Source organism: Camarhynchus parvulus, chromosome 1A (genome assembly GCF_901933205.1).
Source record: "Camarhynchus parvulus chromosome 1A, STF_HiC, whole genome shotgun sequence".
NCBI lineage: Eukaryota > Metazoa > Chordata > Aves > Passeriformes > Thraupidae > Camarhynchus > Camarhynchus parvulus.
Genome location: NC_044586.1, coordinates 3,179,104 through 3,240,051, shown reverse-complemented (window position 1 = coordinate 3,240,051; position 60,948 = coordinate 3,179,104). Strand labels below are relative to the sequence as shown.

Sequence of the window (60,948 nt, the reverse complement as noted above, 5' to 3'; positions counted from 1 at the left end):
GCTCATGCAGCCACTTTTGGAGAAATAATCTGTCCCTTCCTGGGAAGGGGTGAATTCTCTACATTTGTCTCCCAATGCCCACCCTAAAGTCACAGCATCAAGTGTGGGTAATGGTTCAGAAGAGATGTCAGATTTTTTTGTCAACTCTTGCACAATTTCAACTCACAAGCTGTCACTTCAGTGAATTCCATCCTTTTCATGTTGCTTCTCCTGTGGTAGAGCACTCATACCTAGCAAGCACTCTGACTTCACTGCCCCTTCTGTTATGAACACCTTGATATCAAGGTATAAAGAACTGTCCTTTAGTTTTTTTGGGTTTGAGATGTTTCCTTATCATATGAAGACCCCACTTCTCTCATCACTATTTTTAGTTCTATGACTTTTAAACAGAAATGTTAAGGCTTAGATTAACTCTCACAATAAAAAAATCAGCCAATTTTGGGAGTGTTGAACACTGTGTAGATCTTCAAACTGGAAAGCATTTTACTAATAATTATTTCCCCACATCTCCAGCTGCATCTACCCTTTCCAAATCTTCTTTTCCTAATTCTCTTTACCCCCCTTCAGCTGGGCTGCAATTAGTAATTTTGGTGCTAATATATTCCAGTCTCCCATTCTCCTATTGGCAATTTTCCTCACATCATCCTTCAGGAATGGCAAATCTCACAGTGCTGCTGCCAAGTGAGACTGGATGCCCCAGCATCAATTTTTCATGGCACACCTTATGGACTGATGTCTGGGATCTGGTTTCTAGATTTTAGTTTTATTTTTGGTGAATTTCAAAGCAATTTGCAAAGAATGTTTGTGTCCATTTCACTGGCAGGGAAACTAAAGCAGAAAGAGCCCAGAGCAGTACACAGGACTCCCACCACTGTAAACACCAACCAGATAAGAGCAGATTTCAATCCTTTAGGTGCATTATTTTAAAAAGCCTTTCTCTACTGGTTAGAGGTGAATTGCTAATGTATTTTATGGCAAATTTAGAACAAGTTGGAAAATGAAGCCTAGGCAGAGTTTGTTCCTCAAGTCTGCTCTGCAATCATGGAAAGAAAGCACCTGGTAAACTTCCACTGATATTTTGGAGTCCTATCAATTTTCCATCAAAATCACTTGTAAATTACACTGCCACAAAGTAATTTGCTAAACAAACAAATTAGCATGTTTATTCATTTTTGACCATTCCTAAGTACAAATATATGTGGATGCCTATTTCCACATAAAGATTAAAAGCCTTTCTCCAACTGTGGCAAGCAGTGAGATCTCCTTGGCCTCCATGTGAATTACAACAGTGCAGCCTCCTTCAAGGCCAAATCCTATGAATGTTGCTATATTGTTAACTTCTAAATAACATTATTATTCACCAGATAATTCATAAATACCAGAACATAATTCCACTTAAGTGTGCTGGGTAATTTATCCTTAGAAAGCTGGTGGATAAAAACCGCCAAAATTTAGGGTTGAAATTTTAGCAGGGTGAAATTTTATCAGGTTTTCTCCACAGGAGACAAAATGGGAGAACTTTCCAGGACAGAATTATAATTCTTGATGGCTTTTTCATGCTTCAAAAGTTTTTCTCCAGGAAGATTTCCCCTGAACCCACTGGTGCAATCCTCATGCAGATTGTTGTATCTGGGGGAGATATAGAAGGAAAATAACAAAATAAACATCCTTTAAGGTATTAGCTTCACCCATTGTTTATATATAACTTTTTATATAATTTATAAATACTTGTATAATAATTTTTAAGTTACAGTGCCTCCCATGTCCTGAACTTCAAGGCAGTCAAAAAAATAGGAAAATGCAATTATGCATTTCCTTAGAGCCTTTCAGAACTTCAGGATGAGAAGTATCAAACTGGGTGCAGATGTTAATAATACCTGTAGTGTGTCCTTTAAAAAAAATTAGTAATTAACATAGTTTGTGCCCTCAGAGAAATTTTAGTGTATTTTTTCTTATTCCAAGTTTTAAAGTCTGTTTTCCCCCTCTGCCTAAATCAGTGTTTATCTGAATAGTCTTCACTCTTTTTCCTCCCTGCTCAGAGAATTCTTATTCTTCAAAAAAAGAAATAACAATTGATTTCAAAAAATCATATTTCAACTAAGTCAAAATTTGTATTATTGAAAAGTGAGGCACCTTGATTCTGAAGTGAAATTCTGATTTGAAATAAACTTTTTTAAATGTTTGGTTTTCTATTTTTAGGAAGACTTGAGGTCAAAAGATTTCTTCATCAAAATGTTATGCTGTGGCGAAATAGTTTTTTTTTTTTTAGTTTAAACCAATTTTATGTTAACATTTTGACAACCAAAACTTAGTTTTCAGCAGTAAATGCCACAAATGAAAATTTCAATTTACAGTAGAATAAAATCCCACATGAGGAGTACAAAGTACACTCAGAAGAAATGGTTTTAATTGTGGCCCAGTTCAAAAAAAAGAGAATCACATTGTGATAATCAACAAGATTAAACTTTGGTTGGTAAACCAGCTGCAAAGCTCTTCCTGATCTTGTATTTATTTTTCTGACAACAGAAAATGACCTGGGATTAAATCCCCAGAATTGTGAGTTCCTTGCATTTTACAGGCAAAACACAGGGACTAAACCCAGGCTCTACAGGTGGCATAAAGTTCTCTTGTCTCCAGCACGAAGTTGCTTTCCTCCCATGCCCAGTAGAGTGTCAGAAAATATCTGGGGGTTGTTCTGTTGCAACTGCTGCACACCAGCAGCAATGCAGCTTTCTCCCCACCCCTGTGTCCCACACTAAAGGTATGAGCTCCCTGGGAGAGCAGCAATGCTTTCTGTAGATGGGTACAAAACCAAAGCCAGTGGAGGTCAGTTCCATGGCCAGTACAGCTTTGTGTTCCCATCTGAACTCCCTGCCAAAAAATTAACACCTTTCCAGAAAGAATATGATGAAAGTAAGAATATGATGCTCTTCTTTCTTTAGGGCTTTTTGTATTAATCAGACCCTTTAACTGTTTAAAGGTTAATTACATCAGTTTTAAGGTTTTTTTTTACCGCTCCACATGTGATCTATCACTACCAATTCTTTATTACACACTAGTCCACAGGTTTTATTAGAATTTCTAAATGCACCTACAAACAAAACACCAAGTTTTCATTTTGTCACACGTACCTGTGTGCAATGGCCCAGAACCCCAGGGTGTTCACCATCATTAAGGAAGCCAAGAAGAAGAAGAACCTCTCCAATTTACCTTCATGCAGCAAGTGTGGGAACCAGCTACCTGGTGAAGGAGACATTTGCAGAAGAATTAGCTTGCCTTGCAGCAGGAGATGCAAATCAGAGATTATTGGGAGATTTAGAGTAAAAGCATCGCCCTGATCTGAACTACAGCAGCATCAGTGTGCCCAAAGTCACCTTTCTCCTGCATGAAAGTCTGGTATCAAATCCTGCCCATCTCAATAATGCGGCAATCCACCCCTTGAATGAGCTAATGGGGAAAGAAGGAAAACCAGACTTCTTACCACAGCTAGATTGTCAAAACCTGATGGCCTTAACAGATCCTTTGGCCACTAATGCCACTTTTACACATTGATTGCCATCTTTAGATTGTAAATATTTTTCTAATTAGAGACAAAGAACAGTTCCACAGCATGGGAGAAAAACCAGTCAAAGGATTACACCCTGCCAAACACATATTGATATATTTACATTTTTCTCTTCTCTTCACATCTTAGAGCTATAAACACATTTCTTTTCAGAGCTGTTGCCTTTAGTTCTCCTGGGACTGTCAGAGAACAAGTACCATCAGTTCTTCTAAGCTCCTGCACAGCTATCTCCACGTCATGTTACCTTTTTCCCATCACAGAGCAGCACCACCAGACCTCTGCCTGCTCCCTTCCCTTCACAGCATTATCTCAGAGCCAGTTTTAAAAACCCATCATCCAACACTGTAAGCTGACTGAGCTCCTAGGTGCTGTAACTTCATTTTAGTAGCTTATAAACTTTTACTGTCATCATTGACAATCAGGTAGTTTTTCATTTTGCATCATTTTGCATCCCCCAGGGGCCTATGGAAGGCAGGGCCAGAGCATGCGGATGTGATGAAAGAGAAATCACGCATGGGGGTCTGCACTGCAGCTTGTCAGAGCAGAGCTCACACTCTCTACTGAGTTATTCACCCTGGCTAAGCTAACTGTAGGAGTTTCCTCATGGAATGGCATTTCCAGTGGAACCTGAGCACAAAATACGGACTTAAAAAGTTAACAAAAACAATTTTGCAGCCTCTGAGTTTCAAAGGTCCGTTTGCACCATTCTCTGTGTTATCACTGATAAAGGCACCAGAGAAAAGCACTGAATTCCACTCCCACTTCTCCATGGCCTGGGTCAAAGATCCTTGCTCTCTCTCTCCCTGATTCTTTTAGGAGTTACCAGTGTTTAGAAAGTGAGGCCAGGATAATAACAGAGAACCTTTGGAAAATCCAAATTATCAACAGCACAGGCAGGGACAAAATCAGGCAGGATATGGTGAGGCTCCAGCTGCCATAGAGCACACAATTTCTCTCTAGTTTCCTGCTCTGTCCAAAGCAAGAGCTGGGATCAAGGTTTTCTTTTCCTATCAGAGCTGGGATCAAGGCTTTCTTTTCCTCTCAGAACAGGACAACAAGCCTTCTTGTCCCTTCTTCTACAGAGGAACAAGGCAGCAGTCCTAAGGATATGCAGATTTATAATCCTTCTAGTATATATTTTCATCAGTGGATGCAGCAAAAATTAATATAACCCTTTCCTACTTACAGTCAAAAATTAATTACTTCTCGCTCTTTTTTATTTCATTACTTTTAATTTTTTTCCCCATGAAATAGGGGATAAACCTGCACTACATTTACATTTGCTTATACTCACTTTAAAGAGAATCCTCTTCTCTGCTTGGTGGCAGCCTTGAGAGAAAAGTCATCAGTGCTAGAACTTCACTCACGTGTTTCAGGCACCAAAACTCCCTTAGATGCTCTCACCCTGACCCCACTAACACTTCCCACATTCTGTCTGCAGGCTGTCTGCCTTTGGGGTTCATACTGTCAGGATTTCACCCTCAGCCATGAACATCAGGGACTCCCTGGGCCAGTTTTTTGTTTTGCTGGAATTAGGCACCCTGGGCACTGCTGTGATTGGAGAGTCCAGCACTCCCCCATCCTTGCCTCAGCACGCAACATGCTAGCAATTCACTTTTCCCCAAAAGATACTGCCTTTGGGCTCTGTGCAACTTTTTCTTTTCTGTGGAGATTGCCAACAGAAGTGGCAATTACAAGGTTGGTTTGCCACACAGATAATTGCTCACTGGGAATTAACTTTCTGCAACAAGCTCCTGATTTCCATTTCTATTCCAACAATAGAAATACTTAGTAGCATGAATCACCACAAAGAAACAGAAGTTTCCTTTACGTGCATTATTTTAAATAGACTTTCTCTACTGGTTAGAGGTGAATTGCTTATGTATTTTATGGCAAATTTAGAACAAGCTGGAAAATGAAGCCTAGGCAGAGTCTGTTGCTCAAGTCTGCTCTGCAATCATGGAAAGAAAGCACCTGGTAAACTTTTAGTGACATTTTGGAGTCCTATCAATTTTCCATCAAAATCGCTCAGTCCAAGAAAAGGAATAATGTACAATAACAAAGTTAGTCCAATAAGAAGGAATAATTTACCAAGAATTTACCAAATTTACCAATAATACCAAGAGGAAACAACTGATCCTACCAAAGCAGGCAGAGGTAGAGGTGAAGCAGAGATCAGGACATGGACAAAAACTTTCCTGGGCTGTTTCTGATGGGTGACTGACAGCAAGGGGCTGTGGCCAATACCAGCCATTGAACAAAACCTAAAAAGGGCCAGTCTTTGAGAAATATTAGTGCGCAAAACATTTCTGCTGCTCTGGTGGCACCCTCAGAGAGCTCAAGGGAAAGTTGCACAGGGAGGCATCCAGGATTTTTTGCTGATTTTTTGCGCTACTCTATTTTATTATGGGGAAAACCTTGAAGAAAAAACAAACGCCAGAAGTGACTCAATCCTGTACCATTCCTGCATTTTTGTAGCTATCCTGCAACCTATGCTATGATCATAAAAACAAAATTAATTCTTATTTTAACAAGGTTTGTATTGCCTTCCTTAATTTCATCCATTTAGTGGACATATATTTAGTGTTCATATCCAAATTAAAGTCTCACTCTGCCTCTAATCCCTATTAGCTAAGTAGGCACCAGTGGCCACCACCATCTGGACTGCAAGAAATATCCTTTAGCTTTATCATCTTTGGTATTTAGAATCACACAAGACTAAAATGATAAAAAGAACCAAAAAACCCAAACTCAAACCACAAACTCCCCCCGTGATTCTCTAAATACAAGCAGGAAAACTGTGTCTGGGACAGCTTCCTTCCTCTGACCTTTTTATATTTTTATTTCTTTCTTACATATTTATATTAATATTTTTAGAGAAATGTATTCTGAAATGATTGGCATAAGAGGACAGGTTTTGTCTTGCATCTTCTTCCGTTAAAATGTTAGGAGAGGTAAGGGATCCAAAAGAAAGCAGTTTCCCAGCTTGTACTGAAAATATCACTGTCACCCATCATCTGTTTGCACTCGTCAGATTTTTTAAAAAAAGTCTTATTTTATCATATTCACACCATCCTCCATAGATGCGTTAAAAATGATTAATGCAGCTTTGACTGTGACTGATATCTGATCAACTCTGCCAATAAAAACCCAAATAAAATTCTAAACTAGTGGCATAAAATAGGATATAAAAATGTTTAAATTTTGTCAACACCCTCTGTGCTTCAACACTTCAAAATACACAGTGGAGGATCTACTTTGCTGCAGGAACATGGAAAAACATGGTCTCAGTGCTAGAGATGGGAGAACCAGAAATAGTCTTGGCTCAGGTTTCAGTGAAACGAGAATCATGGGACAAGACAAAAGCATCCATAGCCCAGGAGTCACTCACTAAGCCTTGTTAAATCTCACAGAACCATTTCATCACCATACCATCCTCTCTTGCTGCAAAAGAGAAAGAACTTGCTCTTCCAATGTAAAAAAAATAGTAACTTAGTCAAGTTTTTTTTAGGAACAAAAAAAATAGTTTTGGTTGGTTTGCTTTACTCCCAGTTTCATAAATTGTCCAGATACCGAATATTTACAAGCTCTTTAAACAGATCTGAAAAAAAAGTAAAAATCTTAATTTGTGTCATTGGAATTTAAATTGACTTAAGAGGGGGCAAAAATTTGATACCTACAGCAGTCATCTTTACTGGGTCATTAGGCAACCATTAGGTTTCAATAAATCAAAAAAAATATTATTTTGCTGATTGTAATGAGCACCAGAGTCCACTGTAAGAAGCTGTCCACTGTAAAAATTGTGTGTATAACATTTCCTACCAAACTAGGGGAAAACCAAAAGGGAGACTAAAATGCATTTTTTGTTTTGCTGTAGTCTATCCCCACCTCCAAAATTCTGATCCTAAACCTACTGTGATCCAGGAGTCAGCAGGAGAACAGCCTGGGATGAGCAGAGGAGTGTTAGAACACAAATGAACTCCCAGGAACATCACCACCATTTGCAAGCTGTGAATTGTGTGGTAATTTAGAATTATTAATCTTATTCAAGCAAGGAACACTGAGAAAGAGATACCCAGTGAGATCCTAATTATTTTTAAAAATGAAAAGTGAGAGCCCAGTAATATGTTGTTTACATATTAATAGGAAAAGTAATTTCTAACACTCCTAACTAGAGCAACAGAGCTATCACCAAGCATTTTTCACTTGATTTTCCCTAAAGCTTTTCAAGTTTTGCAGAGGACATTTCCTGCTTAGCAGTAGTCATTCCCATCACAGCGTCTTAATCTGAATACAGAGCGTCACTGATTCCCTTGGAAATTCCAGAGTGACTTTTGCTCAGGATAATGGTGCAGTCAATTCCACCTACAGGAACAGCAGGTCTGACAAAGTTACACAAAGACAGCTTTGGGAAAAGAAAAAAAAAAATAGAAAAGAACAGCCAAGTTGAGAAGTTTGCCACCCAACTTTCTAAGAGTGAGGAATATTTTAGCCAGGAAACTTTTCAGTTTGTTCAAGAATCCTGAGCAAAAGGGGTTAGAATGTGGCAACTGCAGCCTGTGGAGAATTTAGAGTTCAGCCTTCTTGGTCTCACCATCTCTGTTAAAACAGTATTTCTGGCAAGAAAAAAACTTTTTATGAATCAATTAAATGATTTCACAAAAAAAGGATTAATCACCTTAATAGAAAACCAGACAAATCTAGTGAATTGCAAATCAAACGCAAAAATTGGTTTCCTCTATCACAGAGTACAGAAATACTCAATACAGAAATTAATTACATAATAGTGACACAACATAGGCAAAATATTTTGGTGCTGACATTATGCTTGATTATTTTCAATTATTTAATTTCCAAAGTCAAATTGCAGTAAAATGTCAGTTTTACTAAATATTTCAGTTTAATAAAAATTAATACTTTTTATAATTTGAAGGGGGGGAGAGAAAAAATCAGCAATACAGTCTGCCTTAAAATATTTGTTTAATTTACCCCATATTACACTGAACTCACAATAATAAAAAACAATCTTTTCCACCAGGGGATATTCAAGGAGCTCAGTTCTCCACACTGGATGGCTTGGGGCTTAATAGTTCTTTGCCTGATTCATTTGTGTAGACATTCCTGTTTTATACCCATCTCCAGGTGATGTTTTATACCTTGTAATAAAATTTTGATTAGATTTTTAACTTAAAAACAGGACTTGTGTGTCAAAGCATCATTTGTTTGTTTAGATCATGTGAGTAGGAATAAAAATTTCTTGTCACACTTTCACAACACCCATTTCTGCTTGGTTTTAAATTACATGATGTAGGAAAGAGAAGAACCCAAAATTTTAACCCTAAACTGTTAGAAAATCCTGCACCAATTGCAGTGGTGTCATGCATTAGGGCCAGCAGTTGTGGTCTCTAATGAAAAATTCTCTCTAAATGTTCCACCAGAGCTTGGCAATGGCGTCTTAACAAATATTCCTTCAGCAAGTGGGACTATTTCAAATTTGTGAACAAATTTGGGATGCCTGTCTCTCGGTTCAAGAACTCAAGTGCTTTCCTTGTTAAATTTCCTTGCGAAAAAAGTCTTTTCTGTATTGAACAAAGGCTCAGCAGCAAAGGAAAAATGACTTTAAGAAATTCCTGGCTGATTTTGAAAGTCAGTAACCCAGAAGCAACAAGTTCAGAACATCCACTAACTGAACCTCAACAGGCTGAACCTGCAGCAACTCCTTTTGAAACAGGAAGATTTCTGGGAATTGCAGCATTCATCTGCAGAAGGACAAGCCCACAGGGAGACAGCATTGTCACAGAACCTGGCTGTTCCAAAAGCTGGGCAAAGGCTGAGGAACCAGTGGGTCCAGGAGAGTGAATTCCCCAGACAGCTTTGAAACCCTCAGCCCTGAAAACCTCAATCCTGGGACAGACAGAAAGGAATATTCCCCATTCCTTAAAGCTCAGATCTTGCTCTCGAGGCCAGAGGCTTGCATGTAAGTGTGAACAACATGAATGTTCTTCTTCATGAACACAAAAAGGTGCTTCCTAGCCAATTTATTTTCAGACTTCCAGAACAGAAGTACAGAGATTGGACAGGAGGACTTCCTGCAAGATGCCATCCTCTAATTACCCCGACTATCAAAACGAAGATGACTCATTAAAATTGGATGAATACAGCTGGAAGGCTATTTCCTATCTTAATTCCATCTTAATTGTGAGAGCAAATCAATAAAACTTTGGCATCCCTTTTAATTCTGCTGCCTGATTCTCTGAATCAATAATATTAGAAAACTGCTCAGGAGCACCCACCATGAGCATACTCTTACCTTGAGAGCCTGTGTGGGCTGTCTGAACAATGAGAGCTCCCATAAAGCAGCCAGCTCCATTAAAGAGAGCTAAAAAATGCATGGAAATCCCTCTCATTCTTTCAGGCACAAGCCAGAATGAAAGCAAAGAACCTTAGGAAGGAAGCAGATATGGTTACAAGTTAAAAATAAAAAAAAAAAAACCAACAAAGAGTTAAATGATGGTATAACATAGATAACACAAAAATTTCAAAGCATCTCTATTAGTGATTTTCCATATTTTATGCAGAGAATTACTTGCTGCAGAAGTGCAATCAGATGTACCCTATAACATGTCAATAAGCACCCTGTAACAAAGCATTATCTGAACTGCTTAAATGAATATCTGTAATAAGCTACCCACACACAGCTCTCCATATTCCCCAAGTGCAGAAAGATCTTTCACCCTGACTTTTGCTTGTACCTTTCAAAACCTCAGGCATGAGCAAGGGCAGAGAAACACCACAAACACCACCACAGCCAGTAAAGCATGAATACAAAGGATGTGATATTTAACTGCAGAACAGCAGGACCTCCTATCTCAGAGCCAGTGCAGCACAGTCACTTGTAAACACCTCCAAAATCTAGAGCTCTGCCGTAATTTGGACAGTTATCTTGCTTTGCCTTAAGGTTGGACAATGCTCCTGCTCCCTGGAGTGCAGCCCCCAGGCTCACTGGCTCATTTTTAAGACCTCATTTCTCACTTTCTTGCCAGAAGGCTGAACCAGAAGCAGCAACAGCTTTGGTGGAGAGGGGAAGCTGCAGCATGCTGCTGTAGCATGGATGCCTCTAAATAATCCCACCAGCTGTAATTTGGCTGTAACAGCAAGACTTTATGATAGCTGTTCTTTTTGTGCAATTTTCACTATCACCCAAAACTTTTCTTTCCCAATCTCACTCCTTGAGTTCTCCTCCACACTTTTTCTCCCAACCCCAGAGTGTCCCCACCTGCTTTATTTGTTGCATTAGAATGACCTCCAGCTTGAAAAACTTGCCAGCAGAGGGTCCTATTTGGATGCTGAGTTGCCTGAAGCCCCTCTGAATAGAAATGAAACTTTGCAATCACCACCTTTCACCATTCTTAATTTGGATGTCCAAGTGAGAGTTTTGAAAACATATGAAAGAAAAAAAACACCACGAACAGTGTTTTCCTCCTCACTCTCAATAGGAACCAGAAGCCTGAGGGCAAGAGAAAGCAGGTGAGCCTGGGTCACCATCTGTAGATGCAACAGCCTGAAGCGTTGTACAGCTAACTGGAGACCCTAAAAGACTTAAAAGTTTCTGGTTGTTCCTCCCTTCTAAAAGCAGGGGTGCAAAGCATGCATCTTGGTCAAGTTCAGCCTGGGTATTTGCATCCTGCTGTTTCAATAGCCTGCTCCCCCTCCTCCCTTTCCCCACGGTGCTGCTGGGAGCTGTTGAACAGCTGCTGCATTTCCCCCTGGAGACTACTGCAATTTATTGGTGGGTAAAGCCACCCCCAATATATCCTCTAACTAACAGAGCTGTGGCTGCCTGCTTTAAACCAAGCTGGGGTTACAAATTCAGCCTGTCAAAGGCTAGTGAGAACTGTGCAGCACTGTGGAGGAGAGTAATACCATTGTTTGATTTTATTTTTCAGACTTGCTTAGTGGCAGATATTCTAAGAGATGCTCTTGCCACATGAAGCAGATTATTCAAAACTTCTGTCAACAAGATAATGAAATATATTGTATAAACACAGTTTTAAGTGTCAGGGACCAAATTATAGAATAGCTTGGGTTGGGAGGGACTTTAAAGTTCTCCAGTTCCAACCCCACTGCTCTGGGCAAGGACACCTTCCACTAAACAAGGCAACTGAGAGCCCAGCCTGGCATTGGACACTTCCAGGGGTGGGAGAGTCACAGCTTCTCTGGGTAACCTGTGCCAGAGCCTCAGCACCCTCACAGTCAAGAATTTCCTCCTGATATCTAATCTCAACCTGCTCCCCTTTGTCCTGTCACTACATGCCCCTGTAAATAATCTCCATCTCTCTTGCAGGCACTTGTCAAGTACTGAAATGACACAATTAAGTCACCTTCAAGCCTTCTCTTTTCCGGGCTGAACAACCTCAATAAGAGAGGTCTTAATGAAAATAAAGAGCTCAATGTGCCAAACCTAACATCTTTAACCAAGCTTTTCAGAGATGAGCTATCTCCTTCCTTCCCTCTGCTTAAGAGAGTGAGCATTCCCCTCCTCAGCTTGGATCATGTACTTCCAGGTCCAGTAAATTATTATAATGACTGAATTTGGCCTTCTGCATAAGAAAGGCAGTAAAATGTCAGGAAAGGTGGGTCAGCTCTGTGAGGGTCTAGGCTGTCACTGACTTCCATGGAGATTCACTGAATGAACTGAATTGCTGTTCAGGAACCAAACCGAAGTGGAAAGCCAGAGCTCAGGTCAGAAGCCTGAATGCAGAGGCTGGAGATGATTGAGTGAACCTCAGCCAGTGCAAGACCTGGGGGATAACCAGGCTCCTCTCCAGCAGCAGCTGGAGGCCCCAGACTGCAGAGAGCTGGCTTGCCCTGCCTGCACAGCCAAAACACTCATACAGGGCCAGGCACCAATTTTTACCATGAATGCAGACCTCCTTCCCCATCAGCTACAGCAACGTCCTAGTTTAGGCACCTCCCTTTAGCTTTTTATCTGCAATTCTTTAGACTCAGTCCCATTTAGCTGGGCTCTTAAGTCACACCTCTCACTGCAGCTCTAAGCACGATGCTTAATCCCTAATTAAATGGGGAAGGACAGCTTTTCCTCCTAAGAAATTATAAACCTTTAAAAAAGGTCTTAAAAAAAAAAAAAAAAGACAAGCCCTAAGATGGAGTTTTATTTCTTTTTTAAAGGCTAATGTAATCCTCCTGGTCACTGGACTCCAGTTGTGTCCCTGTGTGCCAGATTAAAAGGCCTTATTCTACCAGCAATATTCTTCTGCTGCTTTTGCATGAGAAGACAGTAAGCAAGTCACCTCCTAACCTTTTTTTTTGTTAAGCTAAACAGAGAAGGTCACAGTTTTCAGTTACACTTAGCCTGTAACCTAGAAACCAAATTACCTGCCTAGAAACCTGTCTCAGTTAAGTACTTGAGAGCTATCAGATGAAGAGGCATTATGAAAGTGCTAAGTATTTAAAACTAGGGAAAATTACCTTTTTAATGACAGACTGTGACCCACAGCTCTCAGTAGTCTCAGAGTATAAGAATGAAGCTGAGACACTGAAGTTATTTCCTGCTCTTAAACACAAACCTGAACATTTCTGGGGTTGTACTGGAACAAGAGACACTCAACCCAGAGAATTAAATGCCTGCAGAGATCAGCCAGTCAATTACTTTACCTGTGTCTCTAAGTGAATGTTGCTAAGATTATTTTTATAATACTAACTTTTTTTTATTTTAAAAGCTCTGCAAGATAAAACACTGGTAAGCACTATGCATGCTCCTCAGAAGAAAACAAGACTCAAAAATGTCAGTGAAGACACAGAAAAGTAAATTATGGAAAGCAGAAAAGGTTCAGACTCACAATCAAGAGTATGACTACATAATGTGTGGATGGCAGGCACAAGCTGAGCTCTGAAAAACAGGAGTGTTTATCTCTGGCTCCATGTCACAAGCTGAGACATGAGGATCTGGGGAGGCATGTTCTCATGACTCCTGATTGGAGCACTAACAAAAACCTTGCAGCTACCTACCCCCTCCTCCAGGTTAACCTGCCCCTTTGACATGTTTTTCACTGGCACGGAATATACGTGGGCAGGTAATTCCATTAGCTGGGTCCAAAAATCAAAATTGCTTCACCTTGCTCTGACTGTGGCCTTTAAGGTGGTCCCAGAGCGTAACCACAGCTCAGCTCCCAGGTGTGTTTTTATTCCATCTCAATAAAATCATCACAGGAGACTCCAGCTCAGAAGGGGCCTCAGGAGCTCATCCTGCCTGAAACAGGTTCAGCTCCAGGACCAAAAGGGGACTGGGACACCCAGGGCCCTGACTGGGCTGTGCTCCCTTCCCCTGGATCTGGAACATCACTGCTTATCCTGAGCTACAGCCAGCAAGACAAATTATGCTTCTCTGAAGCAGGTAAAGCACAGATCTGCTCATTAAGCCCGTGGAAGAGAGCCAGGGATAAAATATCAGATGACTAATTATTTTTAGGAAGCCGATACAGTTCTCTGAGAATCAGGCCACCATTCCTTTAGCCTATTTGATTTTACTCACAGGAGGGAGTCACCAAGGCTTCAGCCACTCCAAGCAGGATGTACTGAGGAGCCAGGTGGAAGCAAGGCATGGAGGAGACCAGGAGAAGTTCCTCAGACAGAGTCTGCTCCACCTGGGGGAAGCGCTTGCGGTGGATCTCGGAGAAGCCAGCAGCCATCACGGAAAGGGCAGCAGATAAGTGACCTACAACTGAGCACAGGGCATTCACCAAGGCCACACTTACACCACCATCCTGGCTTTAGAGTGCAGCAAACTCCTAAGAAACGCAAAAGAAGCTTCTTACTGCCGACCCCAAATCATGTTTTTCTGGACACCTCAACATGAATAAAGAGTGCTTGCTATGTATATGTGGCAAAAGAAGACCAGCTCAGCACACACACACAATTTCAGAGTTCAGAATAAATGAGAGAGGAAAAGCTTCTCTGAAGACCAAAGCCACGAAGAACTTTTTACCTTTTTTTTTTTTAATATTGAGGGAGAAAAGAAAGAAGAAGCAAATGCTCTTCCACATAATACAAGAGAAAGGGTAGGAACAGAACCAAAGGAAATTCTTCCAAAATTCAGATGTATTAGAACTACCCCACACGTCACCCATTGCATAGAGGATACTATTAAAATATATTATTTTGTATTTCTTGATCTTGGCAGTATGAAATGTTTGTACCCTCTCAGAAAACACAAAGAAAGAAAGTTTTCCCAGCAAATTTCTGAACCTGAATTATCTATACTTCTCATGGTTTGAGCTCCCATTGATTTTGACTAAATTTCTGATTTTCCAACATTTTTAAAGCTATAATGTGAGGAGAATTTGGTTGCTTTTGCCAGTTTTGGCACAAATGCTTAGACTATATGTTTCTTATCAAGACTTCATGACTGGCAATTGCTTCACTTATTAGATTGGACATCAACAGCCTTTGTTTCATATATTTATAACATATATACACTTTGTCTTTTTTAGTGTCAGTGTTTTTTAGAAGAGAATAAAAAACTCAAATAGCTGAGTGGCCTTAGCCTTGCTGTGTTCTTGAAGGCCTCTGTGTTTCTTTCCTCAGCACCAAACTCTCACACCCTTATTCCAGCACACTTTTCCTGTATGTTCGCAGCTTTAAAAATTCTACCCCCCCTGCCTAACCTGAGCCTTGGATGCTCTTTAGGCTCCTCTAGTGCTTAATGAGAATATCAATGAATTACTGCTAGAAAATTGATGGCAGGAGGGAATTCAACAGCGTTTTCTGGCCAATACACCTTATCAAAGCCAGGTATGAAGCCCTCAAGGAGCTTCTTGTTGTCATCCAAAGCAAGAGTTCTCCTAGTGAAAAATTATGTTGGTACTGAAGAAACCTCCAGCATTTCAGTATTCCTAGCAGCGCAACAAACTTGAAGCATTTTCCTTTGCTAAAAGCCAATACATTTCAGAAAAAGTAACCTCTGTGTGCCCAAAAATTTCAGCTTTTTTTTCAAGACTTTAACAGGCAGAGGAAGAAACCAAGAGCCTTGGAGGTACAGTTTTCATCTTTACTCTTCTCCCTTCAGTCCTCTATAAAACAAGAGGTTTGGAATTACTTCTCTGGGGCTTGGGTTTTACAGGACAACAAGTTTCGGTAATATTTAGGGGTGATTCTGGGACAAGGCTCTTTATATTATCTAAAAACTGTATTGGACCTTTATGAATAAACCAACAACTACAGAGTAACAGATTACAGTTTTTATGTTGACCCTTAATAGAGAGCAACTAGGTATTTCAGTTGTCTGTATGGTTCATCCTTGAAAACTGCTATTCTTAAGCTGTTGAAAGTTTCCAGAAAACTATTTAAATTTCTTCTTCTTCTCACAAGAGTTGAATTAAAACATAGTTATAGGCTGGCTTAACACCAACTGCCTATTTATACTTCCAATTTTGTTGCTGAAAATAATTGAGAACCTAATTAACTGTTGGCAAAAATATTGGCACTTAGAGGTCTACCATACTTGCAGGTGCAGTCATATACTTGGATATCTGAAGCCATTGCCTGTACTCACAGGTATTTTTATGCCTCAGGTAGTTTATCACCCCTAACAGGAGGCTATTTTGATAAATGAACCTATTAAGAACAAACCACTGCATATATTCTACTGCTGTTCAGCATAACAGGATAGAACATTAATACTAACTTGAAATTTCCATGGTTTAAAGGAAAATGATTATCTGAATGTGCTTTTTGTGCTTTAATGCAGATGTTATTTTAAAAACTAGGCTAATTGCAACCTGCTGTGTTATATGCTTCTGGTTTGTATAAAACTTAATAACACTCTTAATTAGGCTAATTTAGTCAGATTAATACCTCTGTGTGTGTCAGTACTCACTGTGCTGCCTGCCATGGGGCACTGAATTAATAGCAGCACACTGAGAAAATAGCAGTTTATAAATATTTTCATCTGAGGTTTGCAATGCAGACTGGAAGATAAAAAATGTAGGAAGCTTAATGAGAGTATCTATGAAAGGGAATAGTTTTAAGTTTAAGGACTGGGTTTTTTTCAATAATTTCTTTGAAACATTTTTACTTCTGAGCATCATCCCAAAACAAATCCATGTTAACACTTATAGTCAGATATAATTGTCTAGGATCACCCATCACACTGAAATTTCTCTTTCAAAACCAGAAAGCATATTAAAGCTGTATAAACACGTGTGTTTTTCACATACCAATGTAAATTGTTGGAGAATGCCCAGTGTCCTTGGAGCTAAAGAGCCAGGAGTTAATGCACTCCAAAATAGGAACAAGAATCAGTAGGGGCACAATGCTGATCACATTCATTGCTGCAACTGGCAAGACAAATCCACCAAAGTGAAGGTTGGAATTCATGGTTTGGAGATAATATCCTGAAGGAATCTGTATTGAAGGATAAAACCACAATCCATGGATAAGATTTTCACTGTATTTGGAAACCTCTCCAAGTTTTTCCTTCTGAAGAAGTCACATTAAACCAAATACCTGCTGGCAAAAAAGGAAGCATTCACAAAGAAAGCCTTTCAGATAATGACAAGATTGTTCTCTGCCAGAACATAACACTTCCCTTTTATAAGATTTTCTCCTACATTTAACAAATTAAGCAACAGTCTAAAAGTTTGTTTGATCACCCCTATTTAGAGCCATCACCCACTACACTAAATAATTCCACCCAGAACTTCAAACACTGTCTGGGTGAAGTGACTAACACATCAGAATCTTGAAATAGCAAAATGCAGAGTGATTTTATTTTAGAATTGCAAGGAACAGGGTGATTTTCGACTCACGATTGTGTGCTCAAGGTAGGAGCACTTTAAAAGCTGCAGGGAACAAAGATTTGGGTATAGCCTTAGAACCAGCTTAGTGCAACTCAGAGTCAGGGCACCTATAGGGGATTTCCTTTTACCTGGGGGAACTGAAAACCAAAGACAGAAAGAAGATGAGGAACCCAGTGGCAGTCAACTGGATACACAATTAGGATTTAGAATACTCTCACTACAAAAGCAAATAATTCCTCCTGTTTGTGTGAGGCTATACAGAAGAGCTGTTGAGTTTATCAAAAAGTGTAAAATCGAAATCCTGGTGGCTTCTACCAGCAGATTTACAGATTTTTCAGTGGGGTTTTTTGTTTGTTTGGGATTTTTTTGAGGAAACTTTATTAACTAATTTCATGTGCAGCAGGGAGCCATAATCCATTGTATTTCACACAGACTGGGAAATTCCAACTTGAGCAATTCCCAGAGTACAGTCATGACAGAACTCAGCCTAGAACTGGTTTCTCTACTCTGTCTGTTTTTACTGAGCTCTGGATTTCTGCAGCATCCTGCACACTCTTCAATATGATCACTGATTTCAAGCCCAGGGAGAATATTGCTGCTTTATAGATGTCCAAAAATCAATGTATAGTTGTTAACTGAGCTCATGTAGGGTTTCTCATCAATGGCTGTAGCCAACCTCACCCACTCTGAGTCTGTTCAGTGCTCAAGAATTATTCAAATGCTAGCTCTTCACAAAAATATTTTTCACCTACATTCCACCTCCAAAAGGAAATATAAACTGTAAAAGACAGAATAAACAGTAACAGAACTATGTATGTTTAGAACTAAATAAAATTTCTCTGGTTCCTTTTTTCCAATGCCTATTGCAAATAAGAATTGAGTTCTGAATAGGAATTAAAATATCATCAACATGAATCATAGGCCCTGAAATCTGTTAACTTAATATGAAGAAAAAACTATTAATCTTTACAAAAAAGATACTGATCTATCTCTGGGTTTGAGAAAGAGCCTTAAAGTTCTTGGAGATTCTGCCAAAAGATTGACTTCTTCCAGCAGAGGAAAGACATCTGTATTTTCTACATAAATACTTTATAAACAACTTGATATATTATAATAGCTGTTTAATTTTCATGTGGTCACTAATGCATAACCTTGGTCTTGTATGTGTGGTTTTGATTTTGAAATTTTTTTTGTTTGCTTGGGATTTTTTTTGTGCTTTTGTGTTGGGGCACACAAGACAGGTAATGGACTTTGGACCAGGTTAGCATAAGAGGTTTGATAACAGGAAGTCTTGGCAAGAGCAAACAGCTTTGAAGAATTGCAAGGAGATTAAATCAGACTGATTTACCAGAAAAAGAAAATTATATCAACCTCTGCAAACAAGAGATGTTGTAATATGTATAAGTTTATGTGATGATTAACCCAATTATTGTAGTAAAACATTACTAACCTTCCTAAAGCACTAAATAAACATTTGTACTTCACAATAAATTTGTATTCTCTGATCATCTCAAAATCTTCCCCATCTCTCCAAATCCAATACTTTTGGAGGAAGGGAGGAATTAGGGAGGAAAGAGGAGAAAGAATGAGGCAGATGGATGGAGCATGGAGTGATGGCATGAGGAAGTGTCAGTGAAGCAGTATATGCCACAGATTTGTAAGAATTTCCTTAAGCAGCATTTTAACACCAATGCATAAAAATTAATTTACAAGCCAGCTCATAAACTCATCGTTCCAGTTGCCTCCAACTCCAGGATCATCCAGACAGAAAGGAATCTGAAGGTATTGTGTCAGTTTAAGGAACTTCTTGACACATTTACATTTAAATCCCACACACCTGCTCAGGACAGCCAGACAGAGGGGCTGTGAAAGGACTGGAAACCCACCCAAAACTCCCACTGTAGGTACAGCAGCCACACAAGCCTGTCAAAAGTGTAGGAGAAGCATACAACCAAAACAGCAAATAAAGACTTGCTACCTCCCCCCAAAAGTGAGGGAACACATTTGAAAATTGCATTTCTCAAGAACACTGAGCCTGAGTCTCAGTGTTGGTAACTGTGATTACATCACGAGGAGAGCAGGACTCTCACACAAGATGGTTCAACCAGTAAAAGGTTCCAAGAAAGAAGCAGCAAGCACTCACACAAGCTTCTTAATGAGTCTTGACCAAGTCAATTCTCACTATTTGAGGAGATCAGAGGCTACAGCAAGGTATATTCTTAGGCAATTAGAGCTACTTCGCAAGGCTGCTCAGCTGGCAAAGCAACAGTCAGAAAAAACACACCTAGAGAGACGATGCTAAGCACGCGCCAGAGCCTATTGCAAGATTTTTCTTCAAAAACTGTCTACCCACCTGCATAATGCACGTTCTGTAGAGAATCTGGAAGGTGAACAAGGGGAAGAGTCTGGCCAGTGACTTTGTGCCCTCCACCTGGGTCTCACTGTAGTGACCACCGTGGTTTTCCTTGGCGTGGTCCAGCCAGCTGGGCACGGCTGTGCTGAGGTAGCGGTGGCGCACACAGCACGTCTTCAGGGCACTGAAAATCACCCCAAAGGTCGTCAGCAGGGAACTGTCTGCAAGCAGTCAGAGAAGTTAGACGTGTCTAAACATTGATATGCTTCTACCTGCTGTCAAGATAAGCATCAGCCAAGACAAAACCCTCTGGGAGGGAAAGTACGAGCTGGTATGTTCACCTTTATGTCTTTTTAGGGAGGGGAAAGGTAATAACTCTGGATTTGTTTAAAATAATTCTCTTTTGAACCCAGTTGGTTCACAACCCAGTTACAGAAGCAATGCTGTCCAACAGCCATGGAGAAGAGTTTCTTTTATAACCAGTTATTTGACACACCACCATGTGTTTCTTTGGTTGAACAGGTAAAAAACAAAGGAAATTCATACTTTCTTTCCATTTATTGAACGCTTGCTTAAGTCTGGTAGCAAAGGAAGGGCAGTAGTGAAGTGAGAAGGAAAAGGAGTTTAAAAAACAGTTGAAGACTTCAGAGAATTTTCATGGATGAATTTCAAGGCCAGAATTATCATCTCAGGTCTTTCAAGTAGCATGCAGGACAAAAGAGGAGTTTCCAGTCTAGTACTTGGCGTATTAAAACTTATTGACTGGTTAGTGGGTTCAGGAATTGCCAACTTGTTTTTCAGATGAAATAAAAGTAGAATGAGCACAAAACTTAGTTTCAGGCTTGGAAATGCAGGTTCATTTACCTTTGGCAAGTTGCCATCCATACAAATGGGGGTTGTGGCACTGCTATGTTTTTCTGAGTGCTAAAGCACTACAATAATTTGAGTATCTATAAATAAATACTTTCCAAAATGCAAAATGAACTAAGATTGCAGAATGAAAATGTCTCTCTGCTATCTCTGATGTGGAAATTATTTTCTAGAAATATCCATTGGCACCTACTGGAAGCACTTGCTTTAAAGAACTAAGTAAGGGCACTTTATAAGATAAACTAATATTTATAACTTCCTAGCTGTGTAGAATTAACTTGCAGAATGTTGTTACTATAAAATAAAATCAGAAATAGCATATCAAAACCTGAAAACAGAGTTGGTAGAGTTTTTATTGTTCTGTAGGACTGTACTTGGCAACTATTCTCACCACTCATTGCAAGTGATGTTTAAGTTTCAGACCTAGATTATTTTAAGAGCAAATCTGAAGACTAAAAGAAAAAAAAATAGTGCAGAATTCCAGAGAGAATTGACTAAGAAGCTAACTAGAAAATAAGCAGGACTTGGGTCTCTTCTCAAAGCAGAGTTATTTCCAGAAGTAAATAAAAGATAACAGGAAATTTGGTATTAGCTCAATTCATGGGCAGAGCTTGTAATGAGATGTTTTAAGTTAGAGAAATGTTGTTTTGCTTTGCCCTACCCTGGAGATTGGACATACACAAAAAGAGAATAAGAAGCAGTAATGGGGTGCTACTGCTCTGCAAGGGTTTGAGCCCAGTCAGGTTTGAAATCAGAAGATGCCCTGAGTGCCCCATGACAAGCCCAGCAGAGTCAGTAAAGCAACAGCTCAGCTCTGTCCTGGCTCATCTGACCTGGTCTCCAAGGTGGTCATGGCCCTCTCCTTTCCTTTGGAATGAAAGGGGTTGGACAGACAAAAGGCTGAATGAAACATGACAAGATTAATTCCACCAGCAGCAGGCATGTTACACCTCTTCCTGCACAGGCAAAGGCTGTGACACATGCCCTGACATGACAGAAAACAGCCATGAGTTTACCAGAGACTTCTACCCAGAGACTTTTACAGCCTACCCAGAATCTCCCGAGGATGGACAGAATGTCTCACAGGCAGATTTTGGAGGACTAAACCCCAAGGACCTATCACCAAACAGGGCAGAGTTATAGTCGAAATAGTTTAGATATTGATTTCTTCTGTGAAAGCAATCTCTGAAGATGTTTCCTAAGACAGAGCTGCCTCTTACCTGTTTTGGGTTTGTAAATCATTTCTCCCCGAACCATGTGAATTGTGATCATAGCCATAAGCCCAGACACAAATGGGATAAGAAAGCCAAGGTTCCTGGCCACGGACTGCTGGATGTAAGAAATGCTGACAAAGACCACTGCTGAATTCAAGTTAACCAGCCAGTGAAACCTGGAGCACACAGACAAGAGAGAGAAAAGTGGAGAGGCTGAATAACATAAAAGCTTTTACAGAAGATTAAAACATCCAATTAAAGGCATGGTTAAGTATAGTAATCATGGACAGCATCAGTACCATGCGCACATTAGCACAGCAATTAAAACAGATTTTCACTCAAATGTCTCAGCTCCAAGAGGTATATGATTAAAGTAAGTGTACTAAGGCAGCAGAGCTGAACAAATTATCAGTCTGGTACTGGAAATATTCTTGTGGGTGACATTAATTAAATACATCAACATTTACCATTTACACATTTAATATCTGGTAACAAGTTTTGCGTATGAAATATCATCCAATCATATGCTTCAAGATTAAGAGAGAAATGTCTTAATGCCACCACCCTTTGGCTAAGAAATATTAAATGTTAAAAAATGCAAGAAATATTAAAATTTGATTTATCAGTTATTAGTTGCCAGGCTCAGCTTGAATTTTTGTTGGCTTCTGGAATATCTTGATAAGGAGTTTCCCCACCATAATTTTCTCTGAGACTGTAATTTGTAGTAGAGGTGCTTCCCAAGCACTGAGCCCCTCCTAATCACAGAAGACATCCACAGGATAAATCACACACTGCTGGAAGCAGGTGGCATGCCACTAGTGGCAGGCCTACTGCAGTCTGGAACCCCTGAAAAGACCACAATTTTTGAGCAGTGCTGTCCCAATGTGTCAAAGATTACAGTCTGGAAGCAACTGCAAGAAGAGATTCCTCTGCCTTTGCTGGAGCCATAGCAAAATGGTTTAATTTACAGGTGAAATACACAATTATAAAGCTTAATACCTATTACTAGAAGAAGAAAAGCTCATTTTCTTGTTCAGTGCCACTTCTGCATCATGCATGCTGTTTGAGCTTGAGTATTTGGGCTAATGAATCTAGAATTATCTTCTCAGTGACAAAAGATTTGGAATTATGTTACTCGATGATGATACAGTTGGAGGGATTTGGTACATAAAAATATTGACCCATTCAACTAAAGCTTTTAAAAAGATACAATTACATGACTCATTTGGCTAGAACTTGTGTAAAAGTTTTGAATCAATTCTTAACTGACAATTATTAAGTCAGAAGCTTCAGTGGCTGTTTTCCAAACTTTTTAAAGAGTTGTGTCTGAGCTACCCAAGGTCCTGATATTATTCATGACTCTATGAGTGTTTGGCTGGAAATAGGAGCATCCAAAGAAAACCCTGAAGAGTAGGAAAAACAGGAGAGCATTTTCATTTTTGACTGCTGTATAGCAAAATACTTTATGACAGAAATGTAAAGTTCCTTTTACAAAAATGAGAAGAAAGCAAAAACCCAACCAACATGTTCAGCAATCCCTATGGCCAAAACAAGAAGGATGAACTAACTTCAACACCCATGGGCTGTGCTCATGTTGTACTGACAGCAGCAGAACAAAATTCAGGCCTTTATTGCATAAAGAGTCTCAGAGCTCACACCAGGGCATGGCAGATTAGTTGGATACACCAAGCTGAATATTCTGTCTAGTTTTGTAGGTAAGAGTTCCTTCCTGAAAGGCCTCTTCACAATGAGAGCCAAAAACCAACTTGAGAGGTTCATTTCAAGAATGCAGTGCAGATACAAACTTAAATGGTACAAGCCCACATAAACCAAATACTCTTCTTAAAACATTTTTCAGAAATGCATTTGTGGTGAAAACTTTAAGAATCACCTGGATGTCACTTCTTTATTGAAAAGTATTGTTTATGTTTATACAGCTTGGTAGGAGGAGGTCAGTTTTCTGGGAATCACTATGGAGTTCTCTGCAAAAACAAAGTGGGGGGAAAAAACCCAAAGAGGCAGAAAAAGTTTTTAAAAAGTCGAAGTAAAGTGTATTGAGGAAATGGCAGAAATTGATCTGCAATATGTGGAAACAAAACAGAGAGAGTGAGAGTGGAAAACACCACTGGTCTCACATTCTCTGCAGTTTTGTACAAACCTGTAAGACAAGATACAGCTCTGCCCATTCTCTCTGTACCCTTCGCTCTCATTCTCTGCCCCCACAGACAGAATGTATTTCTCCTGCTCCAAAACAGAACCAGTCCATAACCTTAACCCTGGAAATGCAGGACCTAGAAAAAACTAATCCAACAGAATCCAAGTTGCTTCTTCACTTAGAATTGGTATATTCTATTTATTTATAAGGTCAGAGCCACAGTACATACTGCAGCTTAGAACCAAGCTGTAAGATGTGCCAAGCAAACTTCTTGAAGGATTGAATTAGAAAACAGGTAACTACCAGGACTTTTAACCCAGTCTTTAATTCAATAATTGTGATTGTTGAAACTGAACTTGGATAAGACCAGACTCAAACTCATCCAGAGTATGCCATCCTATTTTATATAATTTTAAAATTCAATCTCATGACAAACACCCACCAAGAGAGAACAGGCTACCAAGAAAAAGTGATTATATTCTGAGGGGTTTAATTAGATTAAAAATGTTCAGAATGAACCTCCCACTTTTCTAAATTTTGAGATTACATTCCAAAGCCCCTCCTTGGGTGCCAGTGCAGAAATTAAATTTTTTTGAATTGCACATGTGCCTTTCTTGATATTTCCAAAGTTCCAAGAACTGACCTATTTGGATTCCCCCAAGGAACTTTTTATTCGTATTATATCTCCTTTGTAATCAACACTGAGAAATGTCACTTTGATTAAACACAATTCTGAATGGCTAAGACCACAGTACAATAAACTCTCCAGAGCTATCCTTCAGAACAACTGATTGCTCTCCAGTCTTAATCCCCCAGTGTCTTATTTAATCAAAATGATGTTGCTAATTAAGGATTAAAACTCAGAATAAAGTAAAAGGGAAGGATTTTTTCCCCTCTTCTCTGCTATGGGCAGGTCAAGGAGGCAGAATCTGCTCTAAGGAACTAAACAGTCTCATCCACCTTTAGTAAAGCTACTTTATTCACTGAAGTTTGGATTTAATTCAAAAACTCCTTGATATTAACATAATTGGAGGAAAAAAGAATAGCCAGGAAAGCCATCCCCAAAGGAGGAGAGACCCAATTCACCAAGACCTTCACTGATTCTTCAGCATTGTATTGTGAATATGCAAATATGCTCCGTTTTTATTTTAATAACCATGCATGTAAAGGAGAAAGAAGGGGGAAGTTTAGGGCTTTCTTTCACCCTGCCTTGAAGTAGAAATATGGGGAGTCCCTCTGCATGGTTTAACCACAAAATATAGCACTCTCTATAGGGCTACAGAAGGGGAAAATAAGGGCAAACAAACCATCAAAAATTACCTCCCTGATGCATGGAGAAAGAAATAATTCATACCAAAAACATGAGAAAAAACCCAAACCCTGATTTTAAAAACCATTTTAAGAGCAATTACTCCTATGAATGGGAAAAAAAATCAACCAAAATACAAATGCCAAGAGGTTTATCAGATGCCAGAATGGCAGCAGCAAAGCTGAAATAATACAGCAGATCCCTACCACTGAGTTTAGCTTGAGACAACTCACAATCCTGACTTCCAGCAAACTAGTAGTCTACTGCTAAAAAACTGATGTAAATCTCAATATATCATTGAATTTTGACACTGTTAGGGAGCAACAGCAAAATATCCTAAAGAAATAGCAGTGTTAAAGGCAGAAAACAAAATGGAGTACATTGTTCCAACACCAAAAATGTTAGGCAAGTCTTTTGAGTATTTGGGCAAATTGTTTAATCCTCAAAACTGAGTACTTCTGTAGGTGTCCAAAATAGATTATCATCTATGAGCAAAAGGAAGAAGTCAGGAAGAGTTTTAACTCTTGGAATCTCTTCCAAAATCTCAAGGTTTTGCCATTAAAAATAAAATGTGAAACCTGCAATCCACAGAACCCTTGAATTTCAAGGCAATGCTCTACCACTCGCGACAGATATTTAGCCAACACTAAATTACCAACCAGTTGAAAAATGAAAGCAGCTCCTTTGGCCCACAGTCCTCGAGGCTGTAGGCACTCAGAGGGCACACAATGGCTCTTATTCCTCCTATTCCCAGGCTGGCTGTGAGGAGTGCAAAGTAGAACACAATTTTCTGCTCCCTTTTGGGCAGGGTGAGGAGGATGTGTCGTCTGTCGATGTGAACGTCTTCGAAAGGGAATGACACCACAGGTAACAGTGCTGTGCCTGGAATGGAAAGCAAATGGTCACTGGAAAGGAATTACAGATATACAGAATAAGACGTGTTTCTTAGAGCAGGCATGTTCTATGCAGGTATGAAAAGACAGATGGAAAATCAAAGACAAACAGAAAAGTGTAAAGAGGGAGAGGCAGAATTCCATAGAGAGGCAGAAATTTTTTAGGTGTTGCTATGTAAAGCAATACCACTCTGGACCTCTGAGAAACCAAACCTCCTCTGAAGTGCTTGCAAGAATTCAGGTTCTTCTGAACCAACAATTAACCAAAAAATCCCATGTAATATCCCACAGTGGAGTGCAATTTTTTTCCAAAATCACAGAATTGTAATAAGAATCATAATTTAGGAAATAAATTCTCAAAACTTTTGTGGGAAGAATTCATTTTTTTTTTCTGCAGCAGCTTCATAGAAAAGATGATCTTCAGAAAATGTAGGTATTGAAGCACTGAATTGCATGAATGAATGAAAGCCATGAACTGCATTTGCCTCTTCTAGTCTGCAAAGCAAGTCTTTCAGATTTAGTCAGCTGTGGATTTTTAAAGTTTTAACGGAGACTAAGCTTAAAATATATTGGTGTTTCAACAACACCACTATTAGCCACTACGACTGCATATTAAAGTTTAACATATCAGAAATGTTTAATGATTTATCTCCAAAGGAAGAAATGCTCTAGTTAAAACAATATCCAAATGCATCAAATTGTGCTTGTGTCTCCAATCTTCTACTTTAAGAAAAGCACTGAAAGGACAAGTGGCAGAAAGAGATTTAAACCAGAACACCAGGGGAGAAACAGTGGAACACAACAGCAAACATTTTTCCAGACTGCTTGAATAATGGCTTTGCAATCAGCTCAAGAACATTTCAGGAATGTTCTGATTTTTCTTTACTTTCTTTGTTGCATGTCTAAATAACAATAACTGTCTGGCAACTGTAGAAATCAGACTTGCTCAAAAACTCAAGCAAGAAGCATTTCTATCAACTTGGTTTAATTTGCCAGAGTAACCAGCAGGTTGTGCTGGGAGATACCCTACAGCAGGAGGCCCAAATTGTGCATGGGAGATTCCCTACTTGCCACAGAACAGGTGGATCTTGTTTGAGCAGTATTTTTTCTGTAAAAAATGCTCAAAATAATACTCAGGGAAGGTTCAGAACATGCCAACAGCAGGCAGGCCCTCAGTGCAGGTATTAGGATACTTAAGGCAAAGTTTGTTTATACTGGTGTGTTCTTAAATACTTTTCCTCTTGTCCAAATACAAAACTCCTTTGCACCTTTACATATTATCTTACTCCTAACAGCAAGAAAGCAGTTAGGAGTTAGAATTCTCTCTCTGACTGAAGCCTGGCACTCGTGCCAAACACCAATAACCGTAGGGACCAACTTTAAGAGTTGAGCATCCTTGCTGCCAGCAGCTGACCCACTTCAGAGGGGCCAAGCCTGTGCACTAGCTACACAAGATGCACACACAAACTCTGCTTTGCCTTGCTGAAAGCTGCAAAAGTGAAAACACTGCAGTGCATTTTGCAGAAGAGGAGCTGAGTTCCCAGCTGTTAGAGGAGATGCCCAACACCTGCTCAAGAGCACATTTCTACAAGAGAAGAAGTAAAACACGGTGCTGTCACCCACCTAGGAAGTGCAGGAACATGCAGATGCACACCAGCTTGGTCCTCCCCACCAGGTACTCTGCCAGCCAGCCCACCAGCACTGGGGTGAGCGTGGAGGTGCCCACAAAGCACATGTTGACCATGGCTGCCTGGTGGCTGGGGTAGCCCAGCCTGGCCGTGCAGAAGAGGATCATGTTGCAGACGATGCCGAAGAAGGTGAACCTCTCGCACAGCTCCACCAGCAGCACGCACACGGCCTCGTGCAGCTTCTTCTCGCCTTCAGGCACCATCCCAGCAGGGCTGCTTCTCCCAGCTCGTTGCTCCTTGTCAGCCATGTAGTTCACAAATCCCTTCTCCTGCGTGTCTGCATCAGGCATGCCTGTCTTTTTTTTTTGTTTGTTTCAATTTTTTTTGAGTAGATCAGCTTGAGTTACAGGTACACCTCTGTGCTCCTCCACTGTCATTAGCAGACTGGTAAGAGTCTCGCTTTGAATTCCACACTCTGCTACTACAATTTCTTAGGGCACCTGTCACTTTTGAGATATTACATATAGGATCAAAGAATATTAAAAAAAAAACAACAAATGAACAAAAAAGTCAAAGAACTACATGAACACCTCAGCTTCTGAATATAGCAGCACTAGGAAGTTAAGTAGTTTATTTAATTAGTTCACTTGGGGGTGAAAGAGATTTTTTCCCCCAGAATTATATTACCTATTAAATTATGTGAATCCAATACTGTATGCTAAACTCAATCTGTATTTTAAAGATAAAGGTTTAAACACATGAAAGCTAACATTTTCAGCAGAATTCAAATAACAGATTGAGAAAATAATTTGGTTAAAACCATCCAATACTTTAATTAGGCAACAAGTGAAAAACAGCAAGTAGATAAACACAGGGATTTTTTTTAAGGTTAACATTATCAAGTGATTGTGCTATTTCTTTCTATTTCTGGTTGAAATTCAGATAAAGGTAATTATAAAAATAAGCAATGTTACTAGGTTTAAGTTAGAAAAACAAGTTTTAAAATAAAGTAAGTTAGATTTATAATTAAAAGAGAAAAGGGGAACCTAAAAACAGCCTGGTCCAAAACTGTTTCTTAAGGCAGATTCTGCCCTGTAGATACCAGCACCAGAAGGGGCAGAGGCACAGGAAATGTTTTATGTTTTCTTTCATATCAAACAAAAGCTACTACAGCCTTGAAAGGGAATTAGGAAGAGCCAAACTCACAGTGCTTTATAATGTTCCTGCTACTTTATCCACAGCAAAGTCTGCTGATTTCCCAGGTCAGCTTCTCCATTTTGTGGAGCTCATTAAGATCACTAACATCTAATCAAAATGCTCCCACCTATAACTGGAAGCATCCCACATCGGTCTTGTGCAAATGAAAATGCATGCACAAGCTGCAAGGAAGTGGAACACCGGGTCAGATTCTCTGAACAGAGCTCTCAGTGTTTCTGATGGCATTTTTTGAGACATGGATTCTGTTCTTTGCTTCCATCTGTCCTTATAGCTACTCAAATTTGGCCTTTTCAGATCTATTTAGGATATGAGAATCACTACATCACAAAACAGAAGCACAGTAGTGTATAACCAGTGTGAATAAAGATTCCAAGATTACCTAAAAAAAAAAAAACAAAAAAGCAACCATGATTCAGACACAAAGCCTAAAAACTCTGAACTTTAAATCTAAGTAGTAATAGATTGTTTCCTAAAATTAAATATACTTTTAACCTATTACAAGTCTAAAACCAAGAACTCAGACAGCAAAAAACTCATAGTTTTCAGAGACATTCAATTGTGGATGAAAACAGCTGTGACATGGCAACAAAACATGTACTTTTGTTTTCTGATCCATGATAGTTAAAATGATCTTCCTTTGAGCAAACCAACCAGAGAAGTCAAAAGTATAACTCAGCTTAGTTTCTTCATCAAAGCCTAAAGAAGCCAATCTCAAATCCACACAGGACAGATAAAAGTATTTTAACTCAGAGGTGCACATATCTTCTGTTGCATGAACAGGACATCATCTTCATGTTTTATCTAACTGCTCATAAATAAAATAACTTTTTCTTTAAGCAAATACAACTATGTTTTCTCTGAGCAAATACAACTATATTTTACCATCAGATAGAAAACATAAGGACAAATAAACCCTTGTTCCAATAGACATTTGGATGTAAAATACTCTGTTTCCCTTCAGAGTGCCAAGTTTACCTGTTCTCATGGGTGCTGGCAGCTCACAGTGAATCACATCATGGGAAGCAGCACAGAGAGCAGGGCTCCTAGCTGGGATGGCTCTTAGTCCTCATGTGGTCTCATTTACCCAAATCTGGGGTTACAAGCTGGGAAAAGGGCATCATTGACCAAGCCTTATAAATGCCCTAGAAAGCAGAAATTGGGTGATTTTCATGATTACTTTTGAATTGCCTTTGCATGTGATCAATAAGGGTGTGGTGTTGACAGTCCCAGATCAATCAGTACCTGATTACCATGTGCAGTGCTAAGAGAATGTACAGCTTCATGTAACAATAGGATCTTTATTCATTTACTTTTTTTATCACTTCTGCTGCAATTATAGGTGGTCAGTCTATTTACTTGACATGTTTTCCAGTGAATTCTAGTTGAATCATCTGGCATTCAATTGGTTTATTCTTACCCAAGGTAATAAAACTGCATAAAGCCTGGTGAAAAACCTCTATTATTTGCATTAACATATATATATATATATACATATATATACATATATATATATATATATACATATATACATATATACATATACTGAAGCTCCTAGAAACTGGACACATAAAATAACTGCTATTTCAAAATCCAGCCCTTCTGGCAGTACTTCTGTCTGCCAATAAGGACTTTGTGTGTTTTTTAAACAAATCTTCTTTAAAGATCTGAAAATGTGGCAGTCACATCTTGGAGAGAGGTTTATAAAAATACTTATTTCTCACATGGAGGTGTCAGCCCAGGAGAGATCTGGCTGTTAATAAAAGAGTTGCTCTTTGGTGCCCTACCACGCCAGGTTAAAGGTTACTTCTCATACTAGAACCTACACATTAAAATTAGGCAAGTGAATTAAGCTGCTCAGGTTGGAACTGAAATTTTCTACTAATTTTCTCTGACAAGGGATAATAATTGTCAGTGTTTTTAATATAGAGCTGTAATTTACTGAAATTGAAGAGGCAGAACTTCAGTGTCCAGCACAATAGTTCTAGCTAAAGGTAATAGTGGCTTTAGACCTCTGTTTGTTTTCTAGAAAGGTCAGTCTAAATTTAATTCAGTTTTACTCTTTTTTTAAAGAGCATGTGAGAGGTGTTACCCATCATCATAGCAGTGGCTGTGGTTCCTGCTAAATATCCAGGGTAGAAACAGAATTGATATGGACAAGGCTGACAATGCAACACAAGAATTTTGACACTTGTAAATAAAACATTACGTGGGTCAAATCTCTCTAGTTAGCACCAGGATTCCCATTAACTTGCATGGTTTGAGAAGCTGGCTCAATGACCACTGGCTTGAGGACTAAAATTTAAAAGACAGAAGAGATGCAGAGCAAAAGGTTCATAGTTAAAAAAAAAAAAATTTAGATTCTAGGGTGAACTTTGTCTTTTTCCATTAATTTTTCTTTTGTTCTTTTGTTGGACAATGTGCTAATTCCTATGTGCCCTACATCGTATTTCACAGGTGAATAATGGAACTGCTTTTGTTGGAATTGTTACCTCAGACAACTATTTCAGTGATTTCTGCACTGCCTGGCACTGGAGTCTCAGAGTACTCCAGCCTGAGAGAGAACTGTGACAGATTATCCAGTGCTTCTTTTGGAGTTCCCAGAATTTCAAACCCATATCTGCTGCTTCTGAGAAACGTCATCAGCATCAGTAAAAATGCTGCCTAGTTTTTGTCTGACTACACACCAGAAGAATGAATACTGCAAACCCCAAGTGCTTGTGAAGCATGTAAAAGGTCAATTAAAAAACTGAAATGTAGTCATCATGAGTTTGAGAAAAGCAATTTATGAAATCTGTTACGTTAGCAAATCTACTAAAAATAAAATTGATTTATATTTTATAAAGATCTCTCATTTTTTTAAAGGACACTTTAAAGGCTGAAAAATGGCATATATGAAATTACCAGTTCTTAAAATTACTGATTATATGAGAAATTCCCTGAGAAGTTCTGGAACTATGGTACCACATCAACTTTGTATAATTTTATTTTCTCTCTGGTAAGTATTTTTGTAAAAGTTTCAACACTTTAGCCAGATGTTAACTGGAAACCTCATCCAGTTCTGCCTTGCTGCAGGAGGGATGTTATGTCTGTCTTTTTCCATGGCCACTTTTGTCTGTGAAAGTGCAAGATCAAGTTAAGACTTTCAATTTATGAAAAAAGCTGTATTTTAAGAGGTATATTTGCTTTTTCCTAATATAGTAATAATCAAAATTAGTGTCAGAAAGCCATTTTCTTTATTCTGCTGAAATGCAGCAGACCAAGAGAGAGAATTAAATCCCTCTCCCAAGAGATCCTGGTGGAGAATGTAGACAGGACACCTTTATTTTCTCTGCTTGTCCTGCAAAAGCATTCTGCTCTGAGCAGGTGGGGTAGAGCAGAAAATTGCCAGAGGTTCCTTCAAACCAACCAGAGGTTCCTTCCTCAACCATTCTGTGATGCTGAGCAGCAACACTAAATACTTTGGCAAAGTAGACTCTAAGCAAGATGAGAGAAGAAAAAAGTTTCTTGCCCAGTTGCAGGGTGTGACCTCTCTGAGTGAGGAATTTACTTTACACTCTATGAGTCCTAATTTATTTTCTTTTTTTTTTTTCAGGGACATGGTTTTAAAATTGCTGATCCTCAGATCTTTACTATAAATGAGAATTATTTTGGCATGATTACCCTGTTCCTTCAAACTGCACGTTTTATTTTGGGGATTTTTTTCAAACATATCTCATTATCTATGCTAAGCAGTTTATCATATGTTCTAAAGCTTTTGTCTTTATTGCACCTAGCTGACGGTTTTATAATTCAGGAGTAATTGAATTGCAATTATTTTTCATGATGCATGGTGTGGTTTTATATCATGTTGTTGGCAGATATTCTTTATGGTGTTGTTTGGTCTAATGGGAAAATTAGAAGTAGCTCTATCATACAGAAAGATGGCTTTTTTGTGTCATGTTATAGTTTGTAGATGGCACCCAGGATATTTTCTTTTGACATATAGATTTTTAGGTAGAGGCTGAAATGAGATTCTAAAGCAGAGTTCACAGTTGAGACAATATTATCTGTACATCCAAGATGATTTCAACTATTCTCCCATAGTGACAGTTCATTTATATTCAAGTCCATTTTGTAGACTGTGGTTAGTATTCTAAAATACATATATAAGTGCTATGTGGTGGTGGAGTTTCTGCTCTAAATTCATCCCTGATCCAACACATCTGGTTTCAGAGGAGCCAGGAAAAGGTGTCAGCATCTTTTTTAGAAGCAAATCTCCATCAGAGCAGGGGATTGACAGCAGATCTCCCACCTCAGTGAAGAGATTTCCAACCACTGCAATGCCCAGGTAGTCTTTAATCTCTCCTGCTGGAGCTTCACATTGTGTCAAGATTTGTGAGCTGTATGGGAGCTGATTTTCTTAACCTAGAGATTAGGGCTGCTCTTCTGGAATTTGGGAAGAGGCAAATGCAAGGTTCCATGTTAATGAATAGTTAATTATGTCTGCAGAAGAGAAATTCTTCAAGAGACAGGAGAGAGAAAAGCACCCTTTGAGAAAAGTACAATTTTGGCCCAAGAATGGTAGAAAATGAGAGCTGAATGCTGGACTCAGCAGAGAATCCTTTTACAAAGGGAAAAGTATTCAAAAAAGTATTCAAAGTTTTCAGTTTTATCCACAAAATAAATCTGGAATTTCACAAATTTGCATGGGATGTGTCAATTGTCGGATGAACCCCAGATTGTCTGCCCATAAAAAAATCACACAGATGACCACATAAAAGTTCATGGCAGGAAGTCTCACACAGTTCTCTTTAAACCTTTTCTATTTCCCTTATGTGTTCATACACATTTCTGCCTTGTAAGCTAGTACAGAAAGAAGTGTAACATAATTTTATTTATCCACCTGCAAACTTAAATGTCCACAAGCTGAGAACTGTGTGAGTCACTACAGACCCTGTCTACAGTGCCTTGTGTGGCTTGATTGAGGGAGGAGCTGGCAGAATTTAAAATGTTTCTCTTGTAATGGCCAATATTTTCTCACTAAAACTGATTTTTGATCGAGTTTTTGGTCTTCATGAAGGTGTCAGCTTGGTCAGCAGGTAAAAGTGATGCTTTCAGGTACAATGTCCTTTATTGTCAGCAATTTGCCTAAAATGAGAGAAACTGAAGTTACACTCCTAATCTGGGGATATGTACAGCAGAACTGTTACCAAATTAGCTTGAACTGAAATACACCAGATTAACTTTTCAACTCCATTTACTGTTAAACCTGGCTGATTTGGACCCAAAAAGATGGCAGAAGGTTCACACAATCCTTTCCACTGATGGAACGGGTGAGTACTGGATGTTTTCAGCTGCAGAGGTTTAGGAAGGAAGGGGAGGTTTTCCCATGCCTCAAACAGTGATAACAACACATCACCTAACTTTATAGCTGGCTGCACCTCTGGGCCTTGGCTTTTTGATGATGTGAATGCACCTTTTGCTAACTGCATTTGGCTCTTTAAAGACATCCCAAAGCACAGTTGTTGCTGCTTGGATTGCAGTCTATGAGATCTGAATTTGTATTTGGAAGTGCTGTTTCCAATTCCAACTTAAAAATCACACTTACAGCCATCAGTGGCTCTTCCACCTGCTATTCAGACAGAATATTTGTCATGTTCAATACAAGAGATGTCTGCAACATCTGCCCAGGCAGTTTTAAAAGCATGGAAGCAATTTAAGAGAAATAGAACTACAAAAATTATTACCTTTATTTATATTTGATACATCTTTAAGATTCGGAGTTATTGGCTTTTAAACACTGGACTTTAAATTTCAGTTTAAGTGCTGGTGTGTGAATTTCAGGACAGAAATACAATTGTTTACATGGAATACACTGAGTTTAAAAATAATCCTCCTCCATTTTGAGACATGCAATATACTACATTTTGAAAAATTCTTTTTTTTTTTTAGAGAGGTGCACCTGAATGTGTGCTTCCAAAACAATATAATCAGACCAAATAGCTTTATCAAAGATAGCAATTCAAAGCTTTTGGTGCAAATGCATCACAAATGCTCGCACTTAGAAATTCTCTTTCTAAGGTCGTGTTTACAGACTCTGCCACAATAAAAGAACAAAAATATCTTTGATGATTTAGCAGAGAAAAGGGAGGTACTGAAAAAGAGATGAGAAAGAATGGGATGTGAGAGACTATTGAAAAATAATTGATACTGTTACAGGAAGAGAGCCTAAACTCAAAAAGAAAGAAATGGAATAATAGAGAAATAAATTTGGCATTGGGTGCTCACATTTTACAGTTAGATGCATAAGTGTTTGTACATCAGTAGTTTAGTCACATTCATAATGCACATTGACCTAAACCTACATTTGAGTTTCTCAGCTTTTCTCCTTACTGCTTTCTCCTTGACAGATTTTTGAAGATCTTAGATATGAAATCTCTTAGTGAGACGAACATCAAGTAATTGTATTTGTGGCAGAAGAGATGAAGGTGGAGGAATGCAAACCAAGTTTTGGCTATCTCACTAGGATCTGACAGGAAAAGAAAAACACTGGGACACCCTGATTTCCTCCCCCAGCTGCCCTGGCTGAGCTGGAATGGTGGAAGAGAAGCCTACGTGCCAAGTGATGCACAAGGAGACCACATGGGCTGCAGGGTTTCACAGTGGTACAGACACATCACCAAAATATTTGCCTTTCTCCATGTGTAACAGTGGGCATCCATTTCAGAGAGAAGACCTCAAGTTTTAACAGAAAAAAAAAGTTTTGCAAGTGTTCCAAAGGATGAGGAAGACACCTTTGGTTCCAGTGTCTTCTCACAATTTCAAGTTCCCATTCCATGGAAGACTTTTAATGAGTTTATGTCTCTCAGATTATCACATTGCACTACCTGAAAATAAACATTGAATTCAGATCAGTTCTTACTTATGGATGACAGAGCACACAAATTTGTCTGGCTCCTTCCAAGAGAAAAGAATCATGCTTCCTGCTAAAAAAAAAATGGCAGGGAGATGTTTAATGTGCTGCAACTAACTGTTAAAATCCAGGCAGCTGTCAGGAGAAAAAACAGCAGAGTTGTATTGTCCCACTGCAGAGATGTTACATTTATAAGATAATTTCCAGCACAGAGCTCGTAGCTCATGTTTGTTCACATCCTTCAGAGGAATGTTTTCTAATCATCCAGAGAGGTTTACAGTGTTGTGTTGAGTTAACACCAGTGGAAATCAGGCCAGCAAGCAGGAGATCCATCATGAACAGCTGCACAGCACCTGTGTGTGCTGTGTGAGTGGCTGCTGCCCCCGGTTTGGTGAAGAAATCACAATACACATTTTTCACAGTGGAGGATTTTGGCAGTCACACAAGCACACTTTCACGGAGTTGTAAAATCCTGATGGAGCTGTAAAATCCTGAGCAGATCTAAGCTTAAATTTGAAGTTTTAATATTCTTCTTCTCATGGTCCACAGTGTGTTTCACCTCTGGATTTTGCAGGTGGGATAGGCAGAGTTTGCCCTTCTCTGATAAACAAAATGGAATACACCAACCAAGAGTAGGCAGGAGTTCAAGTCTTTGGCATTGAGTAAGGGAAAAAATTAGGTTTCAAAATACGTGCATGAAAGTATCCATTAATATATTTGCTGTGATATGCAGTAATGTGTTTAAAATGCATCTTATCAGTGCACCAACTGTTTTCCAAGTCATTTCTGAATTCTCAGTGTGAATGTGTATCCAGAGGCTCAACCTGATAGTCTTGAGGAGCGTCAATTTTCACAGGATGTCTCTAACCAGTCACTTCTGAAAACATTGTCTGCTGCTAATTAAGTCTGGCACGTTTCTGTCAGATAGGCAAGGAATGTTTGCCATGCTAGAAATGGGTCAGTTGTGGTACAGAGAAACTGTGGCTCCCCTGCAAATTAACAGCAGGGCCAAATATAGAAATGAAGAATCCTAAAAAGGATCAGAGGAAAAACTAAGATCCTAAATAATGACCCTAGTTACATAAGGTTGAATCAAAGCCACTCCAAATTTTACATGGGAGATGGAAAAAAAAGAATATTCAAAATATTCTTCAAAATTCAAAAGAATTTTCAAAATATCCAACACTGTGACAATCCGACCATGGCTTTACATGTGGGGCACACCATTTAAAGCCCTTCTGTCACGATACTAAACATTTTGTTGATATTTGTCTTGCTGGGAGAACAATCCACAGAACCCACAGAAATGTTCTAGATATTCTAGATTTAATATTTATTTTAGATTTTCTAGGTATAGTATTTCAGATAGTCTCTAAATTGCTCTGCCTTGCAAAGAGGCAGTTAATTTAAGTGAATCTGATTTTTTGAAACTGGACATTAAAATAAACTTTACCCAGCTGCAATCCTTTATTGGAAACCCTTGGCAAGAATTGTTTTTCACTGCTTATTTGAAAGCAGAAAACAAATACTGTACTCCAAGTATTTCAAGTTATTTGGCAATTTTTTTTACCATGGCCCAGACTTCAGTTCTACTGTGTAACATGGTGACAATATGACTGCTGATAAAAAACATAAAATGGTCTTAATTCTGCACATGAGTTGGACGCTAAGAAATCCTTCTGTGCTCATTGGTAAGGCTGCTGATGCTGCTGCCACAAACCTGGTGTTTTCCTGTCTTGGCGAAATGTTTTTGCCACACTCTTCGTTGTTAATGGTATTTAATGCAGACTATAATGTGCTACCATCATCCCTGGCCACAGAAAAATGTAGTTTGTACCTGGAATTGCTCACAATCCCTCTGATTTAGACTTTATCTACACTCAAGATCTCTCCCAGCATAACATTTTAGTAGCTTTTTTTTTTTTCTTTTGGCTGTAACTGTAACATCAATAAAAAGCTTCAGTGTGCAATACAGTACAAAATCACCCTGCTCCCCTTGCTGTATAGGGACAAGTACATGACAGAATGATGTTTTACAGGGCTCTAACAACAGCCAATGGCTTGTAGCACTTTAATTACAGCGGTATATTTAAAGTGGCACAATTTTGGAGTGCAGACAAAGCCTTATTTACCACTTGAGGTATAACAGCTGCATAAAAAATTATACTCCACAGATAAATCACCCCGTGATGGTGGCAAAATACTGCATTTAGCATCTCTCTGTGCCAGTAGGAGCCTCAGCAAAGCCTCAGACACCTGCTAATGGAAAATAGAGAGGTTGCTTATTTTTATTACCTTCAAAGTTTTTTGTGATACTAAGCTTTGGATGTATCAGAAATTATTGATTTTATTTTCCCTTTGGAAATTCAAACTTTGCTGAAAAAGAAAGAAAAAACTCTTAATGATTTCCTGGTTTTTTTGGTTTTTTTTTTTTTTTTTAACGAGCTGTGATACTGAGCTTTTGTATTCCCCAACCCAACTCTGTGCTGACCATATCTCAGGAGACATTAATGTGGGGAAGAAAATTGAGCTGCATTGTCCTCACTCAGTGGGAATTTTTTGCCACAGAGGCACAGAATACTTGTCACCTGGCCACTTCTCCCTGAGTGTCAGGTAGGTGCCTCAAGCAGTCAAGCTCCCAAAGTTGATACAAAGTTCCCAAGGGTGTGATAGTGTCTATCATCTGGGAACAGCTGGAGTATGAAAAGATATCTTAATTTTCCTGGTTTTTTAATCCTTTTTCAAAAATTCAAAGGGGATTTTGGGGTTTCCTGGAGATTCATTTTCTTTTATCTACCATCTGTCCCAGCAGTTCGTTACTTAAACAGATAAAGCTTAAAAAAAGACAAACCCAAGAATGGTTTTTGTTGTTTTTTGAAAGCAGTTTAGACTCTATTCTGTTTTTCACTAAGAAAAGTGAGCTGAAATCACGTGACATATTGGAAAGCACAGCTATACTTCCTCCTTTTTTAACTCCTTGTGTCTTCAGGCTACTCAGTAGCTTTTTATAAGCGTATAGCTTGCACTTAGAAAGAGAAATAAGGGGATCAAATTAATATTTCTACTAATTATGGCAGTTCAGCAGGGCAGGACTGCAAAGCAAGTAAGTGCACAGCAGTTGCACCTATTCCTGCTGGCTGTGAACACTTCTGCACAACTCAAACCAGCTTTACCAAACTACCAGAAGGAATTTTTTTTTGATTCCTGATACATTCAATATTGCTTCTTCCAGGTCATAATCATTCCACTGATGTCCCACTGAAAAGTTCCAGGTTTCCATTCAGCAGGAGTTCATCACATGCCTGTTGTCCCCTTTCCTACCTGGCTGGGGATGGCTGGGCAACCGAGGCAAAGAGCAGCATGGAAATTGTGAATCCCAGGAGCCAAAACCACCTCATTTCCAACCAGGCATGTGCCCCAAAGCTGGCACAACAAGGGAGCTTTCTGTTAATACAAGGTTTCAAGGTGAGATATGTCTTCAGGAAGTAAAGCTAATAAACAGATTTTAGGTGTTTTAGAGCTTTGTTAAAGTTTTAGTTCACTTTCCATTTTTACTCAGCTGATTCTACTTTGGCTGATAGCAAGGCTGTAGTGCAAGTCTAGCCTTGAGACAGAAAGGTAGTGACTAGAAAGTGAAAAGCTATCAGCCTCAGCAAGCCTGCAGACATTATGGTTCACTGCCTAAATTGCATCCATACAGCTCTCATCATGAGAAATATGCTGGCTAAGTTCAGGGGTAGGCCAACCTGCCATTGATGTATAAACTTTCTAATTAGTTGTTGTTTTTGTTTTGCATGTAACTGTTTCTAGAAAAAGGTTTGATTTTATTTTTAAAGCAGTTCTGAAGTAAGCTAGATAGCAATGAAAACTGTCAAATGCCCAGTAATTGATGCCTATTTTTTTTAATAGAATGGGAAGAAATAAGTTCTGCAATAAATTGCCATTTGGTGTTTTTAAATGCTGGTCAGGAGAAGCCTCCTCCAGCAGTTTAAATTCCTGTAGTCCATTCAGCCTTCTGTCTGTTGGCCACAGCTGCCAGTCAAGGGTTATTTACTGAGTGCCAATTGTGACAGGACATTTTGCAATGCTGAAGGACCAAAGGGCACAGCACAGCGTGCTACGAGAAAAATGCCTCATCTTAATCGGGAAGCTTGTGAAGGAAAAAAAACTCAGCCACCAAAAAAAAAACTGGTATTGAGGACTTTCTGCCTGATAAAGACTGAAAAAATATTTTAAAACTCATTAGAAAAATAAAATTTGCCTATATCTCCTGTTTCATACACTGTGCAGGGAAGGAACGCATATGCTGTCACATTCATATTTTACGGCCTCTTTTTTTCCCCCCAACCTTCGTACCTCAGATTTGAACTTTAAACTTGTGACAGTGTTATGTTCATTAGAATAAAAATCACTTGCTATTTCCATTGCAAAGCTCCCCCCCAGAGGTTATCTTAGCTGTTTTATAAATCATATCAGGAGGAAAGCTGGCATAAAGGTTGACAGCTCACTCTAGATAATCACTTCCCCTTCTCTTAAGTGACTTTAAGCAGAAAGGAGCATGTAGCTTGCCAGTTCAGTTTTTAGTGGTCAAGCATCCACATCTAACCACCACCAACACACTGACTAAATTAGCTTGTAAGTATTTTACTGAAATGCAGGAGGATCACAGGAGAAGGAATCTCAAACATTCATCAGCTATCAAGCCATGTTTTCTCTGTCCTTCCAGGGCAGAGCTCATTACACAGAAGGACATGAACACCAAAGCCCTTTGACACCGGGTCCTTGAAGGGAACCTGGGGTTCAGATTACTGTTGATTTATCAGCTTCCTCAAGAGCTGGACTGATTAGACTAATGGCTTATAGGGGATATGATTTCCACATTAAAGTCCTGCATCATGGAGGCAGCAAGTTAGATCTTGTAGTAAACAGAACTTACAACTCAAGGTAACAACACATTAAGTAGAATCTTAAAGACAATAAACACACACCAAAAGAATCCTGGGTTTAGGAGAAAAGGTCAGCTTATGTATTATAATTTTTCTATATAAGCCAACAAAAAATCCTATTCTCTCAGAGAGACTGAAGCAATCCAGAAATGGTGTCACACCATCCCAGGCTGAGTCAGAAGAGAAAAATAATCAAGAAAACTCTCCCATTAACACCTCACTTCCCCTGTAATCACCTGATTACAGGCATTTTGCAATCAATAGGGACCTCACACTATTTCTATTGGGCTTTACAGGCAGAGTGCTTGGAAGAGAAAGGGTAAAGTCTGTGGGCAGCACAGGAAGCAGATGGAAAACCTTTCTTGGAAGTTGGTTGTGATAGAAGCAATATTAAGGAAGGAAAAACCTGAGAATATTAGCCTGAAACATAAGTATGATTCAACTGCTAATCACTCCATCTATCCCTGAAACTGTTGTCTCTTAGTTAAATGAGGATAATGAGCCTGCCCTTTATAAAAAGGCTAATCCTGAAAGTGAGTATCAGTAACAAAGATACAGGGAGCTTATTTTCTCACTGTCTCATAACACAGAATCAGAACAAAAATTCAGCTCAATGCCATTAGGAAGAATAAAATCCAACCCTGAGAAAACAATACTTTTCTTACTCAGCTTATAATTGGACTTTGCAATTAATTGCTCTTGGAAGCCAAGAACTTGACAAGGTACAAAAAGGAACTGGATATTTATGCAGAAAATGAAAATTATCTATAGGATTATTGATTTTGAGGAACAAATGTTAGGAAAATATATTAAATTTCATACTTCAGATATTTGGCAACTATAAACTGAGCAGCTTAAACTGACAGAGGCAAAGAGTAGTTAACAAAGTTCCCCCAAATAAATAGTTAACTGTAATGTTGTGGACATAAAGGAACTTCTGAAAGTAGAACTAAATCTGAATCTTTGGCAATAACTTGCATGAAAATACTTCCAGTTAAAAGATGTTACACAAAGCAGTACCCATTGCACTTCTTACTGGTTCTCAGCCTTTTATTAAGTTGATCTTAGCTTTTACAACATCCAGCTTTTACAGGAACCAGATGAACCTTACATCTCGTACACTCTGGAAGCTTCAGAACTTGGCAGCCTCTTTACAACGATGAAAGATGTATATATATAAAGTATTATTCAATTATTTGCACACACAAATCTTAAAAAGGTGAAGGAATACATGAGACACCACCCAGCAAAGAGAGTCAGAGTTGAGGGTGTGTTTGCAGGTAGGTGGGAGGACACTGGGCATCCTTCATTACCAGATTCTTGCAGCATGGCACTGGTCTTCATTTCTCAGACCTGTCAGGTTCCCTCAGGTCCACAAGAAGGAGAGGTGGTAAAATGCAGATCTTCCTTGTCTGAGTAATGGTTCCCTGGCTTTTTGACATGGGAAATTGGCAGAGCTGGGTGTGCACTGGCTGCTTAGCAGATATTGTGCCTTGCTCTCACCCATCACTGGGTTCAATGCCCAGGAGCAGAACTGGGAGGCAACTACAAAGTCAATGTTGTGCTTGCTCTAAAGGAAGAAAAGAGGTGAGGAAACTCAACCAAAAGCATTGTGTCTTCCACCTATCTTCCCACTTACTAAATGCAAATATTTGGGAATGAAACATTAAAATAGGGTTACTATTCAACTATTAAAAAAGAGGCAATGACTGAGGGAAGAAGGACCATATCTGATTTCTAGTGAAACTCCCTTTAGAAGAAAAGTAGTTACAACTAGCTTATTTTTTAATGTAGCCATTAACTTCTTAAATGAGAATCTGCTGGAACAAAGCTGCAGCTATTCCAGAGCCTGGCTGAGGACTGTTATTGCATTTAAAACTGAGAGTGTGCTCTTAACTTTGCAGCTTGTGATGAAAGAGATTGGTTGCATCAGTGGGAGTTCCTGGCAAGACTCAGTTTCCCAGAGAGGAACTTGCCTTGGGTAATCTCACAGAAAAAGAAACACTGCAATGTGGCTGAGTGCCAAGGTCAGTGACAAGCTTAGGACACAAAATAAGAATTTACTGGGTCCATTGTCTCCAGGAGCCCAAGTGACACAAAGCATCTTTCAAGAAGCCAGAATATTCTTCTTCCCACTGGGAAAACACTTTTGCTGTATTTTGCTGCTTATTTTAGCTTTGATCAGAGATGTGAAAAGGCATGGGGTGGTGCTCACTCCTGGCAGTGTCTCATGGCATGTTTTCATTTCACCATGTACACTCCCTGAGGGACAGAGGGACCATTCATGGGTGCTGGGAAATGCTTGGGACAAGGAATGCCTTGGAAGCAGCCAATGGTGTGTGTGTGTGACCATTTCAACAAGAATTAATGGCCATTCCCATTCTACCTTTGATTTGGACTCTGGAGATATTCTTATAAAAATGTAATTCCTGCAGAATGTTTTCTGAAAGCATCAACATGAGCCGTGGGATGAAGATACTGCCTTATTTACTCCAGACTCACCTTAACCTTGCCCCAATTTTACACAGTCCTTTTGCATTTCGCTGCTAGAGATGCTAAGCCATTAGTGTGACTACCCTGTTGTACTAACCTGAAATTATTAAATTACATGTTGATGAATTTGGCTGCATTTCCTGGCTCCTTGAATGGGGACAGTTCAACACAATTTCTAACCTGCACATGCTTGCAGCCTGGGCGCTGTGAGTCATGTTTGCTTTAAGAGAGGCAGCACTCCCAGACTGTCACTCACCTGGGTTATTAGAAACAGAGCGCTTTAAGAATTACTCTGCCACCTCCTCACCTCTAAATATAGCTGGTGTGCGTGGGTCTTAAGCAGTTTAGCTAGTCTGAGAAAAGGTCTCATTCCAAATAATCAATTAAAAATCCATCATTTTAAGAACTATGCCGGCCTCAGGCCAAATGCATCTTGGATGTAATACCTTTGACTATTTAATGCTGGTATTAATTATTTGTATTACAGCTGCAGATCTCAGAATGAAATTTCTCTGCACTACCCAGCAGTAAGGCCTGTTCCAAAGAGTGCACTATTTAAGCAGGCATGATGGGCAAAGAGCAGCAGCAGAAAATCATCATTATTCCCTGCTTCACGGATGGGAAACTGAAAGACAGATTCAATGACCTGCCAAGGGTCACATAGGAAAAGGACTAATTCATAAATCCCACCACAAGGTCTTAAACCATGAGATTTCCTCTCGTTCTTTAATCAATAATAAAACACCACAGATGTCTAAGAATCTAATATCTGCAAAACTGCTCCAAGGTCTATAGGCATGGTACAATTAATTTCCATTAAGAGCAATGTGATGTGAGGGCACTCTGTAGTGACCAGAAAAGTAGGCCTTGCCGACTTTGCAGTTTTTAAATACTGTTTTAATAGACAATATAAAAATCAGGGATAGTCTCATTAAAATAAAAATATGGAGAAATAGTTGCCAAACCTTTGACCCAAGTTAAAACCAAAGGAACTGATTCAGGAAGTAAACCAATGTTTAAAAAAAAATCAGGTCTAGAAAAAGCAAAGTCTTTAAGTGAAAATATTTGTAAAGAAAAAAATTAAATTGATTTCATTTAAATGACTTAAATGAAAATATTTAGAATTTTCCCTTTCTGAATGAGGATTATGTTTCTCAGTGTTGTATGTATTGTTTGACCTTTGGGGCTGTGCTCAGCCACATTTTTTAACTCCTTCCTTCCCTACTAGCACAAAGGATTACCAAGAGAAACATCGAGTATCAAAGGACTTGCAACATGATCACAAATATCAGCAATGCTGAGTTGCATGAGACAACACCTGCAGGTTACAAGGAAGAAGTTAAGCACTGTGGGAAATGTTCACCTCAGCCCCCACAAGGCCAACACAAGGAGCTTCCACAAACACCTCAGCTCCTTCTATCCAAATCCCTCTGCAGTTTCTTTCATGTATTTCCACAAATCTAACAGGAATCATCACTAGGTTGTGCAATATATAATCAGACTTTACCAGGTATAACTTCTAAATCTTCCTGTCACCTTCTTTTATTGTTTATTAAACGAGTAGAAAAAATAAAATTAAAAAATCATTATTGCTCCAATAGGCCTGAATGTTGTAGTGAGTTATGTTCATGTCTAAATTTTTGCACAATGTACACATTACTGACATTAATACAATTGCACAGTTAAGAATGTATATCCATTTTTAGGTGTTGTGACAGGTCAGATTTTATTTTATGCTTTTGATGGATGTAGCTAGACTGGAACCTGTAGCTACTGTTCCAAATAAAAAAAAATCAAACAACAGCATTCATATTATTTTAATACATCATGCTACACTTAGAGTATTGATACCACCAAAAAAAATAGAGAAATTAAACTTGTTTCTTATAACCAGTCTTAAACCTCCAACATTCCCAATACATAAATTAAACTAACAAAACATTAAAAAAACTTTTGGCTTGCACATTTTAACCAGCATTCTGGAGAAATGCAGAAATTCTGGTTCAACCATTCATTCTGTAGAAAGACATTACAATACAATACAGTACAATACACTACAATACAACACAATAAAATACTATTTTCCTTCCTTGCAGTGCTGCACAATGAACTTTGATTCTCTAAGGAATTTGCACAGGGAACCACCCACTATTCTTTGTTAAAACTATTGCACAGAAGCACAGAAGTGAAAAATCAAGTTCACTGCTTTATCAGAGGTGCCAAATTTACTGGCTGGCATGGACTAACTAGCTGGAAACTTTGGCCCATCAGTGTTTATTCTGATAAGTTATCTCCAGCTGTTGCAGGGTAAAATTCTCAGAAAATAGATGCCATTGCTGTTGCTTTCTGCACTTGTAAGAGGTGAGCTGCAGATAGGCTGTACTCATTCAACATCTACTCTTAATCTTCTTCATCACCAAGAAAATCTATGCTTGAAGGAGGTGCCACTACTTGTGACTGTGGTTATTTTTCAAAGCTGTGAAAATTAGTGAAATCTTTTGTGTGTCACTGAAGCTAGATGTGAGCCATGTCTCAAAAATTAGAAAAAAAAATCTGTTGGGTTTCATCGGACTTGGTCTATTGCGATGGAAGAAACAAATCAACTACATTTATTTCTGCAAGAATAGCAGTCAAAAAACTTGAATTCAAGTCAGTACAGCTCATCAAGCAGTAGCTATATTTTAGGTGTATCTGAACGTATTGTAAAAGGTCATGAAGCCTTGTAGGTGGCTTGTTTATTCAATAAAGTTTAGTGAAGGAAGGAAACTTGCACTCCTCCTTATGGAATTAATGGAATGTCCAAAGCAGAAAAATTGCATTCAGGCAAATCTGGCCACTCTGATATGTCCTTGACCTCCCTGATGTAGCATTAATATCAATTTATCTGCCTTGTCAAGGGAAGAGTAGAGGGAATACTGAGTGGCAAGAATGAGTGATAAGAGTCCCTGAACTGGTTTCCAAAGTAGAGGAGGCACAGTTTCAGAGAGGCTTTTCAGAGGCTAAAAATGAGATTGTGCACCTGAAATTTCAGAACTAAATGACTGAAGTAACTTCATGAAAGTTTTAAAGAAAACATGAATGAAATGTATTGGTGACCTTATATAAAATCTAAGAATGTGTGGCTGGAATTTGTCCTTGGCTTGGAAGGTTATGCAGGGCAGCTGAAGGGGCTCACTTATGAGCAGCTCTTTGTTTTGGTTGCTCTGGACAGGAAAGGCAATGCCATGTCTGAGTGTATCATGCAGTACAATGTTAACAGCTGGAAAAATTTATAAAAAGATGGAAAAAATCTACACTCCCAAACCAAGAATAATCACTTTACTCTGTTAAAAGTTAATTAAGTACATTACAAAGTTAAGGGGCAAGTCCTGTAGTCTTGCCCAGGAGGAACAGTCAGCTCCAGCACAAGGAAAAGACAGAGCTTGGTTTCCATCCTTCATCTGAAGCTTCCTCTTCAAGGCTTCTCTCACCTCTTCTTGTAGATCATTCAGGTCATCCCTGAGGTTAGAGACCAGGTTGGGAGACTTTTGCCAGGGCAGTATGACAGGACTGGGAAGAGGTGACGTGTCAAGGATCTTTGCTTTGATCTTTTCTTGTCAAGTACATTTCTCCAACCCTCTTCAACCTGTAATACCATGAAAATCCTTTATTCTGCTTCACAAAGGCAGTTAATGCTACCATTGGAGGCCAACATTGCCTTTAGGGACCTGTGGGGAAATTAGGATAGGGTGAAAAACACCAAGAGCTCAATTCCAAATAGTTGTGGTGCAACTACCAGGGTGGGAAGCCAATCTTCCACAGAAAGGAGAAAAATCCTGCTGTTCTTAAAGTGGGAAGATGCTCACTTTTGTTTTAGGAACCCTCTCTCATTCTCTCTTGCTGCATAGTTCAACACTCATTCTATACATATGCATATATTGATGATTCACTAGAGCTACTGTCAAGGACACATTTTCCCCTCAGTTTCAGCACACCCAAATATGTAGTAAAATGCTTTCTCCTGCAGGAAATTGGCTCAATCCTGCTGGAACAAGGCAAGGTTTTCCATCCCTGCCATGTAAGGAGTCACAGACATGGCTTTTCAAGGCTCAGAAAAGCAGTGTGTTTTGCACCAAGAGGAAGTGACCTGCCTCAGATCTGTAACATCTGCTGTTACAGAGCTGTGTTTGACTTCTCTCCAACTCTGAATTCTACACTCCTTGTCAGAGTGCTGGAGGTGGGAATAGAAAAGGGGTGAATTCAAAGTCTTTCTCTGCTGCATGGTAAAAATTCTCTGCTCCTCCTGCTTTCCTTCACCCACCCCAAGCAAGGCCCGTGGATGCCTTCCCTGCAGAAGGGCACAGGGAAGTATTTCAGAGCTCCTGTGTGCAGTGCACACAGGTAAGAAAAACCTGGTCTAAGTGTGAAAAGACAGATCATAGTGAAGAAAAAACAACAACCCAACAAAAACTTGCACAGCTCCCAGAATTACATTATTGAGGATGCTATTTGTCATCTGCTGGATAACAGAGCATACATTTTGAAACAGGCTGGCAATTCCATTTCATTCACTCTTCTCTTTCCTATTCCACAAGTGTCATTGAAGGTAAGCAGCAAAGTCACCCTCTTCATGAATTTCTCAAACTCAAATGCTCTCCTGAGGATTGTTATCCTGCTGCTATGTGATCTAGTCTGGAAGGCTGCATGTACCAAATTAAAGAGAGCTCTATGAATCAAAGCTGAGAGACTTGGTGCTGAGATATATAATGAGCACAAGAGCACAAGAGCACATGAGGCCCAGTCCTGCTCCTACAAAAATGAGCAGCAAGGGTCTGATTCTGATTTTGCTGATCCAGCTATAAATCAAGAGCAACTTCACTGAAGCACACATGAGTAAAAAGGGAGCAAGCAGTCTTTCAGCCACTAAATTCTCAACATATCATGCACTATGTTTTGTACAAAACATTGTCCCAGCTTGACTTTGCTTGCATGGCCATCCTGGGACAAAATGGTGAGGATATATTCAAAGTGTGTCTTAAGAGAAAAGCAGTTATGAAGCAGCAGAGGAGTGGATTAGCAGAGCCCTCTGAGCCCCCAGCAACTGCCCAGCTGAATTAAAAAGAAACAGGGAGCCTCTCAGAGTCCAAACTAAGCAAGTGTACTTCTCTTCCCCCTCCTGAGTCCTGAGCTGGAGGCAGGTTTTGATGACCAGATACCTGTTAAGAGATTCCATAACATTTTATGTGTTTATGAGCACTCTTTATTCAAGCAAAATTGACAGTGCAGCTGAAAACACCTTTGTATTTTAACACTGAAAGCAACAGAGAGCATCAAGCCACAACATGTAACAGTCAAAAGATTTTCACCAGGACTAGTTAGAATTGCAATGGCAAGGAAATTAATTAGTTGCAGCAGAGTGGTTATAGAGGTCTGGAGGGGAAAAAAATAAATGTTATTTTTGTTAAGGCATGGTATTTTTCAGAATAGCAAGGCTGAAGCTTTAAGAAAAGAAATTGCCCATATTTATCAGAGGACTGTATGATTTTGTGATGTTCTTTGTAAATAGGATTGCACCAAAGAAGATCATCACTACTGAAGAGAATAATTGTACCCCTATCTTATCACCTTTTTATCTTTTTAATGAGAATTGCCTGGCAAAGAACCATACACTGGGTCACAATACTGCCCAAAGAGGATTTATGTTTGAGTAGTGATTGAGTATGTATTTGTAGCCTATTATTACTGGGCATTATAAAGACCACTAAATGAAAAATGGTCCCTGTCCCAATTAACTTTTAAATCAATTACACAACTCCTTTTTTCTACAAGCTAAAAGATGCAGTAAGACACAGACTCTTGTCTTGCTACAGTGGCTTGTTTGTTTTTATTTCCCATCCCAGGGCTTTAGGGAGTGTATTTCTGCTAAGTATTTCTGCAGCTGTTCAAAAGCAATCTGACTGCTCAATACAGTATCTGAATAATTGTCTCAAGTGACTATTAAAGTCTGCTGCTGCCCCATAAAACCACGAGGAGCAATCCTGCACCACAGCAGAAAATATCCAAGAGTCAACCCTGCAGAGTGTCATTTCTGTTAGGAGAGATCTGCTGCACTGAGTGGAGATTCAGGAAAGCAGAAGGAGCACAGGGAAGGCTCTGGACCTTAAATTGTTTCTTTTCTTGCTGACTAAGCAAAGCTGCTGATTGCTAAATATTGAATTGTCTGTATTCATCCCTGGCTAACTGTAGCTAATGGACAGACACAGAGGAGGACTTTAACCTGTTACACGTGGAATGTTTGTCTTCCCCTCTGCCTCTCTGTATCTCCTTAAAACCTTTTATACACTGCACTAAAGGAACCCCTTTAAAGCCTAAGGTATGGTAATACAGTTTAATTGTGGTTGGTTGGGCTGTTGGGGATAAAATGAGCTGGTTCCAAGTAATTTTGCTGACTCTAAACTTGGCTCTGTACAGAGAGCTGAAGGAGGGGAGATTACTAATAAAAATAGCTGTGCCACCTGGGGAAGTTCTGCATACTGCAAAGGTACTGTTAGACTAGGCCCTACAGTTGCAGATAATTGATTTTTTAAACCAGTGACATTTGCCTCACACTGATTACACAGCCTGCCTCTTAACCCTTCTGTAGGAACAACTCACACACAAATGTAACTCCCAGACAAGCACTCTCTGGGCATTCTTTTCTAACTTAGCAAAATCTACTCAATTTGCATTCATTACACAGCTCCTTTCAGTCTTGGAGTTGGACACAGCTGAATGGTTGGAGGCAGAAATCTCCTGTCTTTCTTTCCTGCAGGATGAAAATAGACACCGCATATTTGGGGAGCCTGTTTCATTTCCCTACATCCTCTGACGTAGAACTTCTGCTGAATCCTATGTGAAATCCACCAGGTAGAGATACCTGCCTGTTGGAAGGACAAGGGATTACTACTGATCAATATTTTACTTACATGGAACATTAAATCTTTCAGATGGTTACTCCTCAAAAATAACCATCTGGGCAATAATATCCCTCACCTTCCCCGCCTTCAGCTCTCACAATCATCACCAGAATGCCAGGCAGAAGCTGTTCTGTTAGCTAAACATGGTTCACATCCCATTAGTAATATATATATGTACAAATAAAGTGTTAAGGAACTCCAATTTTAGATGACTAATAATGCGCAAGGATTATTTAGCCTATTGACATTCAACTGTGATATAAATCCAGTTAAGAGTAACAGAAACCAAAGGTTCAAACCATCCTACAGTGGCATAGAAACCTCATGAGAAAATGAGCTTGCTGCAATCCCCAGGGCCAAGCTCTTTCTCTGCCTTAAATAAATGGGTACATCTACACAAGCAGTACAATGTAAGATCTGGGAGAGCTTCAGAAATCAACTTCATAACTTTACCAATTTGTCTATAGACATACTAGGCCTGTCTGTTTGCAGGTATTTCCAATAACTGTAAAGCTTTTGCTTGTTTATTTATAGAAATATCTCTTCTGCAGAGATAACTTAGCAACTTCTTGCTAGATACATTTTATCATCTCTGTCTTCTTAGTAGCTCACTCAAGCCTTTTGTGTGCAGTTGGAATGTCACTGTGGCAAGAAATCTTCCAGTCTGGTCTCCAGCTTTATAATTTCCATGTGTCTCTGGAGTAGAGAAGTAGTACAATAACAAGTAAAACCCACTGGACTCTTATATAAATGATCAAAACTTCAGTGTCTTAAAAATCCTTTTGCTCTCTACACTCTATCATTTCAATCTGTGAAGTGAAATTTGAAAAGCATTCTGCTTTCACAGTGAGTATTTTCTCCTTCTGCCACTTCAGTGTTATTTTAAAGGATCAGATTTTGTTGTGCGAGCTGTGTGTAATAATGTTTAACAAATAACTCTCTCATTGCATTAGTTTAAAAGAAAGTTACTATGGTGGCTGCAAAATCTGTTTTATGGGCATATAACATCTTTCTTATGTCCTTTAATGGTAATAATATTTTGTTTTCCTAACCAAAACAATTGTACAGCTCAAATAGGATCACAAAAGCTGAGTGAAGCTTTCCCCTCCAGTTCAGCATGGGTCTTTAAACACCTCACCTCACCACACATGCATTACTGCCAGATGCAAAGGTGGTTTTGTGCTGCAGACTGATTTTCAGGAGCAGCAGGACTGTTGCAGTATTCTTATGCAGTGAAAAAATAATCAAGGCAAAGAAAAAAATTTCATGTATGGATCTACTAAAAAGGTTTTCCAATATGCCCCTCAATCCCCTTCTGAATTGTTCCTCAAGTGGGACATCAAGGTAGTAGGAATTACAGATTACAGATAATTTTCCTCTGTTGTACTATTTGTTATGATTGCTCTGCACCTGACTTTTGATCTGGAAGTTTTTAAGCAATTTTAGATGATAACTTGATAATGATCAGTAAATGAGCTTTGTGGGGTCTCTGCACAACGTATAAATGATGTATATATCATATAGATATAACCAGCAGATGTAACCACTTCTGTGCTTTGTGGAGTTTGTACCTTTTTCTCTCACTGCCTGTTGGTCACCACTCACTGTGACTGGTCACTTCAATCATTTTCTGTTTCTGTCTCACAAGTGAGCGTCTGGAATTCTGAAAAATATGACAAATTCCAATACTGAGAATGTTGTCCTCTAAACAGTGGCATGGATAAAACATTGGATGGACACTGCTGTTTTGGTGCTAGAAGTTCTACCAAAAGGCAACTTATGCCAGACAAGCTTTCACTGAGCTATACCCAGCAGGAAGAATTCCCAAAGGATCCTTTCTTGCTGTTTTTGAAGCAGTTCCCCAAAGAAACCAGACAGCAGCTTGAGATCTCATGAGGAAGAGGAAGTGTGTGAATCACAGTGAAATTACATAGGTGTCAACATTTAATATAGTGAAAGTGCTTGCTAACCAGAAGGTGCAGGTTTTAATAGAGTAGCACAAAAAAATTACTCTAGTCCATCATACTAAACATTTTTGTAACACTTTTCTTGTACTATTTAAACAGCATTTCAGATTTGAGTTAAAATATGGATTGGATCTTAGTGTTCATGATCTGATTAATGTTCACCAGTGCTCTGCAAAGCACTGGTTTATTTAATGAAGCAGGCATAATTTGCCAGTTTTACTTGAAGAAAAAACTAATTTATATTATCAAGGGGGTGGTGAACAAAAGTTTGAGGTGTGGTGAAAATGTACTGTGGCTACCTTCTTTACTACTCTAATTATGGTGAATAGATGGAGCCAGAGAAGGAGACAGGACAGAACAAGTCTGATCAATACCTGCCTCTCTTTTGCCCTCCCTGCAGTTAAAAGAGAATGACTGCACTTATCTGGCCTTCTAGGGGAGTATCCATTCCTTGCTGGAGGTTAATTGAAGAACTCTTTTATTCCTACTTTTACGCTGACCCTAAACTCGTGTCCTGATTCTACTCTCTCTGGCTACACAGATAGTTCTTCAAGTCGATGGGAAAATTGTCATGAAAAAGGGTTGCTGACATGAATGAGGCTTGCAAGATCAAGCCCTTCATGATCACTACAACCCTGGGCTCTGGGCTGATGTGGCATCCCTGATTTACAGGAGTAATCCCATTAGCATCCAAGGGACGATTCACAGGAATAAGAACTGTGGGAATGGGCCCCTCAGGAGCAACTACCAGCACAGTTATGTGTCCAGCCTCACTCAAATCCTGCCTCACAGCCCTGTCCAAATGTTCTGCGGGCACTTTATGCTGTAGAGGAGAAAATAGACCTTCGGCATAAGTTCACTTCTGCTTTACAGGCTATGGCCCCACTTTGGCACTCTTCTTATTCTGTGCCCCCAAAGAGCCTTCCCTCTAAGAACCTGAACCTTTTAAGTGGTTTAGGGTCTCTAAGAAACCTTGTATTCTCTCATTTCTTTCTTTTTTCCCGCTTTGTTTCAGTCTTACCTTACATTTTTTCTAAAAATGTCTTCTTTTTAAAACTTTAAAATTTCCCTTTTTAATATTTCCTTTTATTTTTTTAGTTTCCTTTTATATTTTCTTTTTATCCTTTCTCTTCTGTTGCCTTCTCCTTCTCATTTTGTTTATATTTTTCTGTCTTTTGTATTTTTCCCTACACTGGTTTTTTAAAAAAATGTTTTCTCTTTTCTCCTTCTTTCTTCTTTTTCATCCCTTCCTGTCATTCTCCCATCCTCCTAATCTTCTTTCTCAGAATCAGAGGTATTCAAAGAGGGTAGGAAAAAATTAACAAGGTGTTTGCCTCAAAATTCAAAGACTGGGAGTGTAGCAGCTTTCCCAGCTTCAGAAATGCTTTTTTAAAGTCACATAAATCAAATGGAATTTCCAGAATCTGAAAAACTGGAATGTAAAATTCAAAGGAAAGCATGGAAATAGTAAAATTTCTACATGCATTTTTGCTTCTTTTTATATCCTACCTACAAAGAATGAAAATCACCTTTTTCCTGGTTTTCTGTTGTTTCCAGGCATAGTTCTGAGAACTTGTGTAAATCAATTACCAGCTTTTCTTCTCAAGTGTAATAATGTGTGTTTAGTTTTACTGTTAACTTAATAGGTTTATCTGCTTTTTAAACTGACTGTGAGTAAGGATTAGAAGGCCAAACAAACAAAAAGGTGGCAAGAGAAGATAATTACAGTTTCATTTCAGTCATACCATGTGATCATGATATGTGTTAGGCGTGGTAAAAAAACTATGAAGACACAATTCCTGCCTTGTGAGCTGCAGAAATTCTTCCATGTTTTTGAAATAAATCCATTCTCTGGGATGGACCCATGCTCTTGTGAGTTTTTTGGTTGATTTCAGTAGAAGCACTGTTTGCCGTGTTCTTAGTGAGAGCGAAGGTTGTTGAACCCAACCCCTACCAGCATTTCAAAACAGTTCTGATACTACAGAACTGTGATACAAAGTTAAGACTAGCAGGACAGTTCTGTTATAACGTGTTAACAAGATTGTTAAAATTTGAGCTTTACTGTGGTTTATGATTTTAGAGAGGAGTTACACAGGAATTTGACATGACATGACAGTACATGACATGAAGCACAGAAGCAACATCAGTGAGCACTGAATATATGTACCTAAGAGTAGATATTTTTCCATAAGAATGCAGATTTAAAAATTGTATTCCTTTCCTACTGTGTACACATCTTTAGGATTAGCTTTGAACCCCTTTTGGCCATCCGAGTACATTTATGTCTATTTTTTTCAGTCTTGCTTATCATGAGCTGCTTAGTCACAAGCGTTGCTCCTGTTGAAGAGGAGAGCTGTGGGGATAACATAATTCTCCCTGAAGAACCAGGGGGAAGCTCGCACACCAGGTTCCCTCTGTTCATCACACTGTAGCACACTGGTAGGAGAACTCTGTGGCCAGAGTTCCTTAATTTTCTGTTTCACTATGCAAAGCAACATGAGGCATATCCATTGGAACAGCGCTGATGGCTTGGCAATACAAGCAGCTTGGCAATGCAGGTTTAATTTTCTTGCCCTTTGGTAAAAGTAAAGGTCTACCAGAACAGGTGAGGGACGAAATACTGAGACTTTTAGGTAAGCTTTGAGCCCTCTTGGGAATTTGCACAATCGCTGGACTTGGCTGTCACTACAGAGCGCCTGTCTGGGTGACAGCCTTTGCTTCCCGCTGCCCTAGGGTGTTCAGACAGCAGGGCTTTCCCTCGCTCGTTCTCACAAGTTTTCCTTCTCTTCCTCCCAGCTTTGCCGGGCTCCAGTCCTGACCCGCCGCTCCCGCCCCGAGCCCGCGGGGCTCCGTGAGGGCGGCCCGGGCGGGACCCGCCTCCGCGGCCGGCGGGGCGAGGCGGGGCCGGGCCGGGCCGAGCCGCAGTGTCCGCCGGGGAGCAGCGGGGCTCGGATCGCCGCGGGCACGGCCGAGGTGCGGGCACAGCCCAGGTGCGGGCGCTGCGAGGGCGGTGGGGCCCAGCGGGGCCCGGGGGCCGAGCCCGCCCGGATGCGGGAGGGCGGTGCGGGGAGCGCGGCGTGAGGGGCGACCCGGGGAGGCGGCATCTGCCGAGGGCCGGGCCGGGAATCTGCAGCTGGATTGGGAGCGGAGCCAGCGGCCGCACGGCGCTTGGAGAAGTCGCGTTTGGAACGCGCACAAACAAGCGGCCCGGGTGGGCCCGTGGAGGCCCGCGGCCCCGGGACACGCGTGGCGGGGGCGGCGGGAGGGTCTGAGCCCGGCCGCTGCTCCGGGCCATACCATTATTATTACCGTTTTTATTATTAATATTACCCATGTACATCAGGCTTTTTGTAACCGTAATGGGCACATTCCTTAAAACCCCGTGCTGTTTGCGTACTTGGGGTTTGTTTTTGCAATTTCTGCTGGCGCTGAAATCCCGGGTTTTTCGGTGCCCTTCCATTTTGTGCTGAAGGCAGGGCCTGGGCATGCCGGGAGCTCGGGGGGCAGCGAGGGGAGGTGGATAAATGTGGTGAAGCTCCCAAAGTGCTGCTGAATACTGTCCCATGCCAATGACTTGGCATCATTCGTGGCTGCATTTTCAGCATAGTTTAGGGGAAGATGCTCTGACGCCGTGGATTTACTTTATTTTTGTTGTGTGGATCACTGTGTGCTTTTTGCCGTGATACAAAGTTAAGACTCGCGGGACAGTTCTATTGTAACATGTTAACGAGATTGTTAAAGTGAATGGGAACAGTTGCTGTCCATTTCTGAGAGGAGCCTTTGCCAAGTCGCTGTTTATCTTGGGAGCTGGACTGTAATGAGAGAGGAGGGAGAGTTACAGTGAATTAATTTCCCAGGGTCCGCAGGCCCAGTGCTGGGCCCAGTGACCCAAGCACTGTTTTAGAAATGATACAAGAGGGAGAAGAATGCCATCACCACAGCAGGTCCAGGCAAGGCAAGCTTTGTTTTCACTGAGCAAACAGCTGCTTACCTCCATCCTGCCCACTTCCTCACCAAGGACACACCTTCAGAGCAAGTCTTCCATCGTGCTCTTTGCTCATCAAGTTCCCCTTGTTTGGCAATAGCTGACTGTGCTGAAAGCTAGATGAGAGGTTGTTTAAAGTGTAATCAAATGAATATTAACATTTTTATTACTATTGTTAAAGTTATATTACAGGAAGTGAGTTAGCTGTAACAAAAAAAAAAAAAATCATTTATTTCGCTCTCTAGTGAAGCTAAGACATCCTAGTTGTATGGATTCCTAGTCACTAAATGCATGGTTGAAGCACTTGGTGAGGCAAAAGCCTGGGTCTGTGCAGGGCAAAAATTGAATGTGCATGGGGATGTGCTTTTTTTTTTCACCTGCATTCACTCCTCAGCACCTCTTAACTTTCTGGTGTTGATAAAAGGTACTGCCTCCATAGGATTGTGGATTTGGCACGGTCTCATTGGAAAGAGACTTCATTAGTTTAAACCTCCCATGATAAAAGCAGAAGTAGTCCTCTCCTTTTTGTCATTACAACTTAATCTTTGCCTGTGAGTCATGCTAAAAGCAATTTTTAAGAACAAGGTCTCAAAGGGGAAAGATACATGTTCAACTCGGTTTGATCACAAGTTACTGCTGGGTAGGAAGATACTGGTTAGTTTGAAAGCTGAAGTGCAATTATAATTGTGTCATTTTACACACAAAAAAGGGTAGGCAATACTAATTTTCCTCTTTACATTTCATAGTTCATAGTATTGTCACATACTCCTCCTATCCTGGTAACTGCTTAGGGAAATTTGCTAATTCAAATGAATTGGTCTAAAATTGGTCTAAATCCTTGTGTTATTTCAGAAGAGTACTAATTTCTGTGACTAAGTGTTGTTCCTGCAATTACATTAAATATTTTGGTAGTTTGTACTTTGACAGTTTAATAAGCACTTATAATGGAAGCAAAATATTATAATTTATCATCTTAAGATATATTATGCTATTGTGAAAAAACAAAAAAGGTAGAAAATTGCTTAAAAAGAAACTTTCCACGGTGGCAAAATCATGCTGTAATTGCAGTGATGCTAAAAAAACAAGGCTATTAACACAATGTTGTTGTCAGAACTTTGGATTGCAAGGATGTTTTTTTTTTTTTAACTAACTTTTAATGTTTTTTAGAGGTCGTCAGTGAGAAGGGGAGAAATGGCCAAATCAACGCAGTTAATTGACAATGAAGTCTTCCGGGCTTATGCTACTTACACAGCCATTGTTCTTCTAAAGATGATGCTAATGAGTCTGATAACAGCATACTTCAGGATCACAAGGAAGGTAATCTTTTGGAAATACCGGCTGAGAGAACAGACTGACATTTATATTGAAATACAGAGATATCACAGCTATTTATATATATTAATGCATCTCTAGAATTCTGAGACTGAGGATATTACTCAAATAAGGGATCAAGGCTGCCTTGGAAAGCAATCATGTAGCTCTCCTAAAATCAAAATATTTTCTTGACTTGTATGTGCCTTAGCAGTCCACAGAATGCATATGTTACTACATGTGTCAGCAGGGAGAAGTCAACTGTACATTGAGTCTGCAGTGCCTGAATCAAATGTTGTTTTCAAGTAGTGTCTTGCAGTATTTTGAGATAATAATGGGTCATGTAAGTGTAAGAATTTGTATCTAAGAGGATAGGGAGACACTTCCTTGGTCATAAATGAGAATGGGAATAAGGCTGTTGGATGCTGTTGCTGTGTAGGCTTCTGCAGAAGGAAGGGATCCAAAAGGACTTTCAGATAATTTGTCAGGAATGGTGAAAAAGAGACTTGAGAGTTTCCACCTTGTATGTGCCTGTGTTCTGCCAGCATACTGGGGTTACCGCAGGCTTGTTCATCTCACAAGAAGGCTTTATCTAAATGCATAAATTGCATTGCATTAATTTGTCAGCACACAAGTGTACAGGCTGGGCTCAAGAAAGCAGCAAACATTGTATTATTCCCTGTGCTTTTAACTTCGGGTAAGTTAAGTGAGGTTATTGAGGCATTGGTAAAAAGAGTGACCTTTACAGCAAGCTGCCTTGACTGGATAAAACATTTTGGCTGCTAATGTCACTTGTGTGCTCATGTTTGAAACAGGCATTTGTCAACCCAGAAGATACAGCATCATTTGGAAAAGGGGAGAGTGCTAAGAAATTCCTGAGGACTGATCCAGATGTTGAACGTGTACGCAGGTAATACATAGGAACCTGAAAAGGTTATTTTAAATAACAGAATAATATTAAATCAAGGAGTTAATTTCACCTCATTCTCTGTCAAGCTTGTGTGTGTTTCATGGTGCTTTATGTAGCAATGTAATACATTAATTAGTTTAAACAAATAAACCATTCCACGTTCAAATGGTCAATGTGCATTCCCAGAACAATAAGCCTCTGTCTGGTTATAATAGCTGACTCTTGGGTGGTGTCTGATTGGCAAAATGGTAAGCACACTGTAAAATATGACCGCAAGTTGATGTAGCTCATGGCAAAATTTTCTGTTTCCAAAATCCTAAATTTCAGGATGCTGTTTGATACACCTATACTAACAAGGAAAACTTTAATTGAATGCTTTCTATAGGATTATTCCTTGATGAAGCTGAGTTTATTTTTATACCAAAAGCTTGAATGTCAATGAACTCTTGTCATTTAAACCTCCATTAGGGAAGACCTTGAAAATATATACCAGTGCTGTTTTAAGAACACTGCATCCTTGCAAATAATGGCTGTTGTTTCACAAAGCATATTTCTGTATGCCTCTTGTAGATTAAAATTTCAGAAAGAAAGAAGAGCCTTATCTAAGTGGGCTGTAAAGATGTTCTGCTCCTTCCTTTTCTGCCCCTGAGTAGTTCAGGAAAGCTGTTGCTTAATTTCATGGGTGTTACATAAAAGTGGAAACTTTTATTATGAGGTCTAATTCCTTTCTCTTTGTAAATTGTAAGAGGGCAGCTAAGTTGAGACTAACTTTATTACCCATTTAACTCAAATTGTTGTGGTAGAGAAATGACAACCATCATGTAATTTTCATGGAATAGATTTTTAAAACACTAAATTTTCAAATCCTGTTTTGTGGAGTTTCTCAGACATCCCTAGACCTAGTAAGTAAGCTTGGTTCTAGTTACTGTGTTGGTGTTGCAGCATCCATATTTTCCTCCTAACTGTGGTTCTTAGTGAAAGTTTAATATATTTTCTTCTGCAAGCTTCATGGCAGCAGATAATGTCACATAAATTTAGCATGGCTTCTCTTTTGTATAAGTGATTGAAATGTGTTCAGTTTATGGGGAAAAAGATTTTTTTTTCAAGAAAAAAGATTACTTTCTTCAGACTACTTTTATGAGGACTGAGAATAAAATATCTGGAGGGTTATGTTTCCTTGTAATTATAAATATATTCTAAAAGCAGCTGCAAGACAGTGCCATGACCTGATTCCAGTTGGCTCTGAAATTTGACATCATTAGTAAAGCTTAGACATTGTTTCAATCAGTAAATTGGGCTGGAAGTATAATTTATCTAAAGAGGTGAAGGGAGCTGAGAAAGCTTAGGAAGGGGTGTGAAAGAACACTTCAAGATATGAGTTCAGTCTCAACACATTTTTAGTAAATTATGGTTTCAAAATTTCAAACATTTTTCAGCTATTTTAGTGCTCAAAGTGAAGAAAATGAACGAAAAGCATAACTGTCACACCTGTTAGATGTTCAAAAATAACCTTCTTCAAGATGATGGGACTTCATGAACATTTGATGAACATAGCAGCTCCTATGTAGGCTATTTCATATTTTCTTTATGGACACCACAAACTGGATTATGGGATTAGAATAGATCATCTAGGCCATGAACTGTAATAGCTTCAGTCACAGCCCTCCAGTTAATTGATGGTAATTGAGAGAGGCTCCAAGAAAACAGCTACCTCTTTTTTTCCCTGACTTTGCATTCTTGCACACCCACGTGCACTCGGACACCTCATGTAACTCCTTAGTATTAGCAAGATCCTGGGGAAAAACTAATACCTTTCATACAGAAGATCAGAAGCTTAAAAATGTGGGGTGCAGCAGGAGAGACCAGAGTGATGTCAGGTGAACATGCCAAAATCATTTCAGTAATGAATCAGGTCCCCTCTGCAGAGGAAGCCAAGAGTTGTTGAACAGTAGCATGCTCTGAAGATATTGAAAAATAATGAGGCTTGAAGTGGTTTATTCAACAAAATACAACACTTTAAAATAACTTTGCTTCTTTCTCCAGAGGCCACCTGAATGACCTGGAAAACATTGTCCCGTTTGTTGGCATTGGACTGGTGTACGCTCTGAGCGGCCCTGAGCTCTCCACGGCCCTGCTGCACTTCAGGATCTTTGTAGGGGCTAGGATCTTTCACACTTTTGCATACTTGATCCCTCTTCCCCAGCCTGGAAGAGGTTTGTCTTGGGCAGTTGGCTACTCAGTGACCTTCTCCATGGCCTACAGAGTCCTGAAGACAGCGTGGCTCCTGTAGCAGAGCTGTAGCTTCCGTGTCCCCTTTGACATTCCACACAAAGTTCCCAGCACTGTACCATCATGTCTTGAGTGAGCCAATGAGTCTTCCATCCTAACTGGAATTCTTCTTTTCAATGAAAGGTTTTTGTTCCTGTACAGAAGTGTTTCTTTTTTAGAGATAAAAAAAAGAATCCTTCTCCCTGTATTCCCTGTGCA

General features: G+C 39.5%; 2 protein-coding genes across 3 annotated transcripts in view; one reads left to right on the top strand and one right to left on the bottom strand.

The window, feature by feature from the left end:
• Nucleotides 1-1,484: 1,484 nt before the first annotated feature.
• SLC15A5 (solute carrier family 15 member 5) lies at nucleotides 1,485-30,027 on the bottom strand. Its single transcript, XM_030960804.1, has 10 exons — nucleotides 29,998-30,027; nucleotides 27,800-28,310; nucleotides 25,943-26,165; nucleotides 21,826-21,995; nucleotides 19,736-19,956; nucleotides 16,801-16,987; nucleotides 14,118-14,306; nucleotides 9,876-10,007; nucleotides 3,132-3,240; nucleotides 1,485-1,629 (listed from the first exon to the last, which is right to left on the bottom strand). Exons 2-10 carry the CDS (start codon nucleotides 28,152-28,154, stop codon nucleotides 1,485-1,487), a joined length of 1,731 nt encoding a protein of 576 aa, XP_030816664.1. The 5' UTR covers nucleotides 28,155-28,310; nucleotides 29,998-30,027.
• A 25,106-nt stretch (nucleotides 30,028-55,133) lies between these two features.
• MGST1 (microsomal glutathione S-transferase 1) overlaps nucleotides 55,134-60,948 on the top strand; it is a 5,989-nt gene continuing 174 nt past the window's right edge. The window contains exons 1-4 of one of the 2 annotated variants that reach the window (XM_030960086.1): nucleotides 55,134-55,228; nucleotides 57,408-57,557; nucleotides 58,367-58,461; nucleotides 60,505-60,948. The exon at nucleotides 60,505-60,948 is cut by the window's right edge and continues 174 nt beyond it. In XM_030960086.1, coding sequence (XP_030815946.1) covers nucleotides 57,432-57,557; nucleotides 58,367-58,461; nucleotides 60,505-60,751 — 468 coding nt within the window. In that variant the 5' untranslated portion in view covers nucleotides 55,134-55,228; nucleotides 57,408-57,431 and the 3' untranslated portion in view covers nucleotides 60,752-60,948. Of the gene's footprint in view, nucleotides 55,246-57,407; nucleotides 57,558-58,366; nucleotides 58,462-60,504 lie in introns of both variants that reach the window. The other variant, XM_030960085.1, reaches the window with a different exon arrangement.

Bases quoted from the DNA above. Each gene is read 5' to 3' on its own strand.
- SLC15A5 (XM_030960804.1), bottom strand. From the start codon at position 28,154: ATGCCTGATGCAGACACGCAGGAGAAGGGATTTGTGAACTACATGGCT. The intron at 10,008-14,117 runs GTGAGTAAAATC...TTCCTTCCTAAG, and splicing joins AGCCTTGGTGACTCCCTCCT to GTTCTTTGCTTTCATTCTGG. The intron at 1,630-3,131 runs GTACGTGTGACA...TATCTCCCCCAG, and splicing joins TTCTGGGCCATTGCACACAG to ATACAACAATCTGCATGAGG.